Raw genomic sequence first — 72089 nt, forward strand, 5'->3', positions numbered from 1 at the left:
AGCATGTTCATGATTGCGAGACCTTTGAGTCATCACCGGCGAGGACATGACAATTGATATAGTATCATGCTGACAGCTTGACTCTAGAAGCCGAAAAGACTTGAACTCCTGAGTCATAAGTCATATATCTATTATTACATTTATAATACATTAAATTTGATTATTGATGACCTAATATAAATTGTAGTGTCGTGTTGAGAGAAAGAACCCATTTTTTGGCTTTATGATCTCTAACATGAAGGGAAATTTCAGCTGGAAAGTTCTTCGTAAACTATTTTAAATAGATATTACTGAGGTGTGGTCTTTGAATAATAAGACTCATCATCATCATCTTAAGTTAAGTAAATTATATTGTAGATTAGAGGGAGAGATCTTGAGTTCGGATTCAAAGAACTGATGGAACTGCAAAAATGAAGCAGGATTCAGTCGAATATGCAGAGATCTGTGACGTATGAATGGGCTAACGCTGTAATAATCCAAATTTAGAGGGCCAGAGTAAAACTATTAGAAGGATCATGTTGGAAGGGGACATCTTTTGGAAGGACCATTCAGCAATAAAAGATTTCTACAGGACCAAAATACAGATGAGATTTCCTTTCCTCCTTTGTGCTGAACTGAACAGGGTCCGGCCATTGCCAAACAGCCCCTCCAAAAAAAAAAAAGAAAAGACGACCAAGGAACATTGTGCTGAACTGAACCGAGTCCTCCCCTTTAGAGAGCCGTTATTGCTGCCATTAGAGCAGTGGACGGATCGGGGGATTGTAAGAGAAAGATCGACTTGGAATGGTAGATTAGCGTAGAGTGATTTTCTGTTTGAGTATTCTATATGGTTAGACTCCTCTGGTCATAAGGAAGCTCTAGAATTTTACGTAACTATTTTTCGATAAAACGGTTTGAAAGATATTGCGATGTAAATCTTCTGTTTCTGTGCTAAACAACGACTTTTACCTCGAAATTTTCGAACTGATTTTGCAACCTTTTGAACCTCCATTTGTTTTTAAACTGTATTCTGCAATACAAGGTTTCTGTAGACACCGATATTGCAGTATTTCGAGGTCTGTGGAGGGAGAACCGACCCTTCGAATTTGGCCCGACCTGCAGCCTGGAGCTGTCTTTAACAGTACGCACCAGCCACTTCATGAAGTTCATTTGGCTCGCTCTGACATTGGATTTTAGCGATTTTTCCGAGCATGAACTCGTGTCGGGATTTTCTATTTTCTGTAATTTTGGGGATTTTTCCGAAATATTCAATATTTTTCCCGAAATTGGGTATTTTATAGGAGGTTTTTGAAAGGAATCTCCTTATTCGTCTATCCATGGTGTAGTTCATTGGTTAGATTGTTTATTTATTTATTTATTCGTTCGTTTATTTTAGAAACTCAGAATACTATTTTCCAAATAAAGATAGTTTAGATATTGACCGTAAAAGTGATTTTAAGTATCAAAATGTTTGTTAAGAATGTTTGTTGAGGATATTTTTGAATACCACAAGACTCTCGTTAAATAATGAGTTTTTTATTACTTAATCAATAACTTGCAATTTTTGGAGCATTCTTAAAATCCATTTTAAATTAAGGAGGCTCCTGATACTAATAGTTCCCAAATAAAATACCGGGAGGAGGAAGAACATGTAAGATGGTGATGGCATCATTCTTTTTGGTGATGGCATCATTCAATCGGGAAAAATATACTTTTAGTTAGACCTTTAGCACTTTTCTCACTTTAACTCTAAATTTTTTTTACCATTTTTATTCTCAACTTTTCACGTTTTTGCTATTTTGATCCTACCGTTAGTTTGCCTTTTGAAGGATGCGGACATGAATTTTGAAACCAATGGACACACGTGTCAAAATAAAATTAATTTAATATTTTTAAAGAATAAAATTTTTCAAAAAATTAGGAAAAAAAAAAAGAAGAAAAAAAGACAAAGAAGTTGAAGGATGGGAACAGGGAAGGTAACTGCTGAAGGAGGGAGGGGCTAGGGCATGAGCCGGCAGTTCAAGTCCCGACCCCACCTTAAGGATAGCCGGCACTGCCAAATGACGCCAACAACCTTGAAGGTGGGTCGGGGCCACTGTCCGAGGTCCTCAAGTCCCTAAATTCGAGAGTGCGGTCGATTCAAGTGTTGGGTGTCAGACGGCGATCCCACTTCGAGGTTATCGGTGCCCCCAAAGGATGCCGGGGACTTTGAAGGTGGGGTGGGGTTCCCGTTTGAGATCTCGATCAATACGAGGGTTGGGGGATCGGACGGCAGCCCCAACCTCATTTTTACCTTTATTAGATGTTCTTAATAAGACTTTACAATTTATTTAAAGATATTAATCAATGAAACTACTCCCAATGTATTTTATTTGTATCTTATTTTTTGCATTATAATTTTCATAAAGTTAACAATATTAATTAAGTAGAAAACTATCAATTTGATCATCAAAAGATCTAAAAACTAACCATTTATCCCTCAATAATTTTTATACCAAAATGGTCCTCCATTGTTGATTCCATCGAACAAAGTAGTCCTCTGTTAGAAAAACGGTCATACTGACCCTAATACCATTAAAATAATTTCTGAATAATTAAGAAAAATGCTTTTTATTTAAAAAGAAAAAGGGAAAATAAAAAAAGTCGTTGATGCTTTTGGCAAACTCCCCTGGGGGAGGTTGCCGGTGGGGGAACATGACCGACGACTGTAGGTTCGCCCCCACTCTCCAGGTACTTGCTCGGAGACCTCCGAGCTCCCGCCCCCCAAATTTCCCAGAAATAGGATCTTCATGGAGACTTGAACACGATACTTTATCTTGGAAGCGGGTCCTCCTATCAACGTGCCACTTGTTGGCTTTGTGATATTCATATACAAGCAAATATACTTATTGTTTAATTCGAACTATTATATTTTTAGAACTATTAAATAAAATAATTAATTTTTCAATTAAATTTATTTCGATTATAGAAAAAATTAGAATAAATAATTGAATTAGAAATACTAAATTTAAGTAAATTTATAATTAATTTATTTGTAATTTTATGATATAATTAATTAATAAATTATATATCCAAAAAATACTAATAATTACAAATAAATTAATTCAGCAAAAAAAATTACAAATAAATTAAGAAAAAGACTATATATGTTGCTTAATATATATGTACCGTGGGTCGATCGATCAAGTATAATGTGGAAGCTTAAGATCCAAAGCTAGCTAGATCTCTGCCGTCGATGTCAGATTTGAGATCAGAAGCTCTACTGTCTCTGTGTGCTCTGCCCACTCTCTACTCTCTCTTTGTCCACACAATGAATCGATGTGATCGACGCTAGGTAGCTCTCTCGATCTCGGGCGCTTCGCTCTCTGCTCTGGTCTGGTTTGTGGCCGCTTGCGCTGATGGTACGTTAGCCCACATTTCACCGACCAGAATGCTGCATTTGCTTGGTTCGTCGGAGCTCGGATTTGAGCTAATTAATGGCCGGCACGGTGCATGTAGAGAGAGAGGGTAGACGAGACACAAATCGAGCAAGGGAGGTTGAAGGTCGTGTCACACTAAAGCTTAAGGTCGATCATAGGTCCACCCGAGTGCTGCATCAAAGGAGGTGCGTGGTTGCGAGCGAGGAAGAGCTTGGACGGAAGTCCGCCCGAGAGCGCTGTGGCTGTGTGCAATGGCTCGAGAGAATGAGAGAGAAGAAGAGAGACGATGAAGACTGCAATTCAGCTAACGGTCAATTTGACCAATTTTTTTTTTTAATTGTATTTCCGGCGGCTTACCGAGGAATCTCTTCCCTCGATAAAGCCGAATTCCTTAAAAATATATATTTTTTCTTCTTTCGAGGAATTTTCCCTATATCGAGAAAAATTTCCTGAGTAACGCCGGAAAATCTTTGCGGCACCTTATTGGCAACTTACCGGCGAGTTTTTGAGGAAAAATTATCGAAGAAAATTCTTTCAATAATTTTTATAGGTAATCGGCATTTTTTAGTAGTGCTTCTTGCTGTGCATTATCGAAACAATAAAAGTTTTTTTTTCTTTTTTTTTAAGAAATATAATTTAACGAAGGTGTTGAGGAATTTCGAACGGTTGCCTAACACAGGACCAATTTGTCCAATGGAATAAACATTGGAGGATTATTTTGATGATGAAAATCTTTGAGGGACTAAATTATCAGTTTTCGAATATTTTGAGAACCAAATTGATAAGTTCTCACAACCATACAAAACGCGAGCTATATGACTAGTTGTGGTTGAACCTTTCATACGAGAGCATGATAGCTTTCAACTACACATTCATGTGGTTTGTGCAACTAGTTGGCTTGTTTACATTCCCGTGGGACTACTGATGAACAAGGAGTGCTTGTGTATAGCTTATCTATCCTCATTCACGTGGCAAATTTACCCTCTCTAAGGGCTCAAACCAATGAAATAACTTGGGATGCAACTACTACACTACACAATCTGTCCACAGAAGAGTCCGATATTCATATTGAATAAACTCATTTGTTTTGCCATTGGGAAATTCAACTAAAATTATGACGTCCTTAGAAAATTTAAAGATTTTTTTTCAAATTTCCATGAAATTCCTTATATTTGCCCCACTCTCTCCATTTGGATCCTGCGCCCATTCCTGATTTCACTTATTCATGATTGAGCTATTTGAGCTATTATTTATATGCAATTATAGTCCCTCTCTGGTCCTTTCAATTAATTTCTAGTGAAATTGTCAACCAAAATGGGTCATGGTATATTCGATTTGGCAGGCCAACACACTCGACTGAGGTTATATAAATAATACTTATTGCCAGCAAAAAGAGATCAAGAAAGACTTGGGGATCAAGTAGGCCTTGAAAGTGTATTGCCGAGCATCAAAACAGATGGCGATAAGGTGCGAGGACCTTATGCTCAGAAGCAACATGCATTGTGTAGCTCATTGAAACTTACTAGCAGAGGTTCGAACAATCTACTATGCCTACTTCCTCCCTCTCGAAATTCCATGCAGTGATGCTAATAATGTCATTTCCTTTTCTTTTTTTTTTCTTTTTTGAAGAACAAAGTAAGTGCAGTTTATTCAAATCGAAGCTGCAAAAGAAAACAGCTGATTATAAGGTCGATGAATTGCGATAAATAATAAGATTGTTTTCTCTACCGAAAAAAGAAAAAAAAAAAAAGGTTGTTTTGCTATCATGGCCAAACTTGAGACCCGTTCATACCATTCTTTAGCAGTAAATAAAAATTTTCATCCTCACCATTGGGACTCTGAGCTGGGCCACAAAAGTAATAGCCTCCTCGGTATCCTTAGCCCCTACATCTCTCCAGCCAAACCCAAAAAATCCATGAAAAGCTAAGCCTGATCACTTCCATGTTATATTTTCGACTACAGAGGAGATCTAAAGATTTTTTATTGCAAAAAAAGTTCATGAACTTAATACATTAAAATAGAAATAATTCTAATAACTGGTAAATGGGCATAAATAATTCTACCATGAGATTGAATATAAAACTTCTTAATTTTCAGGCAAAGATATGCATGCGCCAATATAATACATCATCTTTTTCAAAAGAGATATATGAGTTTAGTACGTTGAAACTTCCACTTGATTTACTTTCCATATGCTCCCAACAGATCCGTTTCATGGAATCACTTCCCGGGCATGCCTATGGCCTATAGCTGGGAATGCAATCTGAGCATAGGTTTACCGCACTCACTGTTGTGACTAAGATTGGGTTTGTTTGGACTTAATTTTAAGCGTTGAAAACTTAAGATCTAAATAGAATAAATACTTAATTGATTAAGTGAAAAATGTTTGATTGGGTGGAAATTATAATTACTTAAATTATATTTAGATAGATCCAATAGTTTAACTTCATTTCACTTTTGCCAACAATTTTATTTTAATTTTTAAAATTCAGAAAATTTAAAAATAAAAGTTGCAAAAAAGAAAAGGGATCGAAGGTCTTCGATCCTGAGACGGAAGGAGCGGTGGTGGCCCCCAATCCCAATTACCACTCTTTCTCTCTCTCTCTTTCCCCCTCCCTCCCTCCCTCCCTCCCTCCCTCCCCTCCCTCGTCCGAAAACCCGAATGGACTTATTTGCAAACATTGTAAAAGTTTAGGGGCTTTTCTGAAAATATGGAATAAAGAGTCCCCAACTGAGCGAGTCGGTAAAAAAAATAAGTAGATCCACACTTACTTAATCATCAAGCACCTTTTTAACTGAATCATTAAGTTAAGTTGATTTTTCTTTGGTGTTATCAAACAAGATGAATTCAATTTAGTGGTGAAAATTTAATTTCAGCATTTATTTTGAGTTATCAAACACAACCTAAATTAAACGGCCTGCCCTTAGCTCATTTTCAGATAGATACTAGGCACGACATTGCAGCTAGCGTCAGAAGATCCAAAACATTGACTCCGGAAATTTTACTTCCCCTAACTTCATAAGCGCTTAGCTTATAAAACACAGTTTACTTCTCAATTTTGAGTCGGTGTTTTTCTCGAGCTTGATCACGCGTAGCGGTGTCTCCTATCATGCCACTACCTTATGCTGGGGTGGTTTAATAAGGGTCCTTAAATTGGACATGTGCTCATGGCTCACTAGGAACAAATTATTAGGTACCATCACCTAGTAAAAATTGAAATAAACTAGTCTCAAAGCCTGCACGTTACACGGGTCCTTATAATTTTTCTTTCTTGTTTAATTTCTTGTATATAAATAATTGTAATTTTTTATAACTATGATATATCTTGCTTATAGTTTATATGTAGTATTATTTATTAATAAATGTAATATTGATTGAGAGTATAGATTTATTTATTTTTTAAAATTTAATTGTATTTTTTTTCATATCAATAGTTATATGAAAGTGAAATATTGACATATGATATATAGGATGACTCTTGCATTTAGTAGCAGCAGGAGTTACATGTTTTGCAACTTTGAATTCAATTTCCACATTGTTCTTTGAGGCTAGAGCAATTATTGAAGATGGGGCAAGGAGAAGAAGAGTTTGGGAAGAGCCAATACAGAGATGGAGGCGAGGCACACATATTGAGAGAAATGGAAATGTAGGTGGCGGCAACGGTAGGGATGGGGCAAGGAGGCCGATGATGGCGGCATTGCTTTCTCTGAGGCGAGATGGAGGCAATGCAAAGAGTAATTGAGAGTAATGGAGATGGAGGAGTAGGTGGAAAGGCCCGCGTTGGGACAAGCAGGTGGATGGTAATAACAATGTGACGCAGCGAAACTAAAAAACAATTATAATATGTTAATTCGCGCACGAATATAAGAAAATAATCTTCTATAACCTGTTAATTCTATGAATACCAGGGATTATGCATCAAATTCGTTGATTCAATCAATGTGAAATTTGGAAAAATAGAGAAAATATTATCTTGAAATTTATTCATCCAAAAATTATTGTGTTTAGCCCTAGGGCTTACAACGCTTAAATATGCTTAAACGAAATTATAACGAAGGAAATAAACTATTCCATAAAATAAATTATTCCCTAAAATAAACTATTTCCTAAAAATTACAAAAACGTCTAAATAATAAAAAATTGCAAAAACATCCAAATAATATAAAATTGCTCATTTTATGCCGCATCATTCTCCCATAGATGGAGAGAATCCGTCTTCGAATCATCATCGTTCGAACTATCACCTTGATCTTCACGAATAGAGAGATTAAATATGCTTCTGATGTTTTCTCACTTGCTACTTGAATGCATTTTTCTCTTTGCGAATTTTTTCTCTTAATTCTTCGTACATAAAATTCCGTACACCTCTTAGCCAATAAACACTTTCACTATATCTTTGTTTTCTTGATCGAGTCACGTGCACTTCGACCAACTTTGGCAACTGAATAACCTCCGAAATCGGCTCCGTAAACATCCATGCATCTTTCTTTGCATTGGAAATTTTTTCATCTAGAATATTATCAATCTGAGCACAATAATGAAAAAGTTTATCACCTCTAATATTCTTTAATACAGATTTGTTGACAACAAACGTTGATTTTCCTTGATCATCAAATACAAATTCTGTAACTTCTTCTTGATCTTCATCTGGATATATATCGAAAACTGGATTGACTTCATCATATGATATGTCTTCGATCCTCCAATCCAATTCGTCCTCCTCCGCAGCACGACGTTGATTAGCCGTTCTTCGGGGTGACATCGGTGATCCAAGAGCGAACGCGGCTCTTATACCAACTGACTCAGCGAAACTAAAGAACAATTGTAATCTGTTGATTCGAGCACGAATATCAGAAAATAATCTTCTATAACCTGTTGATTCTACAAATACCAACGAATAGACATCAAATTCGTTGATTCAATCAATGCTGAATTTGGAAAAATAAAGAAAATATTCTTTCAAAATTTTATTCATCCAAAAACTACTGTGTTTAGCCCTAGGGCTTACAACGCTTAAATAAGCTCAAACAAAATTATAACGAAGGAAACGAAATTATAACAAAGGAAATAAACTATTCCTTAAAATAAATTATTCCATAAAATAAACTATTCCATAAAAATTGTAAAAACTCCCAAATAACAAAAAATTACAAAAACGCTCAAATAACATAAAATTGCCCGTTTTCTGCCGCATCACAATGCTAACGCTAGGGCAAAGAGGCGGAATCAGTCACAGACATAACCAAAAGTAAGATTTGTCCAAGACTGATGTGTTTTCTTTTTTAAAAAAAAAATTAGTTTCTGGACATAAAATCCAAATACAAGAAAATTAAGGATTCAACACATAAAAGAAAAATAAATGGTCAATTGTTTAAATGCATCGAAAACTTTAAAAGTGATTATATGGCATATTCTGGTTAAAGGAATTGAGACACCCTATTGCATGAAATTGGGGAGTCTAACTTGCATACCTATAATAGATTTGGTGGACAAAAACCTTGCTTGAATAGGAAATTGAGAAAAAATAATATATATATTATATGTATTTTAGATATTCGTAAGTACATAATAATGAAACTAATTGATTCCCATGAGGCACTAATTTTTCTAGTTGTCTTAGGGACGGACATATTTAGAAAGTGATGGCACTGTAGTGAAGACACTTAATTTGTCTCAGATATCCCGTACGTGAGAAATAGATCTCTAAGAATGACTTAATATGAGAATTATACCGAACTGATTGTACCCTCGAAGTTTCAAATGGTATTTGATCGAGGCGGCACATAGATCATTCTATAGGACTATCTAGTTATAATTAGCTTCGATTTGACACAGTAAGGACCATAAAACACCAACCTTCTTATCAGGATGAGTTTATAAATCTACAGTTGTGCAATTTTGTAGGAAACTTTTGATACTTTTAAGAATAAACTAGGGAGCAAGCCCACGCTTCTCAGCAGCAGCCTAGTCGTGCTTGCAGGAGCTTCTTCATGTCGTTTGTTGCAGAAGAATCATGTAGCAACATTCTAAATTGAATCAGACAAAAAGGTAATATGTGATTAATTGGAAGTGGCCAGTTCCATGCCTGCCCAACAATGAACACTGAGTATAGTTAAGCTTGCAGGGTCCCAACTTCTAAGTAATTGCAGGAATAATTTGTTTATCATGGCTGCACCAGATAATATCATTTGTGCATAAGTAGTTCGATTAAGAAGAGGTTGCCATCTTTAATTTGAGCATATATATGGCCATCGCGGTTCACTATGACTCTTTGGGTACCTATTATGAGATTTATCAACAGCAAATAAGAACAATGAATAACTTCGAGCATGCCATGTTCGTTCCAGGAAGTATCAAACTTCTCAATCTTCCAGTGATTGAGGTTGAGGTTTTTGTCCCATGACAACCTCAAATATTTTGAATATAAAAACTACATGTATTCACAGATGTAGAAGCAGACACTCATCAGGGAAGAAAGAACAAGAGAAATATGATCTAATACAGCCGATGTAGCTATTCATAAATCTGCAGTTGTATTAGTTACACTGGTGCGCCATGCATATGCCGTCACGCGAAAATCGTGGCCTCCATTTAGGCCGAAAAAAGACATTCATAGCCTAAACGAAAGAAGGGAGACGGTAAATATTAACTTTGAGTTGATGGTACAGAAGAGTCATGACAACAATACCTTTGCATCCCTGATTACCCCGGCTAGTAATGGGCTATATCCATATATAGTTGAGCAGCTTCTTTATTTGGGCCTCTGCGAATGGGCTAGAGCTGCTTCAGCAGGGCTGAATGGGCTGAGGGCCCATTTCTCTGAGCTGCTCCAGTGCTAGTGCTCCCTCCTGCAGGTGCATCTGCTTGTGCTGCACTCTTCTTTCTCACAGCTTGCCAGAACGTGCCCTTCTGCAAGTTTGCCATTGCTGGAGAATCTACTCCGGCCACCGATCGTCGCCGCATCTGGTCCAGCTTCACCGACTCCTTCCACTCCACTCCTTGCCTCTCTTCCTGCACCACCATGCAATAAATCTTACAAATTGATGGGAGGGGCTCCATACTCAAGATATTCGATCGAACAATTCAAAAATGCTCGAATTTTAACCAAGGTTGTCAGAATCGCGATTTTATCTAGAATCGGTCGATGGTCGTGGCATCGTGAATCATAGAATCGAATCGTGAATAGTAAGATTCTACCTATAATTAAAAAAAAACATATATATATATATATATACACACACACACCAAATACCATGTCAGAAATAGTAGAAGTAAACATCAAATGATAAATCTTGCTGCTTCCTATATCGTTCGTCAAAATCAGATGGTATTTAGTTTTCACAAGAGAACGCTCCCACTATAACAATCTCAAATGAAAATTGATATAGTACCGTGGTCACGGATTCTGTAGACGAAACTGTTTTTCCTCCATAACTTCTTATTGGTCTGTCACTTCTTGGAATCATCTTTGCACCTAAAAAAGTCAAAAAAATTCCAACCTAAATCATCTCAAACAAGATGACAATAAGGAATCGGTCGGAACCCAATTCGAAACAGTTCCAGAAACTTTCCAAATCCCTATTACTAACAGCCATGATATAAGTTTCAAACTTTTCATAAAATAAGAGAACCGATCAACAATACTGTTGCACAAAGAGAGAGATGAGGAGGGAGGGAGAGAGAGGGGCATATGACTTTGGGTTGAAACTAGAATTGTAGAATCGGTCCGATTCTACGATTCTGCAATTCGAATCGTGATTCAGTCATGATTCTACCTTCCCGATTCATGTCATGGAATCGGAATCGGTAGTCATTCCTTGAATCGTAGAATCGTAAAATTCTACGATTCGAATCGCGATTCTAACAACCATGATTTCAACCCTATCAAAAATTGTTAGGCCTTCTCCGCCTCCCGTTGAGCCGCATATTTCGCTTTTGCTTGGCACGAAAAATTAAGCAACTCAAGAAAATTCCCGAGTTCATCCCACAAACCTTTCGTGCGAATGTAATACCCTGCCCCCGGTCACGCCATCCTGCCTCAAGAGACGTATTTCACTCTTGATTGGAAAGAACCTATTTGATAAATTGATAAATAGAACCTATTTCAACAGACATATTTCACTCTTCAAGAGACATGTCGGGAGACATATGTTTGATAAATTCGTGGACCGCTCCCTTCAGAGAACCTCTCCGTCAGATCATCCAACATCTCCTTCGCAATCACCGCATAAGCAACGCTAACTTGGAGGCTCTTATCAAGTGAATTGAAAATCCAAGCATACAACATGGAGTTACACATCACCCATTGTCCCTCGATCGGCTCTCCCTTCTTGGGCCTTGGAATGGTTCAATCGATCAAACCCAGTTTGTTCTTTGATCAGAGCGCATTTCTCATGGCTTGGGACCATGTGGAGTATTTGTCTCCATCAACAATGCAAGAGACCAATCCGAGACTGGGATTGTCCGACGTCGTCAAAATGAATGGAGATGGTGTTTCGGGTGCTTTAGCTATGGTGGTGATATGAAGAACGAACGGTTACAATGCTCAAGGTCTCAGGCTCACCGCTACCATATAAATTCAAGCTTACTCAAAAGTTCTACTCTAATTCAGGGTCGGTTGGGGATTGCTTGCTAATGGAAAAGGCTCAAAAGGAATAACTTAAAGTGTTTCGGAGACTCTAATTTAAAATTACTAAAATTAAAATTGGTACTTAAAATAGAGAATAAGCACATGCATATATTAACCCGCTGAAAAGAAAAATCCCGTTTTGAAGTGTCAAAATTAAGTAAACCGTGGTTTTGGAAATCTTTCCCAAAAACCAACAACTTGAATTCACGGATTTTCTGTCTTCCATATGGGAGGGACTTTCTGAACAGCAAGATGGAGAAGTTACTTGAGATTCGCACTGCTCCAGGGCATGCCATTGTAGCGTGCATGGAATCGGTAGTTTGCCTTTGTAAAATGTATGAAGACAATTGGAGAAATTCATCACTCAGTTTATTCATCTATCAAACTCTTATACATATACACGTATGAGCTAAGAGAACTTCCTAAATTATCTAATTCTACTTCCTATAATGTCTCTAGCTAAAACAGAAAGAATCAAGAAAATAATATACAGAATGCAAAATATACAAACTATCGGGATTCTAACAAAATATTCCAATACTCCCCCTCAAGTTGGCGCATGAATGTCAGGAGTGTCCAATTTGCGAAGTTGATGTCGAAATCTGTCACGACCAAGAGCCTTAGTAAATATATCAGCAATCTGAAGTGTGCTCAAGACATGACTAGTAGATATTTCTCCATGCTTGAGATGATCCTTATAATGTGACAATCAATTTCTATGTGTTTTGTCCTCTCATGAAACACTGGATTAGCTGTTGTGTGAGTGCGGCTTGATTGTCACAGAAAATCTCCATCGGCCCTGTGCGCGGAACACCAAATGAACTAAGTAAATTACGTAGCCAAAGTAGTTCCGCTGTAGTGGCTGCCATAGACCTGTATTCCCCTAAGCAAAAGAGCGACTAACAGTAGTCTGCTTCTTAGTCTTTCAGGGCACCGGGCAACCACCAAGTGTGGTAAAATAACATGTAATGTATCTCCGAGTCATAGGACAACTTGCCCAATCCGCATCACAATATACTTGCAAAAGTAAATGATTCAGTCTTGCCAGAAGAATGCTCTGACCTGGATTGCTCTTGAAATATCGAAGAACTCGAAGTGTAGCATCCCAATGTAGCACTCGAAGTGTATTCATAAATTGAGAAAGAATGTGAACCGAACAACACAATTCCAGTCTATTAATGGTCAAATAGATGAGACGACCAACCAAATATTGATATTGCTCTGGATTGGCTATAAGATCACCTTCTTCATCGGACAAAAGATGCTATCGTTCCATAGGAAAAGATGTCGGCTTGCATACCCAATTCAAAGAGAATATTTAGTGTATACTTTCGCTGCGATAGAAACATCCCACGAGGACTACGAGCAATCTCAATTCTAAGAAAGTATTTCAGCAGGCTCAAATCCTTAATAAGGAAATGAGTAGCAAGATACTGCTTAAACTCTGCACTAGCAACTAAATTATTACTAGCAAGAATCATATCATCAATATAGAGTAGAATGGCTAGATATATACTCTGATGAGAATATATGAATAGAGAGTGATCTGTTTTAGACTGAATGAAACCAAAAACAGTGAATGCAGAAGCAAATTTCGCATACCAATTGCGTGAAGCCTGACGAAGTCCATAGACGGACTTGCGTAACCGACACATCTAATTAGAACCTTTGCTCTGAAATCCCAGTGTAAACCTCCTTCTCCAAGTCACCTTGTAAGAAGGCATTATGGATGTCTAATTGATGAAGGTCCCAATTCATATGTAATGAGATAGTGAGAAAACACCGTATCATGACTAGCTTCGCAACCGATGCAAAGGTCTCATGGAATCCAGGCCCTTGATTAAGCCTAGATTCTCATAATTAGTAGGATAATTAAGAGCTTGAACCCCGATTTCTCTGAATTCGAGCTCGAAGATCCGAAAATTCCTCGGAGTGAAGGTAATGTGAGGCTTCAAGCCTCTGTCCAGAGCTGAAATCAAGCTATTTAGCTTGTATTTCGGTGGATGCTTGCTTAATTAAAGTACTTATGTGGATTAGATGACTAGGTTGGTAAATTGAGTAAATTAGAGCTTAATTAGGATCAAACTTGTCTAGTTAATCTTGACTGTACTCAGAAAAGACTAATTGCATGTTAATTGAACTTAATTTGTTGTTAATTGAGTTGATTTGTGTGTGATTAGTTGTGATTAGCCTATGTACGTATTAATTAGGTTCTAATTGGGTTTAATCTTGCTTAATTAGCCGTGTTAGCATTCTGGTCGTGCAGTGGTGAGGTCCAAATTGGGGTCAATTAGGTGCAATTTGCCTCAATTTGTGTATAATCGGACTAATTACGAACTTGGCTACGTGGGGTTATGCTTGAATTTGCTTAATTAGGTGAAATTAGTATGAAATCGGACTTTGTAATATTCTGTAATTTTTCTGTAAATTAGGCTTAGAGGAGCTAATTTGATGATTCGTTGCTTGATTAGGCTTAATTAGGTGTAATTGACTTCTTATTACTTGGGATCTTGCTTGATTGGGACTAATTAGCTCGAAATTGACCACTTAAGCATGATGACAAAATTTCGCTGAATTGACCCGAGTCCTAATTGATTGAATTAAAGGTGATTAGACCTAATTAGGTATTAATTATGTCGATTATTCATTCATCTCATGTAATAAGGCCTAATTGTGGCCATTTCTTGTAATTTGTACTTCAATTGATGTATGGAGATCATGAATGTATGAATGATGTGTAGGACCAAGTGGATTAGGGCCTAATTGAGTCTGATTTCGCTTAATTATAGTCTAATTTGGAGTAATTAGACCAATTTAGGTGAAATTGACTTAACTAGCCTTTTGGCCTTAGGAATTGGAATCTGATCGAGTTTAATTGAATGTCTTTAAGCTTGATTAATGTAGATAATCATCTTTGTGAGTGTCGGCCGAACTTGTATGTGTCTAATCAAGTCAAAATTGGTCAAACTGTAAGAATCGGGTGTTAACTTGTAATAATCACGTATACTTGGCCTAATTCACGGGTTTGGGTTAATTAGTTATTTAATTAGGAGTCTTAGAACCTAGGAAGGTCTTCGTGACCTTGAGGGCAAGTCATTAGGACTCAGGGATTTCTCAAACCAGATTAAAGTCTATCACTTGGCTTAATTGGATTAATAATTCGATTTCTTGTGTGTAAATTGGTTAAAATGGATAATCATGTATATTGATACATGTCACGGGGATCAAATTGAAGGTGAAATTAACCCTAGAGGATTAGGATAATTTTTCATAAATTTTTGGGGATTAATTGACTAATTCATGTAAATATAGCCATGTAAATAAAATCGAGTAAAATGATAAAACTGTTAATAAAAATGTGCAAATATAGGAAGTAAACTTAGATTTTTCTAGGTTTTGGGCCTTAGGCCCATTTTTCCTTTTTTCGGGTCTTAGACCCATTTGTTGGCCCGTTCGGCCCACTTCATGGATGTTGGCCTGAATGTATGGTCCGTGATATATGTTGGTCTGAATGTATGACCCATTTATTTTTCTTGACCCGAATGCGTGGCCTATCATTTGAGAGTCGGATTGTATAATTGTATAAGCACGTGTATCATACGGGGTCTGTAATTCATTCTTTAATTTTCTTGTTCATTCGCAAATATTGCTCGACCTTGTGATTATATGACACGACTTTAATTTTTTTGTCCTCATTAGGCCGCGCAACGAGCCAGAAAAAAAGACATTAAATGGGAAGAAGTATGAGAAAGCAAGGAATCAACTGTGTTTTGGTTTGTGATTTTTTTCTGCCCCAAAATTATTTATTTATAGATTAACTTATTTTTTTAGTTCTGCCTTTACAAGACACATTGAATTGTGTGGTTGGATTAATTTATTAATCCTTACCCATGTCTTAGTGCGAAGGCAACTTACAAGATGGTATGTAAGATCAAAGGTGGTATATCTGTGATTTTCGACTTGCCCCTTCTTTTTGTTCGAGTTGGGAAAAAAGTTTCACCATCATGCACATGCCACCAATCAGCTGGAATCCCTTCAAGCTTATTTATTTATTTATTTATTGCCCCTTGTAGCTTTTTCTGGCCTTTTGATACCCATAATAAAACTCAAAATTGTGTGTCATGATATCACTTAGTCCCTAAAATCAGTGGTTTAGCCCACCTTACTTCCCCTATTTCAATGGTTGGTTAGACTATTGCTCTTTAGAACCCAAAAACAAAAGAAGAACGGAAAAAAATAGGGAATTTAAACCTATATATAATCGACGAAGAAACCATAAAATCCGGACATCATGAAAAGTCTAAATTTTCATTCATATTAATTGTTCATTAACTCTTCTTAAATTGCAACTTGCTCGAGTAACACGTGAGATTAAAATAATCAAGTTCAGATCATAAGATTATCGCAATATTTAAAATTACAATGTTTCTTGTCAGAATATTATATATATATATATATATATTATATACCTATCATGATTTTCATCTAAAAAAATACCTTGGCATGTATTCTTTCTAGATTCAAGACCTAGTTACACTATTTTTATGAATTGTTTGTGGGGAACGAGGAAGAACATCTTTTGCATATAGAGTTGGATGATTAAAAAAAAAAAAACTCCGAATTAGTCTTACTTGTCCTTTACTAAAGAAAGCAATGAAAGTACTCCACAACCATCTCGATCATTTTTTTCTTAATTAAAAGGGAACACCCAACTAAGAAGCCAAACATTGACCAACATTTTTTTTCCCTTTATATTTATTTTATCTCCCATTTTATTAAATTTCGCACGATCGTTACGGAACAGATAACAACAGTACATTTATATTTCTTACTATTTGTGTTTTTCCTTTCTACTTATAGCTTCTGAATATTACAGTAAGTACGAATATACGTACATATATATATATATTTATGTTAGTTTGGTCTCCTAATCTCTGTGTGCCTGTGCAGTTAACCAGCCTAACTTTAGTATGGTGCAATAAACAAAGGAGAAAATGATATTCAAACCTCTTGTCTCACATGTCCATGAACCTGTTTAGCATTGCGGGGAAGATACACTTTGGCTATTTATTCATTTTTTTGCTTAATTATTTACGTGTTTTTAGGTTAAAATAATGATAGTTATGCTCCGATTCGACAATTGATTGACTAGCGTGCCTTTCTTTAATATCTCATCGGGCATCTTAATCTCCTCGAAAGATTTGTTTATCCTCATATCTGCGCTCAAATAAATTGTTGGTACTTGCCCCATTTGCAATTATTGTATTATTATATGTGACATCGTATTCCCTGCCCCCCATGGAGATTGATTAGTTATTTTGGGTTTTTTATTTCTCGCTTTGATTAATAAATTGGGTTTTTCTTTTTTCTTTTTTCTTTTTTTCTGTTTTTGGGTGAATAATTGACATTCTTTAATTGCAACTTTGGCTGTGAAATGCAAGGTGGGGTCGAGGTTTCATGGAACTTGACATGATTGGCTGGATTTACCTAACCAATGCCTTGTACTCCCCATGAGCATGCTAATTTGTTTGCTTATGAATATATAACAGCAATATCGTGGTTCTTGATCTGTGAAGATACGTTGTTAAGCGTGAACCTAAATATGCGTTTGAGAGATAATTGTCCTTACACCGATAAGCGATGTATGGATAGATCATTAATAATCCAATATATATAGGTTATTAAATTTAAATTTTATGATGAGAGTTTATAAGAACCTTTCATTTATTTGCCAGAAAGCTTTTATATAAATAGTTTTTCCATGTCCTGATATTATGATTGTGCGTCCCGGTAATTCCTCTTATCGTTAATATATACTTATTAATTCTTTGAATTTGTAACAAAATAATAAACTCATACAATTTGCATTATCTCCAAACCAAAAGTTAGAACTAATAGGTTGTGAATGGTACTGTAACCCCTTATAAATCCATGAATTCTCCTTCTATTGTCTGGTGAGGGATGTCCCTCTCTCTTTTTTTTTTTACTCTCAAAACTCATTCTCATGTGACAACGTGTGGTTTTTGACATTTTCTCTGCACACGCTATGTACACTTAAACATTCACCCCAAATCGAATATGAGTCGAGCTTCCACTTCTGTAGTTGAAATTATAATTAACCATGATGTAGGCATCATCTTCCACACTCTAGTGGGTTTGATAATTGGCTATGAAATAGACATTCATTTCCACACTCAAACTTTACTAACAACCACGAAGCAAAGTTCCTGTTTCACATACTCAGGTTACAACTGATCACGAGTTCCACATTCGAGCATGGAGAGATTTGAGCAAACAGGAAGCTTAACTAGCTCCAGTATCATAATAAATTTCCATCAAATGTATACGAGTTTGGACTAATCTCCAACTCAAAAGTTTTAACTAATAAATGACAGTATTCAAACTCCATATAAATCATGAATTTTTCCTCTATTATCTGGTGTTGGATCTCATTCATTTTTACTCTCAACAAAAGATTATCAACGCTAAATTTACCAAAAGAAAATATTAACAAATTTAATACAAATAATGAGATGAGTTATTGAGATCGACCAAAAAAATCATATTAGATAAGAAAAAGAAAATTTAATAAGCTAATTTAATATAAATTATAAGCTCAATATCTTATCATCTTCCCTAAGAAAAAAATAATAACAAATAAATAAAGGAATATTGAAATTTTTCAAAATTGAAATAAAAAATCAACTGCAAACATATTTCTGCAAATGCTTGCATGACAAGGGCTAAAAGACTAGTTAATATATATTCACCTCAAATTCGAACTTCTCCCAATTGTATTCATATCTAATAATTTAAGTGATATGAAATAATCTCTTATCCAACTTGTATGTCCTCAGAAGACATATATATATATATATATATATAGTTTTTGAAACTTGATTGTGATGGTAGATTGAGGTTAACGCCTACCCGAAAAGTTTTCAAGTTTGCTCCTTTTTTTTAATGCAATTATAACTTCTCTAGGGATTTTATATCATTTCAATTTTTTTCGTTGTTATTTTTTATTTAATCATACTTTTGTTTTCCTTAAAGATAGTTAATCAAACCCCGATGACTTTATCTTTCTTCCAAGGAAACAGTGTCTGTTCCCTTGATGTAATGGGTTAGGTGTGATTTTCGTGAAATCCCTACTTTACAGAAAGTTCTCCTAAAAGTTAGCTCAAAATATAAGAATTATCGAAAAAAATCTCACCCGTTCCATTTCGTTTATTGACACATTAATATCATTCGATTGTCAACATAAGCATAAAATTATAAAGAAAGTGACCCGCACAATCAGCTCAAAACCACACAATTGATATTTACATAATTCACTTTATGGATTAATTTCTTGGATTTCTTTACAGCTAATAACGATCATATGAGAATGATGAATAGATCGCACTCTATATTAAGTAAAAATAAAATATTGTGCACATTGAAGGCCTTCTATTACGGCGCAGAATCTAATTAAGTTTGTCATCCGCATCCATTAATTATGTTTATCAAGTTAATTTATTAATTGTTAATGAACGTACGAAATTCTCATATGTGGTAAGTGCACAATTATAAATTATTTAATTCTCCCATGTGCCATTAGCATTAAAAAAAAGTGATGGAGAGAGAGGAAGAGAAAGAAAGTAATAATAATTTATAGTTTTAATTATCATAGGATGGTCCCAACTCCCACGTAAAGATGCATTTATTCTATAAGACAAAATGGGAAGGGCAATCTGGTACCGACCCCTCCTTCCCCCGTCTCTTCACGGCAACGGAAAAATGATAAATAGGGCAATTGTGACAATTTTCCTTTTTTTTGGTTCTTTTTGGATAATAATGTAACGATTTTTTCACTAATAATTACGTCTAAATGCCTCCCATAAAACTTTAGCCTGTTTGCAATCCTTCAAAATGCAAGAATTTAATTTATTGTACAAGAATTCAATTGTATTATTATTTGATTACAAAGGAAGCCCAAAACCTAGTATAATGAAATAACTCTATTGTATTTTATAGTTTGGAATCCATATGTGCAAAATTTCTTTATGAAAGCAAGATTTACATTATAATTCAAATCAAATCAAAATTAACAAGATTTAGGAATTAACAATCTTAATATTAAATTTATAAATCTTTTATAAATAGATTACTCTATTCTAGAATGCATTCTTATTCAATTTATTTTAGTTAAATTTCTTAATTTTTCAAAGGATATAATTCATTTATAAGTAAATTGAGTTGACTTGAATCGAATTGAATGAAACTGAAATAAACAGGACCAAGAAATCGTTTTTTAAAACTGATTCCAAACATGATACTGAAATCACCCCTTAGAAAATTAATTTTCATAAATATGACAAATGGTACATGGAGAATCTATCAAGGTCTCGCTGAATGGGGTTGTAATTGACCAAAAGTGCGTAATTTGGAAGCAAAAAAATCGTTCCATTTAGATTATAAAATATCACTAATATACTTAAATTTATCGCTGGAAAGAAAAGATAAAATTACAATATCAAGTTAAATTGTCGAATTATGAATATTATTGTTATTTTTCTGATAAGTACATATATATCCAAGGACGAAGGGGCGTTAGAAGCAGCTGCTTTCCCCCTCCCCGAGACTAGGGAAAAATTACAAATTTCTTAACATACTGTAATGAGTTTACATTTTTTTACACATGAAATTGTCATATTCTACCCTCTAACTTTGCAGTTTTAGTTTTTCTTTTTCTTCTCTTTAATTTCACCCCCATGATTAAGTTTCTAGATTCGTCCCTGTATATATCATTGTTATCATCATAATCCATAATTATATTTTTTTTGGGTGAATATAATCCAGAATTATGTTTCTTCTATCGGATTCTAATGAAACTAATTATATTACTAGAAATGTTATTTTTGACCGATACTCTCAATTCCAAATACAAGCAAGTTTATGTAGATAAAATATGAAAAAAAATGTAACCAAGCTATTAAAAAAACGGGGGCAAATTCTACCCAAAAATATATCTTTCTTTTTTCAAAAAAATCGAGGCAAATCTTTTTCCTCCAAAATATCTTCAATAGTTTACATAGAAAATTTGTATTATTTACATGGGAAAAAAGAAAAGGGAAGAAGAATTAGTTGACAACCGTTACCTTACATAAACGTTAACAATAATTGGAGTGGACTGAGAATATTAATGGAAATTATTATAAAAATCAAAACTTACCCAAAAAAGAAAACAAAAATAAATAAATAAAATATTGAACGATAATAAATTAATGGGTCCGGTTAATAATTAAAAATTGCAGGAAGACTTTTAATGGGTGGATGTGGAGCGTCCACGGCTCCTAGGCGTAAACCTCGTACCCAATTACCGACAACGCATAACATATATGCCCACCTTAAATGGAAAAATCTAGACCCTCTTCCCTTTATTTTGTTTTGTTTATTCATTGCTTACAAGTTTTTCTATTATATTCTATCATCAATGGCATAGAATAAAAAAATAATAGTCTTTAAGGATAAAATATAATGGCATAAATTTTTATCTAATAATTAAGATATTTTATATTCGATGCGCATTATCAAATTACTTGTGCTCATTAATTTAATTTCTTTCTTTTTTTTGTATTAAGTTTACAAATCTCCTTTGCCATCAATAAAAAGTAATAAATATATTCTTGTTGATTGATAATAATTAACTTAAACTTCAAGCAAAAAGAAAATAATACGTTAATTCTTGGGCTATATTGCTCTGGTAAATGATCGATTCTCAGTAAACAAGTTAAGCGAACTTATATTTTTATTATATTAACTTATCGTCCCTTGCCTGTATCTTATTAAATTCATTCATTATAGTGTTCCAAATATCATTAGTATTTCTCAAAATCAAGTGACAAGATAAAATTACCAAAAAAAATTTCACTTATCTTTTTAATTATATACCAATAGAGCACTATAACAAAACGAATCTATCAATTATTTACTCATTTATTATTTGTTTTCACCCTATGACTTTTATTTATTTTTTATTGTTTGTTTTGTTATTGCTATCCTAGTTGCAAGAATTTTTTACAATTATATGTCTTGTAGTAATAGTACGCCTTGTGGGATCCACGTCGGAACAACAGACATGGATCATGATTTTGTTCATCTCTTATTAATCTAATCAATTATAGTTGGTCATTATTTCGTTCAACCTGCCGAGGGCAAAAACTAATGATGAGATTAGTATATTTGATTCACCTTAGATTTGAAGTGTGCTTTCAATGTACAACTAATTTACTTAGGATGCGTGAAAGTGAGCTGCGCTTTCGATGTACAATGAAATTAACAGGATGCGTGAAAATCGAATCAAGTCAATTTTTTTCTTTTATGAGGGAAAAAAAAAAGATCTCATCGTATCTAAAAGTACCATTTACGTATATAAACACCAAGTCCCATATTTTTGTAATTTATACCGTGTTTAATTTCAATTACCGTTTTGAAATACATTCCATTGCCTTTCATATAAGAAAATTCAACATTTTTTTAAATAAGTTTCATATATTGTGGTAGTTTCTTTTTTTTCTCGTGAATTACACTCATTCTAATTTTGTAAGAATCATTTTTATGGATCCTTATTTTTTTTACCTAAGAATCAGATAACAAGAAAAAAGAAAAGAATATCTTTATTAGGTAGACGATAAAAATAGAATTTTTCTTTTTATAATACTACGATGTATCTTCATATTACTGACTGAAACTAATTCTCACTCAGACATCGATTTTGTTATGCCAAAAAGGTGCTTCCCGTAAGTTTTCAACTCACAATACAGGTAAAGTCTGTCTATAAAAATGCAATTTACTAACTGTACCACACATCATAGTTAAAAAAAATTAATTACCTAATCGGTGAGTTGTAATATTTCGTTCATAAAGAGTAAACTATCACATTTGACTCTTCTATAGCATTTGGAACTGTCTTTTAGATTGTAAGTATTGAATATGTGGTCGCACGGGCCGTCTTCGGTCTTCGATCAATATGTTGTATTTCTGGATTTGCCTCGATAAGTTTGAAGCGGTATTTGTTGTAGGGAAATTAAATCAGGCTAGAATAATGCTGCCATTACTAGGAGGTTGCAGATGCCGCCTACTTCCACCATCGATCATTGTTTACATGAGATATAGAAGATGTGGGGTTAAACATAAAGTTCATAATTGTTGAAATTTCTTACACGGATAAGATTTAAATGGAAGAATTCCATATGTTTAGAAGTGTCGATGGTCATTTTCTAATGTGTATTATATGTTTGGTTGGATGTAACGGGGATTCCTTTACACCTCAATTACGTGCGTAATGTCTATTACATTGTCTGTTTCGTCCATTGATTCAAGATAAGTAATAGATAATCAATAGTCACTCTCCACCATGGCATATGTAATAGGGATTCCCATATGTAATAAGTAGTACAATTGCCAATTTATCTTTATTCATTAGTCAAATTTTCAAATCATGCGACTCGCCTTGCTGCCTCCTCCGCCGCCACTTCCATCCTTCCCGGCCTAACTCCACCTCCGTTGATGTTGAACATCAATTCCAATCGTAATTGAGGTCGTAAAACCAAATCTAGCCTCAATTAACCGAAATCTCGGCCGGAATTGCTCGAGGCCCACAAAGTTGTGGGTCCTGATCCGGTGGCTCCCAGGCCACCTGGGGCTCGTAGATACGGTCGGGTTCGCCCTTGACTCGTGAACCCAACCATGGGGTCCACGAGGCCCGATTTGGTGAACCTAGGAAGAAGACGTCTTCTTCCTCTTTTTTTATGACAAAAAATTATTTTTTAATTTTATTTTTTGAGCTTTTAAATAAATATTATTTATTTGGCAAAAAATAAATATATTTAAATATCTGTTTTTTAGTAAATAAATTCTAATATTTTTGGATGGGAACATTTGATTCTTTGTAAAGAAGAGTAATTTTGCCATTTTATCTTGAAGAATTATAATTCTCATTTCCCTTATTACATTCAACCAAGCAAATAAATTCATTTGTAATATTCATTATATTACTTATGTATTCATATTCCCTACTAATTTATAAATCCCTAATTTGATTACAACGAAATAAACAAACGTAGCATTAGTATCGTTCACACTCTTTGGCTTAGTGAAGCATCCAAGTCAGAGAATTAATTGCAAATTGATTTTGCTTCGCAAAGTTATCAATTCAATTTATGATATAGCAATATATGATATAATAATAAATCCAGCAATAAATTATGATATAACAATAAGTACTATGTAATTCCTCTTGATAATACGGCTCATCTGAACTGAAAAGGATTTCTCAAAGAAGATAAAATTGTTTAGACAGAATAGTTTTATATGATGCGAAGAATGAGGAACTGATCGATTCGACTGATATTGACAAAGAAAGCTATCCAAGAAGAGCAAGAAGAAGAGAAATTAGACAAACTAATTGCGGCCTTAAGAAATAAAAAATAGAAAAGGCTACATTTGGCCGGTGGGATTGGTAGGATCTATTAGGGTTAGGATGAAATTTTGGAATATATAATATATATATATATATATATGAAGGATTTGTTAGGTAAATTTTCCAAATCTTAATCAATGTTTTGCACTCCAACTGAATAATCAAGATGGTGATAAGAGAAAGTGATAAATATCGATTATTTAGTCATAAATACATTTAATAAAAAACTAAATTGAAAACATCTAATGGAGGTCTCTCCCTATCCCACAGTGCCCTGGCAACGTCTATCAAGGTCCCCCAGGCACTAAGGGACTTCTAAGTGTCATCTGGTCTGATCTAAGCCAAATCCGAGCCGATATGACCCGAAAGACTTTCGGGCCATCACTGAAGTTCTCCAAAAAGTTGGCGGTGGTACTTTGGCAGCCACAATTCTGGCAAGGTCAGCCACGGTTGGCAAGTGGTCGGTCATTGACTCCGGGGGTCAATCACACTTATTCAAAATTAGCTGGAAAATATTTTTTTTCAATGGATATCACCTGATATTTAGCAACTCAATAGGTCCCGATTAATTTACCAAAACCTTCAGTTTGATACATGAAAAATATCAAAACGGTACATGAAATTTAATTCCGTTTATCAAAATAGCCCGACGACAAATCTCCGTGACGGAAATTCTATCTACATGAAATTTAATTCCGTTTATCAAAATTGCCCGACGACAAATCTCCGCGACGGAAATTCTATCTGGCCTACCACGTGTACTAACGGCGTCAAGAAAATTGATAAAAAAATCCAATCCAACCAAAACGGCATAGTTTTGATTTAAAAATAAAATTATAAACTAATTTGAAAAAAAAATTAACACGGGAGCTCCAATGGGGGCTCTTCTACTGGCGATATCCCCCCTAGGAGAGTTCGCCAAAGGGTTAAGCACTCTCTAGCGGCCATGCCTTGGGGGAGGTCGTGGATGAGGGCTCCCCCAATTCCTTCTTCTTCTTTTTTTTGACAAAATGACATCGTTTTGACATTAAGCTCGAAAAGACACCGTATAAAACTTATTTTTTAAAAAGAAATAGCCAAATACGACGTTCCAAAATGACGTCATTTTTGTATTTTAAAATTTTTAAAAAAAGGGGAGCCTCCAACTGGAGCTTTCCCTCTCTATTCCCTCTCTTTCAGGAAAAAAAATCATTATTTTTAAGTAATTTACAAAAAAAAATTAAAATCAAATCAAAACTACGTCGTTTTGGTTCTTTGCAATTTTTTAATAATTTTTCTTGATGCCGCGAGCCACGTCGTAGACATGTAGGATTTCTGTCACAGAGAATTGATGTCGGACTATATTGTGAGACAAAATTGATCTTCATGTATCAAATTGAAGGTAAAATGTTTTCATGTATCAAAGTGAATATTCGGATAAATTTCATGTACCAAATTGACAGTTACATCTAAATTTTGTCATTTTCCTTATAATGGCTAGCAAAAACAGCAAAGGGAATATTCGTGGCAATCCCCAAGTTTTTCGTGAGAGAAATAACAACAGAAACTTAATGATATTTTTAAGGAAAATAATTAAATTTTCGTTGAAAATAAAGAGCAGTACATTGTGAGTTATATGCTTCACCTAGTTTATGATAAACAAATAAACCGGATAATATATTTTTTATAAGTAGTTTGGATAATAAAAATATTAATTAAGCCATAATTTTCTAATATCCAAAAATTTTTTCAAAGCCACAAGCCAAGACAAGCAAAATAATTTTTTTCGATGTGTACTGTGATATTCAAATGCTCAATTAAACTCTAATTAATCCAGTTCGAGAATGGTGGTCCATAAATGAGTAAAACTCTCCAAATATAATATTCTCTATTCACAAAACTCATACTCGATATCTTACTTTAAAAAAAATAAGTGTCTAACTATTTGAACTAATCCACATTGATCGTAAAACCATTTTTAGTCTATCAAAACGGCATTTTTTCGATATATTTTATTTTTATCAACTTTCTTGGACGTATGTGCAAGAATATTTTCGTATTAGAAAGATATCATGCCACATTCTTATATATATGATTCAATGATCTGCCGTCGATCTTCTAAATATATGTAAATACACGTTATTTGTTGCTTGAACATAAAGATATCGATGAGAGACGTAAAAACCGAGCAACTCTGAAATTAAGAAATTCTAAACTTAAAGTCAGATGAATACGACTTATCGTATTTCTCTTTTTCCTATTTTATATGAACTATCACGAGCCTGCCTTTGTCTTGAGGGAAAAAGAAAATGTTATTACGTCAACCAAATATGCCTTAAAGCGACACGAGCCGTCGGACTAAAAAGTGACGTCCTCAACATTGACCAGGGGAGTAGGTGGACGGCTAGGATGGCACTAATATTTTGGTGGGTACCTGGCAGGTCAGGATTGCTGAGCTACAAAGCGGGCGACTTACCGGCGACCGCCGGTGGAGGGCAGGAAATGGTTGGAGGGTTGAAGTTGCCAGAAGTGGAAAACAAGCCGGATTAGAAAAGGGAGTTTTAAGGTAGGTTGATTACCTTAATTGGAAGGTACTATATAGTATCATCGACTAAATCAATGTCATTTAATCTAAATTATATTCTCTCTCCTTTATTCTTTTTGACATTTCTTTGTAGCAATATGTATGTCATATTATACACTAAAATACAAGATATCTTCATCAATTTCATATTCCACAATGATTTCTGAAACAATTTATTTCGGCAAAACACATGTAAAACCAATTACTACAACTATATAATGAAAACTAATTTTATTTACAAGTCATGAGGATCTTTATTTAAGTACCATCGGTATAGGTGATGGGTAGATCTAGTCTTTGTCTGACTTCAAATTACTTATTTGTGCAGTGTGATTGGTTTATAATGATTTATTTGAACGAGTATTAGGGATGTGCATGACTGTATGCTTTAATAGTTGAAATCAGTATGATCTGACTCGTCCAATGGGTTCTTAGGTAGATTATAAGGGGTAGGTTCCCCCTATACTTGGGATTTGAAATTGAAACATAAAGAAAAAAAAAACTCCAATTGTAACTTATGCGTCATACTTTTTATATATGGTATAGTTGCATACTAAAAACCTTTTTCTATAACCGAGAAAAAAAGTATAGCGTGATGGCACACGGCAAAATCAAAATAAAATGATTTTGTAAATGATATCTCGGAATTGATACTATAATGAGGTTGTCAGTATTATCCGACATGATAGTTCCCAATTCCTCTATGTAAAAGAACGACTCTTGATAAGATGTATGATCCAAATGTTTTAAAACATTTTCAAGATACTCGAACTCGCTTACCGAAACGAGTATGCCGTAATATCTTACTCCTCTATGGTGCGGGATTTGTTGCCGCTTTGTTAGTTGGAACCACTTTTCTTTTATTTTCCAAAATGACAATGATTAGAGATAAAAGGACCAATGGGCTTGTTGTCGCATAATGTTTGCTTTGGCGATTTATGATGATGAAGACAGTCGGCCCCCTCCCTATGAGCTGCTTTGTGAAAAGCCATCCTTGACCTTACCCCCCAAACAGTTCCCCTCCTTCCCTACCGCTGATATTTTTCCAGCTGGGATTGCCCCAATTTTGAACTTGTCGGCTACTGCGGACTGCCTCTCTCTCTCTCTCTCTCTCTCCCCTTTTTGCTTTTCCTTTTCTGTTCTTTGTTGCTTTGCTTGTTTCCTCGGAAAACAAGGTTTAAGGAATCCGAAATTAATTTACCCCATTGGATAATTAGGCTTCTTTACAATTACTAATCACCCCTCTTTTGACATACTTCTTCAGCTATCGCCATCAGAATCTTGCATGCGAAACATAGTCATATATGCTCATACATATAAATTAATAATTAATCCCATGATTGTGTCTGTAAATATTCAGATGCGTGTATCGGTTCAGTTTTGATATGTCATTTTACTTGTCATATCATAACTCATTAGACTTTGATCTATGGCCAAAAGTGTCAGATTTCGTTAGTTTAGTGCCAGCCAACTAATTCAGCTTTAAATGTGAGAACAACTTTTTAGATTTTTTATTTTTTCTTTCTTATCAAAAGGAATCTCTAGATTTTGGTTGTTTTCCTACGAGAAGGAAGATTAGAACGCATCGAGGGTCCTTATTATTTACCTTAAAAGTAGGAAACAAAAATTTGTCAACTTTCGTAGATTCTATATAGGTCAAGAAAATCTTTCATGGTCAAATTTGGCGACGACTACGTGCCCAATGAGCAACGTGGTGAACTTTTGTCCTAGGAAAAATACGATCAATTATATATATATATATATTATTTTGTCTTTTCATTTCATTTTACTCGTGCCTTATTAAGTCGACCAAATAGAGATCTTACGTTCATCCATCTTTTTCATTTATTATTAGCTGGTGAACCACATTCTGTAAATTCCACAAGTGTATACTCCGATGGTTGATATCTTTCTTGAGGATTTCCTTCTTCGAAGTTATTCTAAAATCTTGTAGTTTGATTAGTTTAGGCTGATTCTGACTATGGTGGACCATAATCATGTTTCAAGGGTATAAATTGGAGAAAAAGAAAGGAATCAAATCAATGCTAGAAAATTATCATTTGGTTGTTTAATCTTTTGTGTATGTGTTTTTGTCTTCTTGCTATTTTTTGGTAGAAGTTATTATTCTTTTGTCCATAAGAAGAGGATAGAAAATTGGCGTTTTGAATCAGTGTTATTCGAGTTGGATCGGACCAGATAGTTCGATCGGTCAGACGGGAAATCGGACTTATGTCCGGTCCAATTAATTCGAAACGAAAAATGCATAAATAGACTGGTGAACTCAAAAACTCTGACGATTTTTAGACAAATCTATCGAATTCATATGAACCGACCGTTCACATGGGTTCAGAATTTTTTAAGGGAAGATGAATTAATTTTTTGCCTTTAGATTTGTAGTTAATATAAATTAAAATGAGATTCATGAATTTAAAAATTAATATAATAATAGAATTGAAATTAAAAAAAAAGCCCAAATCTTAGGATGGCCACTCCCTCGTCAATGACTACAACCACATCTAAAGGTCACTAAAAACCTCTTCTCTGAGAATGGCGACTTCCGGCAAGACCATCATTTCCGAGAATTAAGATCTTTTTTAGGATTTTTGGGACCTTGAACTCGAGGTGACGGCCATATTGACAGCTAGCACCCTTCCAAGCTACTGAGGTCGTTGACCACCACAGTAGGTGGTGGTGACCTTATGCCCGGGGGTTGGCTGCCAATTATACCACTAAATCGAGTTCATGTATGATGAAAATATAATTGGGTGTGGTTCAATCGAGAGTTGTTGCCGCAGGAGAGGCCAATAACCCCAAAGTCGAAGCGACGGGGACAACCGAGGTCTCCCTCACCAAAGGTGACGATCCGTTTCTAGCGCAATCCTTACCCACCCAACCTAGTCATGCCACCTATATATAGGTACTTTAGTCGTTCTTATGTCAAATCCAAGCATTATCTCACGTTGTTCAGACCATTATTAAAATATGAGACAATAATTGTTTGACGCTCCTTTAGACAACGTCCGGATCGTGGTATCTAAAAACTAAAATTCCTACTAAGGCTACATACATTCCTGGAGTAATGAAAATCAAAAGAATAAGGTAGTGTTTGATAAATTAAATGCTTAAAAATTAAATATTTAATTAGTTAAGAAAAGAAATGTATAAAAAGAAGGAGAAATGATAAGAATGAAAAAAATATTTTGTGAGGGAAAAAGTATCAGTAAGTGAAAAATAATTTATTTCATTAAGTTAAAATTTTTAAGTACTTACTACTCATTAAGTGGTTTTTAACTCAATACTTCAGTAGATGTGACTATTATCTTTCATCTCTCTCCAATTCATTTTTCGATATAACTAACTTATAATTAATTTTTAAGCACTTATTTAATTAATCAAACACAACTTAAGTGTAGACGTCTCGTATAATCTCTGTTTTTACATTATTTCGAATTTTTTTTTGGTAATTCTAATAGTATTTATATATTTTTAAATACACATTATATACTTGCACCTCCAACTAGAATAGAACATTATGCAACTATCGTATTATTTGTATGCCAAGAGGGAGAAAGTAATTTCCCATAACGTGAAAACGCAAATCTCTAATTTTTCATTCTTTTTAAGGGATTTTGAGTTTTTCATTTTTCTTTTTCTGGCCAAAACGTTACTTCGCTTGGAAAATGAATTTTCTTTTTCAACACATTTTCTAAAATCTAAGATTTATTAATTTGTGGGGCCAAGAGATCACGTCCTATCAGATTCCGTGTACTAAAGCACCATCTTAAAAGCACTACAATCTGAATTTCCCAAATCCTCTCCTCTCCACATGAATTCTTGACCGTGAAACGTGGCTCAATAGTATTTCCCTACCCTATGCTTTTAAGGCGAATGTATACGTGAAACGTCAACAAGCATTAAATTTGGACAAAAAAAAGTAACAAGCATCTGTAGTAGTTCGATTGGTTAAAACCATATGCAGACGTGCTCGGTTTCTACCGGAATTAGGGTTTATTGCACTTTTGTCATGTGTTCTAAAACCCCAAAGACCCTACATAAAATGCAGCACTTATACTTTATACAAACACTATAATTTTCTTCTCGGGTATAACCGCGATGCTAGTGAAAGGATCGGGATCAAGTATCGTAAAGTTTCGGGGGTAAATAGTGGATAAAGCGGTTCCACATACGACTTGCCCTTTTTGTTAAGTGCCTATGAAGGGACTAGACATCATACCTTTCCCGATATCCAAATCGAGGAAAATTCCAACACCCCCTAGGACCGTCAAGGTTCCGAAGGTTCTTTCTTTTTTTTTTTTTTTTTTTTACGTGGCGCGTGGACTGTTCGTATCGAAATTGTATGTCGCTTACACTTTTTCGGTAATACCAGAAGCACTGTCGTGTTTGTATCATAAGGCCGAAAACGTAAAAGCCAATGTCCGCACAAACAGGAAATATCGATGTTTGTAACCTCCAGAATGCGGGTACCCGTTAAGGAAGGACGTGGAGATTCGGAAATTTTTTTATAATTTATATTACTAAAAAAGAAAAATTGGGGGGGGGGGGGGATTCACAAAATAACCGTGAGTGGTCTCATTGTACTAATGATTGGGAATTAAACTTTTTTTTTTTGTTTTTGTTTTTTTGGGCAATTTTTTGCCTTATTGAGATGGGAAATTCCCTTCCCTCCATCCTATATAGTACAATGTACGGTAAAGATACCCACGCATTCTCCATGGCCGGGACGAGGCCTGTTCACGCCTAGGAGACCACCCCTGCAAAGGCTACATCTCATTATTAGTACGAAACGAAAAGCCGGTATTGATTATTTTATTTAAAATTTATAAAAATAAAACAAAATAAAACTTTTTAAATAAATATTATAAAATAAAAATTGATAAATATCAAGGGTGACCGGCCAAACCGGTGGCTGCGCATGAGAGAGAAAAATCGTTTATATATTCCCTCTTAAAATAGAGGGGTCTCTGAATGTTGTTCTTCGCCCATCCCATCTCTCTCTCTCTCCTTTCTCTCTCTGTGTAATGGCTGTGGAATCGGAGGCTCCGCGGTGTTTCCTCTGCGGCGATCATCGCGGCGTCGAATGACGGCGGAATGCGATCATCGGAGGGGGCCGTCGTCGTCCGTCCTTGTTCTTCTTCTCAGCTCCACGGCGTTTGAGTGAGGTAGAAATCCTCCTCCGGCCGTCCCGGAGAGCTGTTGCGGCAGCTCGATACTGAAGCTCCACTCTCACTTTCTCTCAGTCTAGTGAGAATTTCACCTCCTCAGCTCTCTGTTTCTACTCTCTGTGTGCCGTTATCGCTCTCTGGTACAGCTCGCGTCCAATCTGAGCTCCGATTTCTCTTTTGCTTCCGTATTGTAGTCTCCGCTCCGATCGTTCTCCGTCAATCGGTTGGTTGCGCGAGAAATCGACGATCGTTGCTCAGACGGCTGTTACGACGGTTTCCGGCGAGGGAACTAGAGATTGTGCGCGGTGGAGAGAGCAAGTTATATTCAAAATTTTGAGAAGAATCAGCGCACGATGTTAGATCTCAATCTGAATGTTCTTTCGGTGGCGGAGTCAGCTCACGAAGAGAGTTCCGCTGTGCTCCTGGAGAGACTCTCCGAAGGTTCGGCGATTCAGATGGACGAATCTGGAACGTCGAACTCGTCGGTCGTCAATGCTGACGCCGGCGATGATGACTCTTCCTCCACGCGTGCCACCAGCGGCGGTGCTGATGCGTGCACTCTCAGCTTCGGCATCCTTAAGGTCCATGGAGTAGGAAACGACGCTGCGAAGACGAAGGAATTCTTCCCTCTTAGAGGTGTGGTCGCTGAATCTTCTTCCACGGAGAAGTGGATCGGTCTCTCCTTTGATGGCGGTAACTTCAACACTAACAGAGAGAGTGAGGTGCGGGTGATGCAGCAACCGTCACAGCCGCCGAAGAAGAGCAGGCGAGGTCCACGGTCAAGGAGCTCGCAGTATAGAGGAGTTACTTTCTACAGGAGGACCGGGAGATGGGAATCGCACATTTGGTTAGTAAAATACTTGCTATTTTCGTCAATTTTGGAATTACTTGAGTTGGCAAAATTTTCATCCGAGTCCGCGAGCGGTTGTCTTAGCGTTGAATTTTCCTTTCATTGAATTTCCGATGCGCAGTGAATCCCGTTGAGTTCGGTCAACGTTGACTATCTGTAGATCCATTGAATAGCTGCGGTTTCTCTCTGTTCTTGGGGGGTAGTGATGGTTTCTGGTATCTTTTTTGTTGAATATAGTTTCTTCGATTTAGTTTGTGTAGTCTGATTGGTTTGTTACCTGAATAGTGGATCTTCTGTGTTGTCTTAACGGTATCAAGGTTTTCAGGACAGCTGATTCACCACAATCAGTGCAATACTCACACAATGGGTTGTTGGAATCCTTTCCGTTTTTGTTGAAAGATGCTGCAACTGCCATATTTGACTGCATTTGAACTTTCATTTTAATCCATTTGACATTCCCAGCTTAATTTGCCATAATTGATTGGATTTGTAATTTGATTTTCCTGCAGGGACTGTGGAAAACAAGTATATTTGGGTAAGCACACCGTCCATCCAGTGAACTAAGTTCTGAATTTCGCTGTTCCTGTTGTACCCTTATGCTTTCCGAACTTTGAAATGCTTTAATGAATTCTACAATTTTGTTGTGTTTAGGTGGATTTGATACTGCGCATGCTGCAGCCAGGTAAAAAGAAAACAGTGTATCTAAAGTCTCCTCGTATTTTCAAAGTGCCTTAGTCCAAATCAGTAAACTTTCTCCTATCGATTCATGCACTCAGAGCCTATGATCGAGCAGCTATTAAGTTCAGGGGAGTTGAGGCAGATATCAATTTCAATCTGAGTGACTATGAGGAGGATCTAAAACAGGTAAACAGTCACACTCACTTTCACCTAGTAATGGCTTGATTCTTTCAGCTTTGGATTTGCTTAGCTTTTTTCCTATTTGTTGAATGGCAGATGAAGAATCTGACGAAAGAAGAATTTGTGCACATACTCCGTCGTCAAAGTACTGGCTTTTCAAGAGGGAGTTCTAAATATCGAGGGGTGACATTGCATAAGTGTGGTCGTTGGGAAGCTAGGATGGGTCAATTCCTTGGCAAGAAGTGAGCAACCGGTTTTTGACTAAATCTTTTCGTAGTCTGAGATCTTTCTTTTATCCTGCTAAGTTTTTAGTCCCAAATTTGACCCTTGGAGAGTTGAGCATATATATACGGGGTGCCATCTGAAACCAGTTTCTGGTTAAATCCCAATCAGATTTACTTCCAATCGCCTTACTCTTAGATAAACAATATCTAAGATACCTACATCAAAAAGGAAATGATTGGATAGTTGTTTTCATCGTAAAGATTACAATGCTTGCTTGCAGGTATATTTATCTTGGGCTGTTCGACAGCGAAGTAGAAGCTGCAAGGTCCTAATGATCATGAATAACCTCCTACCTCATAATGGATTAGCGCCCATTCAGTTGTGATCATGGTTCCCATCCAACACGTATTTCCTTTTGATTTTCTGGATATCAGGGCTTATGACAAGGCTGCTATAAGATGTAATGGAAGAGAGGCAGTTACCAACTTTGAGCCAAGTTCTTATGAAGGAGAGATGGTTCCTGGGTCCTCTTGTGAAGGTAGTAACTGATTTCCATTTTGTTATCATTGAATAAATTTTCAATTGATCTGACTAGGTTTTCTGACACTCAATAAATGAGATGTTATCCCTAAAATCTGACTGGATGAGTTTTCTTGTCTACCAATGTAGGTGGTGACCCGAACCTGGACCTGAATCTTGGGATTTCACCCCCTTCTTTTGGTAATGCTTTGAACAAAGTTGAGGGCCGCGCATCATTCCAAGCTGAGCATTATAGCGCACTCTATGGAAGAAACTCTAGGGTAATTCTGTCAAAATCACTTGGTCTTCATTTTTAAATTTATGTGGAAGCAGTTCTATAAATAGTGTCATATTCAAACTTGTATCACTTTCAAGGTGTTTCATTTAGATAGAATATATTGAAGCTCTTGAGCTTGGTAGTCTTGGAAATGCTTTGGCAACATGTGCATACCTTGTTGATGCGTAGAAATATAAAGCATTGGGGCTTCTGTTCTAATTTTCTGACTTATGCAGATGGAGAACGCTGCCGCTGCCTCATTGGGTGGTCCACCTTTTCAGGGGCTAGTTATGATGCAAGGACACACATCGTCATGGAATGGTTGTGCCAGTTTCTTTCCAGCTGAGGTAAATGCACCAATTCAAACATGTAGATGTCCAATTGAGTACCACTTAGCCTCCTTTTTTCGTCAAAATGATTTTGAGATCGCTACTCGAAATACCTTCAAGGAAATGATACTGGTGACCCCTTTGCTTTCTTGGATCAATCAATTGATTGCATCGTCTTAGATCTTGAGACCTTTGACTAAATTGTCTAAGCGATCTTTCTGTCTCTTATTATCATTCAGCCTGATTGAACGAGCTCAATTCCTGATTGCTTCCATGAGAAATTTTACCAAGATACTCATAGCGTGATCCACGAATGAACTTTTAAGGCTGTTGCTGGAATGTCACAGTTTAGGTTGGTTTGGTTGTACTGATAGTTCAAATAGTTAATTCTAAGATAGGCCAAAGACAACCGATGAGCTAAATTCCTGAGTATTGCTAGTTTCGTTGTACCCCTGATAGTCTGAATAGTTAAATAGAATATAGGCCAAAAGGAAAAAAGATGAGTTGAAAATTAAATCGAGAGGTCACTACTTTTAACCTTTGCAGTGCAGATTTGATCTGCATTTAATTTCTCAGATGATACTTGGGCATCAAAAGTGAAATTAAATTGCATTCCATCGGTCATCAATTTGAACTGTATGAAGAAGGTGGTAGTAGAGCACTTGCGTAGGTTGAAAGATATGGAATCGCCAATTATTGTGGAATATTTTTTGAGTTGGCTCAATCCTATATTCTCTTCAGCTGTCATCACGGCTTTCTTGTTCACTGTGAGTTTCTTACTGTATATGCATACATTGACCCATTGCTTAAAACACAGTCTTGAACAAAATAAACGACTTTTCCGATACTTTTCCCAAGACCTGCTGGAGTTCATTTCATACTGGAGATATTGACAATTGTCGTTGTGTGTCATCTAAAGCCAGGAGTGTTTCTCCAACCTTTTGTCTTTCTTGCAGGATAGAGCTAAAGGTCAAAGAATTGAACAAAATCCCTCGGTAGGACTCCACGACTGGGCCTGGCAAGTGAATGGCTCAGTTTGCGCTGCCCCAACAAGGCCATTGCTCCAAGTCTCTGCTGCAGCATCATCAGGATTCTCATTTTCTGTCACTCCTCGCGCGACCGCCCTTCTCCCACCACCACTATCACTATCATCCAACCCAACACCCCATAACCTGTGTTTCTCTTCTTCTTATTCGCCTTCCGGGTCAGCTCCCTCCTCCAACCCCTTTTATCATCACCACCCTCAGGCGAAGCAGCCTCCTCCATGAGATTCTTGCCTTTTTCTCTCTGATACTTTTAAGTGGTACAGTTTGGGTAAATGCAGGAAAAAAGGAGAAGATTTTATTGGGAGTGGGTCTGCAGATTCTTTTGTGTAGTAAAGTAATTCACAGAGGTTTTACTTCATACTGAGAAAAGTTAAAAACTTTCTTCCTGACTCTTTTTTTTTTTATTATTATTTTAAACTACTGTTCAAATGGATTGCTCTGTTTGTAATTTGAGAGTATCACAAGTAAATTTGCTAATGCATTTGCCTATTGATTTTCTGCCTGTCGAATGATCTAATCTGTGACGAAATTTCGACTCGGGAATGCCCCACTAGTCCCCACTAGAGTGGGGGGCCAAGTTTTAGGCTCACTTCTTGCCATGGAGCCCGCAAAGGAGTTGGGGATACTGTTGTCCGAATATCAGATGTCAGATAACTTTCGTGCGTGGCTTCTTGTAGTATTGTGAAGTAGTTCAACATGTCAGTAGAACGGATTGTGGCACCATCCCTAGGCCCAACACTATACAGGGCTAAATGATTGAACCGTCGGCCCAGGCTGACAGGAATCTTACCAGGGCACACGATCAAACATTGAGCCTTCCAGACCCAACAGTCTTTATCATATATCTTGTCCGCATCTCTGGCTATACGCTATAGAAAACTCGCAAAGGCCAAAGATTAGAACCAAAATCGTCAAAACCCACCTTCCGATTAGGGACGTTCATGAGTTTCTGTAAACGGGTTGACCCTATTTGGACCCTAATAAGTAATAAAAGGGTTTTCTCCGTTGGGTCATGAGAAGGGTATAGAAATTTTTCGTCAAAATCCTATAAGGTTTGGGAAGGATCTTGTATTTGACATCAAAACCCATCCCAAACCCGTTATACTAGAAATTACTAGAATACCCTCATCCATTTGTTAATTTTAGAAAATACCCTTCAATTAAGAGTTCATGTATAAATCATGACCCTTATTGTTGCTTCCTCAGCCCTCTCCACCTCTTTCTATTCCCTCTGTTTTCTTTGTCCTCGCCGCTGCTTCCTCAGCCCTCTCTACCTCTTTCTATTCCCTCTGCCTTCTTTGTCCTTGCCGCACTCATGCGTCACCCTAACCGTTACCCTTCTATTATGGCCTCTCATCACCAGTCAAGCACTGATTTTCTCGAGCTATCACCTTATCACACCATTACCCTTTTGTTTATATTCTTCTATAATGCATATGAATGCATTAATGGTAAAGAAGAGTTTTCGACGAAAACCCGTTAATTTAGTGGGAAGGGTTTTTATTTTTTTTTAAACAATTTATTAACAGGTTTGGAAAGGGCCTAAATGTGAACCCATTCTAAAAGGTCTAAATTTAGGAAATATCCAACCGTCCCAAACCCTGCCAACGAATATCCTACTTCCGATCAATAGGTGTCACGGCAGCTTCACTTCGAACTTTTAGCATTCGTTCATGTTATTCGATACACCATGGTCCCCTTTTCTGTAAAGCTCGGACTGATAAACCCATCCAGTTACATTTCCAAAAATAAAGTAAACCCATCCTGTATATATTACATAAACGAGCCATTGCGGCTTTGAGGCTTTTTTTTTTATGAATAAAGCATAATATTAATAATAATTGGAAGATACAACATCTGAATTTAGGTTTGGATATCCTTGGAACATACATAAAGAGGTAAAAGTTGACTTTGAGCCAAATTGGCCTAAGTCATGGGCGAGGGTGTTATCCGACCTTGGAATCTAGGAACATATCCAGTCTGAAAAACTATTAAGAGTATAGATAATATCCGAAACTATGCTCCTAATTTCCCACGAAGAGTTGTATGGGTGCAAAATGACATCGACTAGTATCAGAACATCACAACGTAACCAGATCTTTGGCTCTTCCTTTCCTGCCGCAATTGAGAGTGCTAGGAGTGCTGCTCGAGCCTCTGCTTGGATTGATGTGTCATCTTGAGAGGATTGGAACCATGAAATGGTTGGAGGACTATGTGGATGATGTAGGACCCCTGAGAGACATGATCTACTGGTGCTCTAAGCTGCATCCGTGTTGATAATGCTCCAGTCAAGTCCTGTTAGTTCTTGTGCAGATTCAAGTTGCAGGGATGGTATAGATGAGCTCCCTTCTTGCTTTTCTGAGTTGTGTCCTCTTCTGTTGTGCTCCATGAAGCAATCTTTGATTCTCTTGATGGTTCTGTAGAGGTCTCCTGGTTTTCCTATATGCAAAACATCATTTCGTGAGTTCCACAATTGATATAAGATAATAGCAACATAAAAGGAAAAACCGATTTTATTAGAGGCGTTTGTATTCAATGTCCTAGGCGGGCAGGCAATGAAGTTTATCAAATCCTCGATGGATGTATATGGGATAACACTTGACTGTAAGTCCTAGGGTGATTCCCTTCAAGCAACACGTTAAAAGATACAACCTCTGTAGAGATGATCGGGTTTATCAGAATTGGTTTGGCAGAGAGGACACGGGGTGTTCTCTTCACTAAACTAGAAGAGGCATTCACTAGCAATTCTCCAGAGATGGAGTTTGAAACGTTCATGGATTTTCAGCTTCCAAATTGCTTTCCATGCAATTCTATTATTGCTTTGGAATCTATTCTGCTGATCTATAAGATAAAAGAATTTGACTGAGTGTTTCCCTGATGTGTTTGGTGTCCATTGTGCTGCATCTTCATAGTCCTCCTGGGGTATGTGGATTATGAGAATTTTCTCCACTGTGCTTTGCTCGAAGAGGTTTGTGAGTAATGGGGCGTTCCATCTCTTGGGGTTGAGAAGCATTAGATCGCATACCTTTAGCTCCGAGTTAGGGGCTATATTTAAATTAGGGGACAGCTTGCGATCTTACGTACCTGTGATCCGTGGGTTGAGCCAAACTGAGATGGATGAGCCATTTCCTATAGTGAAGCATGTACTTACTTGTATAGTGTCCTTGTACTGTTGAAGTCCTTTCCAAATTGGCGATGAAGAGGAGTGGTTGGATGAATTGAGAAAGCTACTGTACTTCACCCTAATAGCTCTACCAGCTAGGCTATTGTTTGTTCTTGTTAGAGACCAAGCTGTTTTGGAAAGCATTGCCTTGTTCGAGTCTTCAGCCCTTCGGAAACCAAGGCCTCCTTCTGATTTTGGCTGGCAGATAGTATCCCGATCCTTGGGGGCGTAGTAGCTTCCTTCATCGTTTGTTGTGCCCCACCAGAATCTTTTTTTCACTTTGTCTATGGTGTTTAATGTGGATTTAGGTAGCCGAAACAGTGATATGGTGTATATGGGGGTATTGTTGATCAGAATGGCTCTTCCCGCCTAAGAAATTGTCTTTGCCTTCCAAGAGGCAAGCTTGCGTTTAATCTTATCGATGAGGAATTGGAAGGATTCCTTTCTTTTCCTTTTGACGAACGGCGAGTTCCCCAAATATGGCATCCTCCTTTAATTTCCTCATGCCAAGGATGATTTTGCATTTCTTCTTGTGTCCGTCGGGGTATTCCTGGAGAAGAAGAGGCCTGATTTGGAGCAGTTGACTTCTTTGCCTGACCAGGAGTAGAATTTGTCGAGTATGCTCTTGACATTCCTAATATTTGCTTCTGTTGCTTTCGAGAGAATGAGTAGGTCATCTGCAAACATTAAATGTGATATCTGTGGACCTCCCTTACTTATTTGAATGCCCTTGATGTCACCATTGGATTTTACCCTATAGAGGAGCCGATACAGTATTTCCATCGATATTACAAAGAGGTAAGGTGAAATAGGATCTCCTTGTCTAATACCTCTGAATGGTGAAAAATGACCATGGGGCGAGCCGCTCAGTAAAATAGAGAATGTGGATGTTGAGATGCATTGGTAAATCCATGATATGAAAGTTGAGTGGAATTCGAGTTTTAAAAGGATCTTAACTATAAAGCTCCATTCTAGCTTGTTAAAGGTCTTCATGAAGTCGATTTTCATCCCATCCATCCTCTACACACTTTTGTCTTTTTCATTGTGTAGAGGATTTCTTGAGCAAGTAGCCTATTTTCATTTATCCATTTTCCCTCAATGAAAGAGGTTTGGTTCGGGGAGATGATCCTGTTGAGAAGTGGTTTAAGTCTATTTGAAATGACTTTTGATATGACCTTGTTGCAAACATTGCACAAACTGATGGGTCTGAAGTCTTTGAAGGTAGAGGCTCCCTCGGATTAAGGAATGAGGCAAATAAAAGTGATGTTCCACTCTTTGAGAGTATGGCCCAAGATGAAGAAGTTTCTTATTGCTGATAGTAATAGAGGCTTAACTGTTTCTCCGTAGTGTTTGTAGAACAGGAAGGGAACTCCATCAGGTCCTGGGGCTTTTAGGTTTGGAATGGAATTTAAGGCCATCAAGATTTCCTTATCTTCTGTAGTTTGGACTAGCCTCTTGTTTTCGGTTTCTGTGATGGTTTGGCTTATCAGGTCTTCCATGCCATTTGGTATCACCAGTTGGGAGGTGTTGAAGATGTCTTGGAAGTTCTTTAGAAAATAATTGCCTACCCCTTCCTGATCTTGGCACCATTCTCCGTCGTCATCCTTGATGGTAGATATGTGGTTTGATCTTCGTCGGATGACAGTTGAAAGGTAGAAGAATTTTGAATTTCTGTCTCCGTCTTTTAGCTATAACTCCCGCGATTTCCGGCGCCATATAATACCTTTCCTCACTAGATTTTCTTCCAGCTCTGCAATTAGTTTTTCCTCTTCGTCTTTGGTTTCGGGAGTTAGGTCTTTCCCTTGAATTTCTTCCAATTTCCTCATGATTCTTGCAATGTTAGGCATCACAAAATCCAAAAACTTATTTGTTCCACTTCCTAAGGTCTTTCTTGACGAATTTGATTTTGGAGGAGAGCTGATCAGCCTTTGATCCTAGCACTACTTTATTTCGGGCATTTTTAACAATGGCTTTACTAGAATAGTCTCGGGTCCAAGCTTCCTCAAATCTAAAAGGTCTAGGTTTGTTTGAAGACTCCATCCATAGAAATTCTTCTTGAGCTTCCGTGGGACCGACGTAGGAAGTTGTCCTCTGTGTCAGCTTCTTTCCCCTTTTAGTCTACAATGGTAAGGAGATGTCTTGTCTGCGCCGTAGAATTCTTCAGTAGCATTGATTATGGTGTATTGTCACTGTCACTCGGCTGAATCAGGTTTGAATCGGGTTGATGGGAGTAGCTTGTGTGCCCTAATTTTTGGGAATTTATACCCTTGCTGGAGTTTGGGGAGGAAGGTTCTGATTGTGGGTAGTGGATAGCCGTTAGGGTCGTCGGCAACAGCGGTGGTGTTTCGGTGACCTGCGGCAGGAGGATGTCTGTCTAGTTGTCGAAGCGGAACCACGAGCCATATAGGTTCAAGGGTGCTGGGGTCTCTAAGGTGCAATGAGATTGATCGTATCCCAGGATGCCGCAGTCATAGCAGAAGGTCTTGAGGTATTCATACTTGAAGAAAACCCAGGTAGGAGTCCCCTTCTTTCTGTTGATTCTTCGTCCAGGGCATAGCGGGTTGCTGACCGGAACTTGGATCAGGGCTCTTGATGTGACATACCACTTTGGAAGGGACAGAGTATCCTTCTAGTCGATCTCGAGGACCTTTCCTGCCTTTTCTGCAAGTCTGATGATGTTCGTCTTAGAGAGTAGCTCAGGGGGAATGCCTCAAATCTGTATCCATAAGGTAATTGTCTCAAACTTAATTTCTTCCAAAGATAATCCCTTATCCCAGCTGGTGATCATCATGTGTGCTCCCTGGATGGACCAAGCTCAGTCTCTCTCGACGTGTAACATGTCCCTCTTGTCTCTGAAAAGACGGATTAGGATATCATGTGTACTTTTTGGGTGATATTGTGACTCCCTGTTTGATATTCCATGCTTGTAAGAGTCTGGGAATGACTGCTTTCAGTGGTAGTGGTTTGAAGCCGAATGGTTTTATGAGGAGAGTTAGTGGGATTTCTTCCTGAGCTTCTGTTTCGTTTGACTGGAGGTCAAGGATTTCCTGACTATGGTTCATGGATATTTGTTTGCTGAAGATTTCAGCTAGGGAAGCATCCAAGTCAGTGTTTTCCATTGTTGGTGGTGGGGTGTCCTGTAGTTGTAGGAAGGCTTTGTGCCGGATTGAGGGGTAGAGACTTTGCAAGGGATTGATGGTCACTTGTTGAGCAGCTAGTTTGTGTGCTGTGGGGTTGATGGACAGGGTAATAAGAGTTCTTATGGTTAAGTACAGGAGGATGGTTGGGGAGTAAATACAGTGGAGACTTGTTTGTTGCTAGGATCTCTGGTCTGGCTATGTGTTAAATTGAAGTATCTGACATTCTTTTGAACCTTCGAGGATTGATGTTTTTGCCGTTAAATGGGTAGTTGGAGGTTCACAAGTGCTTGCATTGATAGATTTCCTGTGCCGGTTGCTCCCTGTAGTATGTGCAAATTAGAACTCTTTATTGTTTGAATGATGCAGGCTCAGAAAACTCTTTTCTGTTGAAGCTTTGAGCAGAAGAGGGGCGAAAGAGAGAGAAGAGAAGGAAGCTTCCAACTAAGGGAAGAAAGAGAAGCTTTGCTTAATTCCCACTCTTCTCAACAGTGTGATGGTGGGAATGGGACTCCATTCATGAATTAACTATGAGATTATCTAATATACTGGCAGGCCACGGTTTTGCTATTAAGTACAAGATCTATCTTATATTTTAACCCATACAACCAATTCGAGTAACTCCCATAGATCATGTACTCGTACATGTATATGGTACCGGGAGAGCAGACTCGCAGATGGAGACACGGAGGAAACGGGCATCTTATGAGTGACAAATTAACATTTTCGAACTTTTAAAAAGCATATACGTATATTATGTTCAGCAGATATATCCAACCCTTTACATAGATCAGCCAAAACGAGGATATATGCTTCATATATTTCAGGAGATAGTCCCAGTCACAGAGAGCGCCAAAACGTACACATCACCATTATATCAGAGCTCACTTCTCACATGAACTCTTCATCTTATAGCCCACATAATATTTGGCATCTATCTACCTTATCTACGAGGCGGTAAGACCCAAACTAGGCAGAAGGTGCTGCTGAGAGCAAGCGCATTTTACCTAGAAAAAGAGAACGGGCGCAACACCCTCGACCGTATCACCTGTAAGCAAAAATGATGACAAAGACGTCAAAAACTTTCCACCCAAAGAGCTGGAATAAGACTATTTAATACTCTAAGAGAAATGCCAAACACGATAACAGGTTTACAACTAAAGCATTAAAGTCCTCATGGTGATATTGTGCATCTGTTAAAAGAGGGGCTGGAATGGTCATGGTGATCAAGTTGTATGGAGCACAACACAACTAAGTTGATGCAACTTCCGAACAGCGAATCAATCAAACCCATATTTCACAGATTAACAAGTAGGAATTCAAATCCAAGCCATATGAGTATCAAACAGTTAGACTTTTCCCAGCTGAATCATGACTAGAAAGTTAAAGCTTATATGTACCTGCAGGATCCCAGAAAAGCAACATCTTTTAGGAGTTCTGGGCGTCCAAAGAAGTGGCCTCCAAAAGCCTATTCTCCCTTCCCCTTCTCAAGTGGGCCAACGAATCACACAAGGATTGCTGCTTCTTTTTCAAGCCAAAACCACTGCCAGCGGCCGAAAAATGTCCAACTGTCCAACTCAACATGACATCACATCCCAAATGTTCTACCATATAAGTCCCCTGAGCTGGGCATCCGAAACTTCGACTCCTCGTAGCCATTAAACAACTTGTTGATCCCCAGTCTCTCGTTTCTAAGGAGCTCAGCCATCACCATACCATTTCCACCACCCTGCATCTCATTCCACCCATTCCAGTGGCCATTCGACATGACCGAGTTCCTTCCTTGTTGGAAGGATGACAGCTGTGTGTAATTTAAATTTCCCATAGGTGACTGGTCCAAAATTCTGGACGGTACACCATAGGAGTCCCCATGAGAAGTATAACCAGCCCCAATGTCATAACCCAAGCTCTGGTGAGGAGATGCCGACCTTTGTGTCAACAAGTCCAGTCTAGAATCATTTTCGAAAGCTCGTAAATGTTGAGGGAAAGATCTAATATCAAAGCCAGGGCTGGCAGGGCCACCAGCCTGAAGTCTCCCTTTTCCGACTGCCAAAATAGCAGGATCCATGAACTCAATATCTGCAGAGCCGCCTATACTATTACCATTCGGTTGAGGCTCTGTATTCCTCAAAAATGGGGGCACATCTAGTAAACGATTGCCTACAAGGAAAAAAAAAAGCATAATAATAGTCATCTAAGTATTGCCATCTACTGAAAAAAATTATTTTATATATATATATAGGCACACAACATTTTTAATGCTGCATACCAGTCAACATGTCTGAAGTCTGATCCACTCTCTCATGACTAGAAAACCCAGGAGGGGGTGCTTTGCTTGGCACTGAGAAACCAGGTGGAGCTGAAATTTGAGATCTTGAAACTGCATGAGACAGTTTGTTTAAGGTAAGGCCAAAAATGCTGAGACCCAAAAGAGTACTTGAGCTATACTCTCTTTTAGGGTCCATGCAAGATCATATTCAGTGCAGTAGATACTAGGCAAATAATTCCCCCTTAAAACTTTTAACCACAACATCCTGAAATGTTATCCACTTTGCGACCAGCCTACGCCAATATAACCAAATTATTTTGCAACCTCAACTAGAGAATACATCAGAAATTATGGAAAATTTAGTGCATTATACAAATTCACCCAACATTTTCTAGATAGAAAACTTGGCGACATTGGAAAATAAAATCGACTCACCAGAAGTCTTGTTAATAGCATATTGACTGCCAGCAAAATTGCCAATTTCTGCCGAACTTCTAGAAGGAAAGTCATTACCAATCCCGAGCTTATGTAAATGAAACTCCTTATCTTCACCAATCGATCTGTTTCTTGGAAGCTCTCCATAAACACCAAAAGGCAGCTCAACATCAAAAGGCTGACTAATTGATTCCTCCTGCCTAGCGAAAGAGAACCTAGACTGCGTGTTGCTTTGGACTTTCCAATTATTTGCAGCATTGATGGAACCTTGCTGCTTATCAGTTTCACCCAACAACTTTGCCAAATTATGTGGTGACGGCAATGAGTCATTCCAAGGGTCGAAATCCAAAGACAATATATTTGAGATTATGCTGCTCTCTCCAACATCTGAAGCACCATTCCTTTGACAATCTGTAGCATCACTTTGCGATGCTCCACTATGCGTGGCTCTTACAAAGGACTGCTCAACATTCATCTGTAAAGCAGCAGAATTAAGCTGGGAGTTTCCAGCATGCCCACTTGGTATTACTGAACCACTTGACGCATGGACAAAACCATTACTCTGGCTATCACTGTAAACACCACGAGGTCGCAACGAGTTGGAGGCGAACTTCTCCGATAGATGAAGTGGAGATATCGAATTTGACGAATAAACCTTATGGCCAGTAACTTCTGGATCTTGTAATCTTTGACTATCAAAAGATAGTACATCATCTTCGACTTGAGGGTATATATTGGGCATCTTATCTGTACCAGTTGACTCATCTCTAGATGGAACTGCTTTTCCAATCCCTGGTGAAGCCAAAGACTCCTTATATTGCTCTTCACGAAGCTGTTGGTGCGAATCTTGGTTCTCTGGTGATCCAATAAAATGCGGATCAGACACCAAAGACTTGGATATAAGCGCACCTGATGGCTCGTGCTGAACACTCCCATTGATTCTCAATGATGCCATATCACAACTCGAGTTCTGAATCTTATTCCCTTCTGCTTCTACAGGACTACTTGAAAGTTCCATCGGACCATCATCATTTATTGGCATATTACTGCCTATGCTACTGTGCTTGTTGGAAGAAACACAAGCTTGCCTGCTACCTTTAGTAGTAGAAGCCAGAGATCCATCTTGCTCGCCACATTTATCAAATGAAGAGAACTCAGAATCCAGGTCAGATTGCCAAGCCAAAGCACTTGAAGAGTCCACTCTATTTTTAGAAAAAACATTATGACTTGCATCATTTATAGGAGGCCTTTTAGGAGCATCAGTGTGCGACACAGCAGCTTCACTGGCAGTCCCACCAGCTGGATCAGCCTTGTGTTTAGAAGATCCATTAGAGCATTCAGAACTGGCAACTTGAGATGAGCAACTCAAAGCACGAGCTCCCCTGGAATTCACAATATTTATATTTATTTACTTAAAATGTAGAAATGAGGCACAGGAAAACAACATTTTCAGTAAGCTAACACTTAGTTGATTGACTTGACTTAGAGACGCAGATAAAAATAATGGAATGCGACCAATAATGAAGTTAGAATCCCAATCAAAACTGGCATAAAGTGATGAAGAAGATCCAAATGCAGAAAGAAATTGTCCTCAAACATACCAAGAGGCTGCAGCTGGAAGAACCATGGATCTACCATGGCTTCCATTAGGAGGAGAACCTTTAACAGTTGCTGCACCCTGCATTGCACCCTGCATTAAAAAGTAAAATAAAATAGTCTTGCAAATTGATCAACCTTTTCCTCAATTAAAACGGGATATAACATATCATGCCTACCAACAAAATAAGCATAAACAAACATTAAGATTACGGATAGCAGCTATGATAATTTCAGGAATTCATCATATTCCCAGGGTAACTCCCTGATTTGGATGGTAGAAGCCAAAAAGACAATGGCAAAGATTTCAAATGGAATAAGCTAGGCCAATATATGTTCTAGAAAAACCGACAATGGTCCTAGCTTTTAAAAAACAGTCTTTTGCAGAAACAGAAGACAACCTACAACAGCAGACAGTTGCTGTCAGAAAAGCTGCTGCTTCAACAGACCATGATGCTCATCACCCACACCACTGACAGCAGCCAGATTCTAATCACCCAGTGGGCCGGAGCCACCAGGTTCAGCCTAACCAAAATTTATTTAAACATAATAGATACAGATCAACCCACGTGGGTTGCAGTCTCGCCTGCTCAAGGCTGGCCAGACCTAAGCAAGAATCAAAGTGGGCGAGTCCTGATGACATGCTGCCCAAACCCAAACGTTATGTCTCAATTCTCAGCTGGACAATCTAAGACAGACCAATCTCAAAGGTAATGATAGCAGTGGCAAGGGTCCATTGCGCAGCAGCAACAATGGGAATGACCATAAAGGACGTGGTCAGGCTGCTACTGATATATTTAGTCCAAGCAAAATTGAGAATTGTTCCCAGTTCACCAAAAGACGGTAAATAAATTATATTTCCACACGTCAAGGAATATACATCAAAAACTAGAAGTAAACTGCAGGTGAGAATATAAACCTTACATTCAAAGCATTCTTTAAAATAGGTTTCCCTGGAGAAGCAGTGGTCCCATTGCAGTAATCATCAAGAGGTGGTGGCAATATATTGCCTGATCGCTTCTGCGTAGTATTCACATTTGCAGTAATTTGCTGAACTCTACTCCTTTATAAAGAAAAGAAAAGGGTGAAGACTGTTTAGTTAGCTACTTCATGATGCCAGATGATATCAACCTGCCTCTTTAACACTGCGAGAAAAAAAGCTCAAGCTAAAACTATCAACACACCTGGTGTAAGCAGATATTATTTCATCTTTGGTGAAGCTATCCTCCTGAGACCCAACCTCATGCAAATATAAACAGTCTGGGTTGTTGCAGGGCTGGCTCAACCATAAGTTAGAAAATTAAAAAGAATGTAGACCAACCAAAACCTGAATAAAGCTACTCAAAAACCAAAAAAACGAGAAAATGCTTCAATTTCAGTGCATACCACATTTCTTAGCCATGCATGACAGTACTTTGTGGTTCCAAAGCAAGCCCTGAAACATAGCAACATAAAGTATCATCAGTTACACATGCAAAATGCAACACAGATGCGATCTGAAAAGCAATAATGGGAAAGTAGATTTTCAGTTTACAGAAAAGGGAAATACCTTAACAGCCTACCCTCCAATGCATATCCATGTACAGACTGAATACAGCGAATAGCTTCCTCTTCTTTGGAGTAAGTAATATATCTGTGGACAAGAATATAGCAGGAAACATAAGGTTAAGTACCTTTTATGAGAGTAAACTAAAAGAACATTACACAATAAGCGTGACAAGCACCAAAAAATGTCATCAGATTAAACATGAAAAACATCTCAAGAAAACTTGAGGTTCATCAACCAGAAAAAATGAACTGAATGAAAATCGAATAAGCGGCTATCAAACAAAAACAGTGTCCTCAAAAAGCACCTACTATGAGCCAGACTAACGAGTTAATAACTCGCCTCTACTTCCAAAAGTGCCAACAAATGTACGCTGTAGATCCATGCAAAATTAAGATGTAGGAAGTTATGAAACTCATGGACTTACACACTGCAGGTGTTGTTCGGGAATTGTTGAATTACACCAGCAGCTGTCCGAGACATAGACACTTTAAGCACCTTCCCATACTGGCCAAAATATTCTTTACGCTGGAGAATCTGCACAAGGACACATATATATATGTACAGATATTACTAATATATACTAAGTCTGATAGTAACGAGACTTGTTCCAAGAAAACAAGGGCAGAGTGAGGCAAAAGCACATGGTACCCACATCTTCATCCGCCAAATTAAGCGGCAATCCAACAACGTATACAAGATTCCGTTGAATCACCCGAACACTGCTAAGCTGCTTCCTCCCTTCTGATGCTTTCGGCTTCGGCTTTTGTGATTTCATTTTTTTCTCCATGTTAATTTCAGCCACCAATCTGCTGTGAAAAATATATATATTCAGAGAAGACATGGGGTAAAAGATGAACTATAGATATTCATGCCAAATGATTCGCACCTCTCGCATTTTGAAGCCGTTCCTACAATCTTCTCTTTGTCATAAGGGGTACGGCATGCTGGACAGCGCCCCTCTGTCTCATCCTTCTCTGCCATCCCCATAATGTGATGCCAGCACCATACACAGATCTAAAAAATTGAACATTTCTACCAAGATTAGGTAACAGAAGAAACCATCAAAAGAAAAATGATTCTATAATCAACAAACAACCAACGAGTAAAAATTATAAGCTGGACTCTAAAACAATTACACAAGAAACAAGCCACTGCTACCCCATCCTCTTGTACATTCACATAACTTTCCTACCTAATATATTTTAGCCGTAATCAGCTCCATCATGACTGACAAGGTCAATTATCAAAGCTTTTATGTGAATCATAAAAGAGCTACTACACAATTAAATCAGAGAGAAAATACTTCAACAGTGTAACAGATGTGCTCATGAGCGAAATTTGTCTCTGCAAGTGAGCATCTCATCTCGACATTAAAAAGCACAAAAAATTTAGAGAGCAGTTTAACCCACAAAAGCATTTTAATAGAAGGTTAAAAAACGAATAAATATGTCAAATCCAGCTATCTCAACTTTTCCGTAGCCACCTATCTAGGAACATGCAAAAGTTTCTCTTGCAAAGGGGGTAATAAGGGCACACAAAAATGAAAAACGACAGTGGCCTAGTTCTAAGTGATATTTTGTTTGCACATGTCAGAAGAAGTGGGGTGGAAAACATATACAACATAGATCACTAACGTAAAGAATTATCAAGTACAACAGCTCTGAGGTGTACATTGTTGGGGGAAAAAAAACCCTTTAAGTTCCGAACATATTTGACTATTAGGGAAAGAGGGAATAATAGAACAATGCACAACATAGAGAAAGGGACAGAGGTATTTTCAAACCTCATAACCACATTTGCAAGGCTTCAACTGCTGATCAGTCAAATCCATCTCCTCAGCGCAGAGAGGGCAGGTCTTCTCACCGTCGTCACACATGGTTTCTCTGAACTGTTCGACAACAATACAAAGAAACGCCATTATTCAGTCAGTAGAACTGGATATGAGTGATAAACCCAAAGAGCAATTATACATTGATTTAAAGTAATACATCACAGTGAACTACCATGTACCCGTATTCCTAGTATCTACTCAAAATTGCCATAAGAAACACAGAGCACTGGCTAAGAAAAAAAGCAAGATGATAAGCAAAATTCAACATTCAATCAGATCAAGCTACAAACAGTATTAAGTCCAACAATCTCTTCAGATTTTCTGCAGCAACGATTGTACCCTCATCTTATCCTCAATTTGTTTAATATACGAAATCCCTAACTGACCGATCCGCCGTGCATCATCCACTCCCAGTACACATTAAAAGATGATCGAAAAACGCTTCGAAAATTTCATGAACAGATAAAAAACCATCGCCACTCATCAAATCAAATCGAAGATCGAGGCAATCAATCAATCCGCAAAAGGAGTACGGAAAAGCTCAGGAGACGCGGACTCTGCGCATCAACCTAATCAGCTCCGGCCGCATGCAACCGAAAAAAATTTTAAAAAAATCGAGAACAGGAAATCGGAAAGCAGGCACGATCGGAATTCCACAGCCACGAGAGATTCAACAAGAATCGCAAAGGAAACCCGATCCTAACCTCACAAAATCGAAACGGAAGGAAGGAAAAGAGAAGATTAGGGATCTCGGAGGTCAATTCGGGGGTATTGCAATGGATTAGGGTTTGAGATGAAGGGGTTAAGGGGGACGGGAGACTTACAGGATGATCGAGAGGGGAAAGGAGGAGAGAGAAAGCGGGGCTCCTTGTGAGGATGAGATTGAGAGAAACGCACGATGGAGAGAGAACGAGCGAGCGACAGCAGAAGGCAAAGACAAGAGAGAGAAAGAAGGAGAAGAAGAAATCACAAAGCCGACCCTTTTATTAAAGAAAGAAGGGAGAGAGGGGTGTTTTGGCTTATTTGGCCCACCCCAGGCTTATAGGATGCGACGCGTGAACGCTCGCGCTCGACCGTCTGATCGGAATTCGACGGTGATGCCCGGCCCTGGTCGAATTTGGGAGAGCTGCCAGTACGAAAGAAACGAGAGTTGCGCCGGGTACGGTGTCACTCTCCGTAACTGCAAAATTTTTATTATATTGGAAAATCGTATTGGGGACAACTAATTCAATTAGAACTAATTCGGTCCATTAAGCGTAAACCTCAGGGCATGAATTTTCAGGGTTTTACAGCACTCGGAACCAAAATCGAGGAGGCATTGTTTAACGGAAATAATATCGAACTGCTTGAACCAACCGACGTTATCCTTAGTGGACCGACCCTCAGACAAGGTCTCGGTTCGATCGAGTACCGTGACTGGTGAAATCGATGCTATGGAGTTTTATCCTGTAATGAATCGATTTGGTTCTAACTAGATTAGTTAGAGAATGAGCTTTTGGATACTATGGTGTTTTATTTAATTTAATTTATCTTAATTAATTCTAGCTGAAAAAATTAATTTAATTAACTAACACCATTCTCACGAGTGACATTATTAACAAAATTTATCAATCACCTTCAATATAATAATAATAAATATATAAAAGCCGAGGTACGAAATGTGATTATGCCACTTAACGAAACTTTAGAACCCTCACCTCAGCTCCATGTAAATTGTCTTTTCAATTTCAAATAAATGTATCTTTTACTATATTTTTTTTAATGTTATAATCATCGAATTTTTAATAAATGTTTGTGTTATTTGTATGTGATAATATATAATAAATTTTTTTCTGAAAAACAATGCTTTATTGATAATTGAAAACAATTCCTTGATATATGTCATTCTTTTTTAATTCAATGTACGATATATCCAATAACTAGAAGATATGAAAATTATCAAAAGATGGTGTAGCATAATAGCGCATGCTCTCGCCTAACAACTACGAGGTTAGAGGTTCAATACCCGGAGAGACTACTCGTGCCGCTTTATTAAATATTAGGATTTTTATTTCATTAAACTAAGCTCATGGGCCTCACTTGTAACATAAATAAAAGATATGAGAACTCATTTTACACATCACATACCCACTCATTATAGTTTTTCTTACACCCTAATCCCTGCATAGTATATGTTCAATATAAACATGTTATTATCTATTAATATATATTTATATGTTTTGCATTTTCATTATTTTCATTATATATTTGTTATTACGATTTTTATTTTTTAATTTCACTCACAATTTACAGTGTTTATTATTTTGTTTGTAGAATGTAGTTTTATAGTATACTAGCTTTTTTACCCGTGCTATGCACGTATTATTGGTTAGAGTGGTTATTTTTAGATGGTTTTAAAATTTTTGACATCACAATTGAAATGTTCATTAAGTTATATATATTCTTAAATTGAAAATATTCAAATTTTAATGCATACAATAACAAATTAAGGATAGTTTAAAATAATTATAATACCAAATATGGATGAAGAAAATGATATTGCTTAGAAAATATATTACATTTTCTTAAATATCAAAATTTTAAAAATATAATAGATTATTTCCACTATTTTGTAAAAAAGAAAATGCAAATCATCTATTGTTATAAATTCTTCTTGCAAAATCTTACTTTTAGAAATTTTTAAAAAGACTTATCTTTTATTTTTCTAAAAATATTCAATATTTAAACATGCTTATTGCATATTAGTATATTTTTCTTTTAATTAAAAAGAAAATACAAATCATCTATTATCAGAATTTCTTCTTACAAATTCTTACTTTTAAAATTTTTTACATAGATTTATCTTTTACTTTTGGGCAAATCACCCCACATATCCCATGGTTTCACATTTTTTTCAAATCTATCATATACTTTTAAAATGACCTAAAATATCTCATGGTTTACATTTTTTTTTTCCAAATCTATCATGCCATTATATCTCCGTTAATATTTAAAGGTCTTGCCACTATGGCTCTTTTTACCGGGAATCGATTTGAGAAAAAAAATTAAAATCATGGGATAGATTTGGAGTCTACTAACGTTTTATTAATGGAAAATATAACGCCGGGATAGATTTGAAAAAAATATAAACCATGGGATATTTTAGGTCATTTTTAAAGCATATGATATATTTGAAAGAAATGTGAAACCATGGGATATATGGGGGTAAAAACCCTTTTACTTTTTCAAAAATGTTAAATATTTAAATATGTTTATTGCATATTAGGAGATTTTTCTTTTAGTTACTAATTGTGTTTGAAAGTTTTTATAGATATGTTATTTTTGTACTTCTTTCTAAACAAATTTTGAGATTACTTTTTTTAAATTAAGAAAGATTGCTCTTGTATTAAAAATTAAAATATTATTAAAATATTTAATGATTTATATGTATTTACTAATTTAATCTTAATTGTATATATAAAATTACAATTGTTTGATATTTACTTATATGACCTTATACTATATATAAAATTACCTTTCTAAACATATTTATTATGGGATATAACTTTATACATATATATTTTTTCTAAACAATTTGAGATTACTTTTTAAAATCAAGAATGTGCCCGTGCCCGTATTAAAAATTTTAAAAAATTAAATATTGGGTTAATTGTCCAAAAAAACACAAATTTTTCATATTTTATTAATTCTAGCACGAAATTTTTCTTGATCTGAAGATACACAAACTATCAATTTAATATCAATGTTAGCACAACTTTTGTTTTTTCAATCTGTGGGCCTCAACGATAACCACCGCCCGCCCAATTAGGGTTGCCGATCAAGGTAAAGGTCTTTGGTGACCCAAATTAGGGGGACGGTGGCCGCCGATGAAACTTTCACCACCTACCCCCTCATTCTTTTCTCGATTTCACTTTTTGTTTTTTCAAATTCGGGCAATAAAAACCTCATCGGGACCCACCGCCGCCCCTATAAGGTTGTCGACAACCTCGATCGGAAGGGTATAGTCATAAATTCTTGCTTAAATTAACGGAAAAGTTAAGGCGTACTAAAATTGATATCAAATTGATAGTTCATACATTTTTAGGTCAAGAAAAATGTTCGTGTTAGAATTGATAAAATGTGAAATGTTTGTATTTTTTAGGCAATTAACCCTTAAATATTTAATGATTTATATGCATTTACTAATTTAATCCTAATTGTATATATGCATTTATTGTTTGTTTAAACATTTAATTTTATGACCTTATAATATATATATATATATAATTATATTTCTAACCCAGGGTGTACGACGTTATATATATATAGATGTAAGTTTCAATCAATATTAATCCATATACTATTTGTGTTGATTATCTATTTTTGTCGGAAAAAAAATAATAAATCGTTACCACACTAGGCATGGATATCAACTAATTTTCTTATCAACTCAGCAGGAAAAAGCAGATAATAATTTGATGAAATTATCATGATTGTTGTTGTCTTTTAGTGAAGCAAAATAAGGATGTAAAATCGTGATTCGATGGGAAATCAGATCTATTCTAAGTTCATTCGTTATCAACATGTTGGTAGGGCACTAATTGATATGATTGGAATGATTCTCCCAGTAAATAATTTGCATTCGACTTCAGTAGATCTCATTCGATTGTTCAAGTGTAACAGAAGTAAGAAATGCTCGTAACGACGTAACTTACATGTACCGAACAATCTTATTAGAAGAATTGAATAAGCTTATCAACGATTTCCTTATGGTGACATATGGAAATCGGAAACGCATTAGTCATTGTTTGTGGAAATGTTTCGGCATTGCATGAGTCTATTTCTTGGGATCAATCGAGTGGATGCGTTGATTTACGGAAAAATGTCGACCTTCTTGAGTTTATCATTCCTGAAAATAGTTGCTAAAAATCAGTTTTTTTTATCCCTCGATATAAACTAAACCTGTGAATCTAAAAAAGGATAGATAAGAGAGAAGGATTATATGGTCGTAGATAGTTTCATTTCATCTGTTGAACATCAAATCGAAAGCCACTGGTCCGACCGCACCAAACCTTCCTTCTCGAAATCAGCTAATTTTAGGAGATTTCGAACCTTCATTGCTCTTGATTTCTTCTTTTTTATTAAATTTCTGCTCTCTAACTCTCTCTTGCCCAGAACAAACCCCAGTTTTGATCCCGCTGCCGTGGGTGCGTCTAGCTTCGGCTGGGCACGTACGGCGGCTTTTCCTCCTCCATATGTAGCTACCTTTCCCTTTTCTCTTGGACTGATGGTTGTATCGTGAAGACTTTGGCACTCCTCCCACTGTCGATCCTGTCTTCGCCGTCAGTTGAGCTTCGTCCCCAACGGTCTCTGCCCGTCATCTCCGGCGGTCTTCCAAGCGACAGAGCGTTGTTGTGCCGCTACAAGCCCAGTGCCATAGTTGTATCCTTTCCTCTGATAGTCCCCATGCCGCTGCGAGGATGATCTGCCTAGTCATGGTCGACCTTGCTCGATCTTGTCAGAATCTAGTTGTCTATCCAATCATACCGGTGTCGGGTCGGGTCGGGTCGGGTCGGGTGGTGTCGGGTCGGGTCGTGTCGGGTCGGGTCGGGTCGGGTCGGGTCGGGTCGGGTCGAACTAATATGTTCGGAGCAAATCGAGTTTGTCTGAAACGATGTTGTGCTAATGGCGACCTGATAGGCGAAGGGGCCCTCCCCCCTCCTCCTCTCAGTCTCTGGTGGTTGCATGTAGTGGCAGCCTCCCCTCCCCTTGGAGGTCGGGCCCCATCCCTCTCCGGCAGCACAAATTCTAGGCAAAAGCGGTGGAAAGGATACAGCGGTACAGTGGATGCCTACATCACGCCATTCCAGTCGACTTCTTCCTCCCTCGATGGCGGCTTTCGTCTTCGACAACTCCGTCGTCCATCTTAGCGATAGCATCCCCTGCCACCACGTATAGGATCGTGAGTCGTATCGGTCTAATCTTCCTTCTGCCAATTCAAATCAATTATTTTATAGCTTGCCTTTTTGTTACTGATTTGAGCAGGTTCGCCTCCCCAATTGACGGTCACTAGTTTGAATCGATCGAGAGAGCTCTAGCTGCTTAGCCGCTCTAGTTCCCTAGGTTTGATTGTCTTGGGATTGGATTGTTAGGGTTATGTTGATTAAGAACGATTGACAGTCACTGATTTGAACTAATCTAGGTGCTCTAACTACTTAATTGCTAACCTGCTCTAGCTAATTAGGCTTGATTGTTTAGGATTTGTAATCTGTGATGAGATCTTGCGCTCGAATACCGGCTCAACATACCCTATCTATTCCACTTTTTTCATGAAAGTGGAATTTCTCCATGGATTATGGACAAGGCTAAGGATCCCCCTCCCGATGTACACTGGGGTACATGGTGAAATGCTACATACAGGTCGTCATCGGGATTAACGGTTTCAAGATGGCAATCTTCAATTGTACTATGTACATTTTGATGTATATTTTTCTTTGTAGATTGTTCGGCAGATAAACTGTTATATCCTGCTATTGTGATATTCGGTTGGAAATTTTCCTTTATATCTGTTTTTACTGTGGGTATATAAAGGATTCTCATGGCCGTTAAAAAAAAAAGAATACTTTACACATATTTATTATGTTTTATATTTATTGTCATTTCATGGAAATTAATTCCTCAATATCATTAAGGTTCTGCTGATTAGATTGTTACAATGGTATTTTAGTGGTGAAAAAATTATTTGTTAATATTATAATGTTAAAAAAATCCTTCAAATTAAAAATGACGGGCCCTCCAGATTGAGAGATGTTCATGGGTTTGTTTTGTAAACAAGGTCTAACCTTCCTATACCCTAATGGGCAGTTCAGGGGTTTGCCGTTTGAATCACCATAACGGTTTAGGGATTTTTCCAATCCTGTAAGGTTTAGAAAGAGTTTGATACCTTGCATTATCGCCTGCCCTAAACCCGTTAAGGTTGAAATTACTAAAATACCCCTATCCATTTGTTAATTTAACAAAATAACCTTTTAATTTAGGTGAATATTACTAAAATACTTCATTCATTTGTAATAGGATGTATGGTGTCTTTGATGCATCAGAAGAAAATGTCGATGAAGATGTGGAACTTATGGAGAATGAAGGAGTGTTGTGTGTTTAAATCAATTTAGTGCTTTTGATTAAGTGAATTGTTCTAGCTTATTATGGGTTGTGTTGGGGAAAGTCAATACGATGAAATTTTTTCAAGAGTGGTGTTAATTTGGGTGATGTTTTAAAATTTGAAACTCATGTGAGTAAATATTTTGTTTTATTGTCGCTTTTTGCTATTCAAGTTTCTTTATGATGGTTAAGAATGCATTTATGGGTAAAAGACACTTCCCAGTGGGAATCCATTATTTTAATGGGAATGATTTGAAAATTTTTCCCTAGATTCTTAACAAATTTGGGAAGGGTTTGGAGGCGAATTCTTTCTAAAGGGTTTGGATTTATGAAAGATCCACCCATCCCAAACTTTGTTCATGAACATCCGTTCCCGATCCATCTACCCATCCTACTGAATACAAAAATGTCTTTTTTTTTAAGATCTAAACATAAAATGTGCAAGCTGGAAATGATATAAATAGGACTATCATTTTTTCTTATTTATTTCCTTGGAGGAATGATTTGTGCTTATTGATTGTCTTTTTATCATACAACTAGCTTTTTTGTTCCTGCGTTCCACGGGTTTGTTTTTATATATCTCTATATCATCTATTTGTAATTATTTTTATTCTGAAACTCCAATTTCGTTATTAAAAATAATATTAATTTTTAATTTTTAATTTTAATTCTCAAATAATAATGAATAATTTTTTTTTTGGAATAATAATAATAATTATATTATTATTATTATTATTATTATTATTATTTGAAACTAATTATTTCAATTAATATGTCTCCTATTTTAAAGTTAATTGTTAATATATATTTTTCACATCTAATAAGTTTTGCAGTAAGAATAAAATTTATTTTGTCCTTTAACTTTTATTTTCTACTTTATTTATGAGCTTAAATTCATAGCATTATGTCATTAATTTTTTACTTTGATATGATTATGTTGATTCTTTGTAGTGTTTATATCATTGGCATTATATACATATGTTCAGTTTGACAATACATATAAATATTTTTTCTTATAACAATTAGTCTGATTTTTGGAAAATATATTTACTTCTTAACTATATAAAATGTCTTCTAAGTTAATTAACTAATAAAATTAGACTAATTTTGAATAGTTCGATAAATATTTTCAACTAACGATCCCAATTATTGTTCATTATGTATTTATTTAATCATTGGGAAAAGGTCAAATTTAGTCCTCAACCTTTAGATCTTTTTCTATCTTAGTCCTAAACCTTTTCTTTGGCTGGATTTCGTCCTCAATCTTTTTTCCGAACTGTATGAGTTCAGTCCTTCCGTCCGAAATTTCGTCCATTTTTCCTGACATTTATATTCGTCAAATGAGAGTGTGCTACATGCGCGACAGATCACTACTACTCTAAACCAGTTGTTATAAAGCAAATTCGATTATTTTTTTAATTAGACCAGTAAATCGGACTAAAATATTTTCAGTTCTTTTAGGATTCCAGGAATCTGTCGGTGCGTGAGACGATGAAAGAGAAGCGATGGCTGGAATCCTAAAAGAACCAGAAATATCTTCGTCCGGTTTACGAATCTGATTAAAAAAAGAATCGGATTTGCTTTACAACAACCAGTTTAGAATAGCAGTAATCTGTTGCACACGTGGTGCACTCTCATTTGACGAATATACATGTCAGGGAAAATGGGCGGAATTTTGGATGGAAGAACTGAACTCATACCGCGCAAAAAAGATTGAGGACGAAATCCAGCCAAAGAAAAAGTTTATGACTAAGATAGAAAAAGAGATAAAGGTTGAGGACTAAATTTGACATTTTCCCTTAATCATTGAATATTACATATTTACACATACTTGATTATACATTTTCTAAATTTGAAATTTTATGACATCCTTCTTTCAAATATTTAATTTTAATTTTTATATTACATTACAATAACATATTTTTAATTTTTATATTACATTACAATAAGTTCATGTATCATACTAACAAATGATATGAGATATATGAATTATTGTTTTTGGGTGATAATAGGGCTGAAGCCCATGTATATGAATTTGTTAAGATCATCTCTCTTAATCTTTTAAATAAATTATTTCAATAAATTTGTTTCATTAATGAAAAATATTTATTGTTATAGGAGTCAATTATATTTATATATATGGACATGGAAACAAGAAAATGATCTTTAGATGACTTTTTTAGGGAAAAAAAAGTCACCAAAAGTCCAGCAAAGGGACTTTAGGCGACATTTCAAAAAGCATCGCCATAACTGTAACTTATGGTAACACTCTTAGAAGCATCGCCAAGGCATTTATAAAAACTTGGGCATGTTTACTTTTAGATAACTAATTTTTCACTGTTTTTCTCTATTTTTCTTCTCATTTTCTAAATTTATTTCTCTGTTGAAAAATATAAAAATACTTCTACTAATTTAAAGTTATAAAATCGTAGTTCATATTAAATCAATCACAAATTTAGTATTGGAGCTCAAATCTTTGAAGAAATAAATGATGTTTAATAAGTAAGAAAGGGAAATCATAAATTAAAAATTAGAAAACCAAAGAATTGGCTAATAGAAAGTTAGAGAATTAATAAAAGCGAGCTTTCTAATGTCTATACAAATTTGAATAGTGAAAAATAATTTTTGTTAGAAAAATCATTTCAATTTTATGTTAGTAAACATTTTTTTATATTGTACTTTTTAGAAAATTTTATTGGAAAAATTGAAAAATTCTCCAAAAATAAACTGGCCAAATTTTTTAAAGTTTTAATAGGAAATGCCTAGGCCGACATTTTATGCGATGCTTCAAGCTGCATAGGCTAGTCTGCCTTGGCCGACCCTTCAAATGCATTGATCAAGGCATCCACAGGCGATGGTTTGTAACTGTCGTGTTATTATTTATTTGCGCATATGAAATTATTTTTCTAATTATTATTAAAATAAAAAATATAAGCCGAGAAAAGAGACTTATCATATGCCATCGCTCTCGGTCTAGAGACCTTGAATATGATTCACTAATAAAACTTTTCTTACTTCTTGATTTTTCTCATTTTCATTTATTCCATTTCAATCCCGTGAACCTCCTTGAAAACCAAAAAAGAAATGAAATAATGTAATGCCCTATCTCAATCCAAATGCCATTCGAACCCAAAGACAGAACTGTTGCGCGAAACGGAAGTGATACCAGTCACATAAAACGGGGTAAGACTCTACCATTGTGTAAACTACCATCTGTTCTTATTATTGCCCGGGAACATGATATTATCTTGTGCAATTAATTATCATACCAAGTTCACCTCTTCACGACTATCCCGGACAGATAAAGTAAAATATATGTCAATTGTTACCGTATCTGGAAAATATTTATCGCAACTTCCAGCAAAATTCTAAATCCCGGGTTTAAGCTCAAAAGCCTAGCCGGCCCACGGCGAGATCGATCGGGCAATGAAAAATCCAAAAGGAAGAAGCCACGGCCCATGAAAACTGGCCCAAATAACAAGGGCATGAGAGAGAGAGAGAGAGACAGAGAGAGATGAAAATGGTCTCAAGAACAAATGTATTATTCGAACCAGAAGATCATTGCAACATCAGTCTAGTTTTCTTATCTCTCTTCATTAATATGCCCAGCAGAAGGACCTAAACATCTCCAGCGCATCCAGATCAACCAATGACTTCCTGATACCATATACTCTTCATCACCAATCGATCAGTCCAGCAGCCTTAGGCTTCAGCAAATCTGCAGAAATAGATGCAACAACCCAATGTTATGATTCGTTCTGCGAAGGTTGTGTTTACTTATCTTGTGGGAGACAACTCACTTAGAAATTCACACGAACACTTACCCGAGTTCAGAAAGCTTCAGGTGTGCCTCTGTGTAATCAACAAAGAAGGCATCCTCATCCTGGAACATGAACAAGGAATTGGTCGGCTTTTAGTTCACTATAGGCATCCGAGTAAGGAACCATTTTGTGCACAATTTATTTCCCTGTAAAAGGGCAATGGCAAAAGTGATACCCACCGCAGCATATTTCTCGACAAGAGGACGGAAAACAGGGTCGGAGAGAAGCGCCTTGTCAGATGGCAGTTGAAGAAGACCTACCTTCTCTCCACTCAATAATTCCCTGAAAATCCAATTCAACTCATGATTTAACTCTCCAAGGATAAAAGCAAACAAAATGCAGCAAAGGCAACAAGGAAGCAGGAAAATCACTTGAAGTAGGAGTTGTCAAAAATCAGGGGGTTGGCGGTCCAAGGTCCCTCAAATCCAGATCTCTCCTTGTGGCACCTTCCCTGCAGTTCATTAAATTATATAAAGATACCAATCAATGAGAATGGCATGAAAGTAGACGTCTAAAGAGTTCAGAATTGATGAATCAGTAAAAGTAGCATAAGTTTATAGGATACAGAACAGACCAGGGTGTGGCCACCAGAGAGGGCAACAATATCCTGGTCACTGAGACCCATGTGGCCAAAGACATCTCTCAAGTGATCAGAACCTGAATACAGGAGAAAGGGTTTCAGGGGGAGAAGCATCATCTTCGATATAAAATTGCCCCATATGCGCTCGTATATATAGAAAGAAAAAAAGGGAGAAAAGCAAACTGACCCTTAGTAGCATCAGGAAGACGGCCCTCAGGGGGTGGTTCTGGTTTGTCCTGTCAGAGTAGAAAGACGTCAAATTCAAAACACCTCATCTGAGACAAGGTTTTATCCTAGGAAAACAGAATAGTTCCAATAAAGGTACCCCAGTTTCTTTTTCTACGTAGTTATCTACAAGGAAATGCAAATCAAGATTGCGAGCATGATCAACGGTCATGTTGTAGTGGTTGAGACATCAGATGATCAGCTCACAGGGATATTTGATATGCATTCAGTAATTTCACACAATTTCTGCAACTTCTAAGCATCACTATCAATAAGGATCCAATAAGGTTTCATCAGTTATTGGCACCGCGCAATTGTTCGACTGATTCTGAATTGGGTTAAAACAACATTCACATAGATTGGGGCATCACAGAGTATTTAATGCAAGTTCGAGAAAAAAGGATTATACAGACATACCTCTCTTCCAGGGTGGAATGGGATCTCAGGTCCACCAGTGACCTCCACAGCAACAACACCAGCCAACTATATGAAACCACAAGCACCCGACAAAATGATCAGCAAACACATGACAAACACCACAGAGGATCAATCTGAATTCAACAGAGATATCAAATCCTCCAAGAGTAGCAGAATTTGTACTTGGTAGAAATCGGCATAAGAGAGGATAGGGAATTGCTCCTTGATGGGCTCCAAGAGCCTGACGGCAATGTCAAGGCCATTGTTAGCCCCGTGGGAGAGCTCTGCAGAGTACCTCATTGTACCAAAAGGACCACCAGTTTTTGTCTTCACATCGTAGGTGCCAGCTGAGTGCCACCTGCAAGGTGAGAGGAACACATTCACAAAACCGAAACAGCCACAAACTTGATTCTTCAGACCAGAAGAAAAAGCGAGAGCGTACGCGAGGCGGAGCATGATAGGGGCACAGTTCTTCTCAGCAATGAGACCCCTGAGCTTCTTCTTGGCTTTGTCAACAGCCTTCTTGTATTCCTCGCTCACACATGGATAGCTCTTCCCCATGGTTTCGAAGATCTACAGAAAACAGCCCAAAGGGAGGGAAAAAAAAAACACATCAAGTGTCGGATCACCGAACACTGAAATGAGCATGCGTTTCTGAATCTCACATCAAAATCCAACTTCCGATCATACTATCAGCCCAGAACATATTTCAGGCTATGCAAGCACATTGCAGAGAAACCTAGTCTACGATATGATCAGCCTCAGAAACATAGTTTCTGAAGCATACGGGAGTCAGAACCGGGACGATCGAAGCACTGACAAAAGCAGCACCGGGAGCAGAGACAAAAATCAGAAGAACGTGAAACCAAGCAATGCCGCGCGCTTGACAATGAAAGGCAATCGACCAACGGCATTGACATAGAGATTTCGATGGTTCCGCTATGAGCAACGTACCTGAAGGAGCAGAGGGCAGCTGGAAATGGAAAACCGAGAGGCAGAGCAAAAACCCTAGCAGAGGACTGGCACGAGGAGACCACGCTACTGTGAGTCTGGGAGGCCACGCAGCGAGGAAGAAGATATAGAGAGCCGGGAGAGGATAGAGAAAGTTCCAGAGGTTCTTGCGCTTGACCGTCCGATGCTATGCTATTTTCAAAAATGGACGGCCTTTATTCGTCCGGGCGCGTGGGGTTGGTGGCGGAATAATTAAACATGGAAATAAAATGGTTTTTATCGAGAAAATGGCTTCGAATATTGCGACTTCCGATGTTACAAAAGTCGGATTGGGAAGTTTTGGAACGTTACTTCCGTTAATTGACAAAAATGCCCTTCGCTCTCCGGCTGCATATTTCTCGAATTGGGAAATCCAGTGCGACGCGGTACATCGGTGAGGCCGTGAGCGCTTGAGGAAAGACCGGTTTAAATATTTATTTTTTTTCCCGGTTAAAATTAAAATTGAAGATTCTTTTTTCTTTCTTTTTCCGGAGTGAATGAAGACTTATTTCTTGCTTTCATTCAATATACCATACTACTATATTGGTCAATCGGTTCTAAAGGTAATTTCTCCAATTTCAGAATGTTAATAATTTTCTTATAGTCTAGAAAATGATTTTCATTACAAAAATTACGTTTGTTCCCTGCCCAAAAAGAAAAAATTTACATACCTTTGTTAGGATTAGGTGAATTGCATGGACAATAAAATCACAGCGTCATGGAAAAGTTAGGAATGCTACTAATTTTGTCATTTTCTTTTTAAAGGTAGAATAGAGTGTCAAGTGTATATTATATTTGTTACCAATATGACATAATTGAATTTGTCCATTATGACCATTTACAAGTTTTATTCACGCGTGAAGAAAAATCATCTCAGAGATGGCTTTCAACCAAGAAAAACAAATTGCTTTTCACATGTAAAATCTTTAATGTATCTTTTATTGGATAAAAAGTAATGAGAATGTAAATCTCAATATTTCAGAAACATGTCACACAATTAGATTTACGTAAATTTTTTCCTGGTTAAAATTAAAATTGAAAATTCTTTTTTCTTTCTTTTACCAATTGAATGTGGACTTATTTCTTGCTTTCATTCAATACACCAAACTACTATATTGGTCAATCGGCTTTGAAGGTAATTTCTCAATATTTAGAATGTTAATAATTTTCTTATATGTCTAGAAAAGGATTTTCATTAGAAAAATTACTTTTGTTCCCTGCCCAAAAAGAAAAAAAATTACATACCTTTGTTAGGATTAAGTGAATTGCATGGATAGCAAAATCACAGTTTCATGGTAAAGTTAGGAATGCTACTAGTTTTGTCATTTTCCTTTTAATGGTAGGATATAGTGCTAAGTCCGTCTTATATTTGTTACCAAAATGACACAATTGAACTTGTCCATTATGACCATTTACAATTTTTATTCACATGTGAAGGAAAATCATCTCAGAGATGGCTTTTAACCAAGAAAAACAAATTGCATTTCATATATAAAATCTTTTAATGTATCTTTTATTGGATAAAAAGTAATGAAAATGTAAATCTCAATATTTCAGAAACACGTCATACTATTAGATTTACGTAAAAAAAATTCCCACTTAAAATTAAAATTGAAAATTCTTTTTTCTTTCTTTTTCCCGAAGTGAATGTGGACTTATTTCTTGCATTCATTCAATACATCAAACTACTATATTGGTCAATTGGCTCTAAAGGCAATTTCTCAATTTTTAGAATGTTAACAATTTTCTTATATGTCTAGAAAAGGATTTTCATTACAAAAATTACCTTTGTTTCCTGCCCAAAAAGAAAAAAATTGCATATCTTTGTTAGGATTAGGTGAATTGCATGGACAACAAAATCACAGCGTCATGGTAAAGTTAGGAATGCTAGTAATTTTGTCATTTTCTTTTTAATAGTATGATAGAGTGCTAAATCTGTCTTATATTTGTTACCAAAATTACATAATTGAACTTGTCCATTATGATCATTTACAAGTTTTATTTACATATGAAGAAAAATCATCTCAGAGATAACTTTTAACCAAGAAAAGCAAATCTCATTTCATATGTAAAATATTTAATGTATCTCTTATTGGATAAAAAGGAATGAGAATGTAAATCTCAATATTTTAGAAACATATCATACTATTAGATTTACATAATTTTTTTTAAAGGAGGCACATAAACTTAATATTATGAAATAAAAATCCAAATAACTAATATAGGGGCACGAGCAGTCTCACTGACTATCGAATATGGAATTTCTTAATTATCAACCGAAAGCGTGCACCATCGCGCTACGCCTTCCTTAATAGATTTACGTATATTTTTATTTTCGTTCGATTAGTACTTAACTTAAAATTATGATGGTTTTATATTCAATTTTTATTACTGAGACTTTCCTTTCCTTTATGCATCTCATTTCATGTCTCCCACCCCCCCATCGTGTGGCTTGCACACGCTGGTGTGGGTGTCCTGTGGCCCATATATTATTGGATAAAGATAGATATAATTTCAGCCGACCAAAGAGGAAAATAATGTTGGAGGATGAGCTGTCTGTACATGAACAATTTCCCTAGCAAGGTCAAATTGGTCATTTAACAAACGTGGAAAAGAATTTTGAACTTTCCACACTTGAAAGTTCCTCCAGCACCAGTGTGAACGCGGCGGTCTTCCGAAGATTCCATTCCGACGGTGATAACCTCACCCCGAGCGGGTTACATCTCCGTCTGTCACCGTGCAATCTGATTGGACCACCGCCAGATGAGGGTCAATTACATGCGCTTTCTCATGCATCGAGGTCTGAAGCAGGACGGACGCCATTGGTTGTTGACTAAGGGAAACAGCCAAAACAGCCAATAGAGAGCTGCCATGTGGATTTACGGCATGGGGAGGGAGCTGTGCCACGTTGTCACAATTAAGAACGCACTTATAGCACGCCCACTCACTTGTGATCAGGCATTATTAAGAAACAAAAAACCCATATGGCTGATTATGAAAATCCTTTTTTTGTGGATTAAGGGTTAATTGCAGTGGTCCAATATAATTGTAATATATGTTCATGTAATATATCAATATATATCCAAATACAAGTTTGGCTCACATACAAATGTGATACATGCTCTGGAAATAAAATTTGATTACTATGGTATTAAATTCTTCAAGAATCACAACCGGCAATTGAAAGGATAAATATTCCCCATTTATCTATATATATAGAAATTAAATAATTATTATTTTTATACCTAAAGAAAATATATCCAAAGAAATATTAAAGAAGGATTTTAATCATTTAGCCGACATAGATTGATTCAAGCGATTCGATAGTTGTTCCACTTAAAATAAGATTTCTGGTTCGAGTATTGTGAATGAAAAAAATATACGGTAGGAGTGCTTTACCTTTTAATAGGCCGACCCGGCTCGAACTAGATTAGTCGGGGCCTATTGATCTCCCAAATACAAGGGTACACTTGAAAAAAAAAGGGATTATAATAATTTATTTCGTTAATAAACACTACACTTATAAATATATGTAGAATAATAAATGTTTTAATAAATTACTATGCTATATAGAAATTAAATAATAATAATTGTAATTGAGAAAATATATCTAAATAGACATTAAAAAGAATTAATCATTTATTGTTATTTCATTAGAAAAAAATATTCATAATATTAAGGAAATTAAGAACTATTTAAAAAATATTTAATTATTTTTAAAAATCATTATTAGCCGATATAACAGTTTAATAAAGTAAACCTCTCACCAAAACTATTAACCATTTTATCTAAAATTATTATCCTTTTATTTCGCACTAGGAATTTTGAAATTTTTAAGAATTTGTATTATTATAAATTAACTTGGTTACTGAGTTTATGTATATGAAGTAGTTTACATAAATTATTTAGTTATTAGCTCTTGAATTAATATTATCTAGTATGGGTATGAAATATACCCTATTAAAGTTTATATAGTAAAAAAAATAATTTTTATGTATATTAATATAAATTATAAATTGATATAGATTATTATCTTAATATTGGATTCCTCATAGGACAATACTTGGGTTCAACTACGAAATATTCAGTCGGCTGCTAAGTACAAAACATTTACACTTGTGTACAAGAATCTTGAATTTTATACAAATTTTTTTGAGAAAACTATCAAAATGGTCATTGAAAGATTTCAAAACTAACAAATTACTACTTGAAAGATATTTTGAAACAAAATGATCATTGAAAGACCAGAATCCATAACATTTTGGTACTTCCGTCAAAATTCCGTTAATGCCGTTATGGGAAAATGGCATGGATGCTTATGTGGTATCTAGTAGCCAAACGGCGCCGATTGATAGTGCACATCAGCACGTACGACGTCGTCTTGCTGCCTCAAGTTTTGTTCTTTAAAAAAAGAAACCTGAGCGAAACGACACCGTCTTGCTACCTATCCCCTCCCTCCCGCCATCTACAATCAAAATTAGGTCAACCCGACGAACCTCCATCGAACCCGACATCCTTCCTATCTCCTCCCCCCCCATCGAACCCGATGTGCCCCCCCTGGCATCGTCCTTCCTATCTCCGACGCAGCCCCCCCATCGAACCTGATGGATGCGGCCAGTTAAACCCAAACCAATTGAACTCGACGCAACCCCCCATCATAAGAGTCATCGTCGAGCTTGAGTTCAAGCAGTTGTCGTTGTCGACCAGTTGAACCCAGACCAGTTGGACGCACGGACTTGTCGAGTCTGCTTTTTGTTCGACGACCGCACGGGCACCGCAGCAGCAACTTTGAGTGTGACAGTGGACTGAAACAGAGAAGGGAGAAGTTTAAGGAAGGGAGAGTAGAGAGACAACTGAGAAAAGACGAATGAGGAAGGGGGAGTTTCATAAAGAAGCTACATTGTTATACACTGAGAAAAGAGCAAAGAGAGAGTAGAGAGACGACGGTCTAGTTTGTCTGCTTCGAGGTTAGTTGATTTTCACTTGATTTAGTGATGAATGTTAGGGTTGACCAGTTGGTGTTGCTCGAAATTGTGGTCCCCTATTGCGGTGTTGTCTCTTGCTTTGACTGTTTGCTTGCTCGAAGTTATGGTCCTCTAATGTGGTCCCTCTACTCGAAGTTGTCTGTTGCTTTTATTGTCGGATGCTTTGTCTGTATGTTCGATTGAAAATTGCTTTTTTATGTTTTAATTCAGCTTGTTGAATTTGCTGTTGAGTTTGCTGCCTTTACTGCCTCTGCTGTCATGTTCGAATTTGTGTTGCATTTGCTTCATCTATTACCTCTGTTGTTTTGTTCAAGTTTGCTGCCTCTTTACTTGTTGAATTTGCTACCTTTACTGCCTCTACTGTTTTATTCGAGCTTGCTGCCTTTTTAATTGTTGAATTTGCTGCCTTTACTGCCTCTGCTATCTTGATCGAATTTGTGTTGAATTTGCTTCCTCTATTGCCTCTGCTGTTTTGTTCGAGTTTGCTGCCTTTACTGCCTCTGTTGTCTTGTTCGAATTTGTGTTGAATTTGCTTCCAATGGTACCATTTCAATATGTTTGGTTATGTCCTCTGCCAACTTAGTTTTTCAATATGTTTGGTTATGTCCTCTGCCAACTTTGCTTTTTTTTCTTTACTCAGATGAAAAAGAGAAGAAGGGAATCTACTAACATAGTTGGGTCCTCAAGCTCAAATGTTCGAAAGATAGGAGTTAGTTGTTTGCTTTGAACTTGTTTGCATCTGTTCCTCTCCTGAATTGTGTATGTTTAATGCTTTATGTAGGGGAGGAAGGGAGCAGAAAAAGCTGTTGAAGCTGCTGCTCCATTAGATTCAAACGCTCAACTGCATAGGAGGAAGAGAGTAAGGACAACTAGAGCAAGTACTTCTACTGATATAGCTGGGTCCTCAAGCTCAAATGTTCGAAAGGTAGCAGTTAGTTATTTGCTCTGAACTTGTTTGCATCCGTTCCTCTTTTGAATTGTGTATGTTTAATGCTTTATGTAGGGGAGGAAGGGAGCAGAAAAATCTGCTAAAATTGTTGCTATTGAAGATTCAAACGCTCAACTGCATAAGAGGAAGAGAGCAAGGACAACTCGAGCAAGTACTGCCACAGAAATTCAACTTTCTAGGCCTCAGTAATCTCTGTCAGAGGAGAAGGCAAGAAGAAGTGCACATGACAGTTATTCCGTTGGCTGAAATTGAACTTGCTTTGTTATGATGGTTTTGTATAAAGTATGCTGCAGTGTATAGTTAAACCATTGGTTGAAATTGAACTTGTTTTGTTATGATGGTTTTGTATAGAGTAAGCTGTAGTGGTTTAAGTGCAATTGTAAGAATGTGATACTGTTGGTTTTTGTATAGTTCATACATCAAAATTTTAGCTTGTTGATAATGGAAACTACTTGACATTGAAAGATTATGAGAAGTTGTTCTTTTGGCCAGAAGTTGTTCTTTATGAGAAATTGGTATTATGTTATTGCTATTTTGTCATTTTGGCCCTTTGATATCAGTCTCTGTCACAGGAGAAGGCCAAGCAAAACCATGTCACATAGCAACAATAGCCACTTTGTCACATTATCTCCCCTTCCAGTCAAAAACCATAAACCTAAAGCATAATACAGAACAAGGGCAACAAACAATAACCTCCAAAACAACAAAATCATTTTCATTATAGTAAGATAAGCTAATACAACCAATAGTTCACAACCACTCTCCATCACATCAAAAGACCTAAAGAACTAAAGGAGCACAAACCAAAGTGTCACACTTCATTTCATCACTTCACAACCGAAAGACCTAAAGGACCTGAAGCTAATCACACTTCATTTCATCATAACCAAGCACCCTAATACAATCAATGTCATAGCTAAAACTAAAGACAAATGCCTCCATCTCTTTAGCTGCATCTCTCTCTTCTGTAAATTCTTCCTTAACTTACTTATTATCTTTTGTTCTTAGGACAAGCTTCTACTGATATGCAACTCATCTTCCCACTGGAAATACTTGCATTTCCTTATATCATCATTCCATAAAGGGCACCTGTAAAATGAACGCCGTGGATTTGCTGTTGTGTTTGATATCATTCTCAATGCTGGCATTCTGCAATAACATAGGATGATTCCGTCTCTATCCATGGTCGAATCACCTCTGTCCAGAGAAGAACAACTGTACTTGGAGGTTGTTGAGGCTTGATCAGAATTTGTGAGGAAATTATCATACTCACCATGGCATTTGCAGTAATGGGAGTGCGAGCGATGAGAATGCGAACTCATCTTGAATGTGATAGCTTGTTCGACTTTTTTCTGTACCCTCAACAGCAGATAATCTTCAGCTAGAGCTGTAAGAAATCACAAATCGGACTGAGGGTTGGCAAATGGACTCCAATTGGACTTCAATCGGACTTCAATCGGACAATCTATAGTTGAGAGACACTTCCCATACTTACCAATTAACTCTATTAGCTTCTGCGATTAAATCCACCTCGTTGAGACCGTCGGAGATGAAGACTCGGTACAGAGTTGCTGGAGGAGTCGAACTCAAGCTCGACGAGTCCGTGTGTCCATGACCTCCAAGGTGACTGTCAGCACCTAATTTCAGTTCATCGGCTCCGAGGGGGGCAAAATTGTCATTTACCAATTTATTAGCTTTCTTAAAAAAAAATTAAATTAAATTAATTTTAATTAAATTATATATGTACAAAAAAAAAGAAGAAAAGATTCGGGTAGGGCCGGGCAGGCCGGGCAGCGTTGACCGGTTGCCCGGGACCGCCGGCATTTAAAAAAAAAATCGGGCAGGGCCGGGCAGCGCTCACCGGCTGCCCGCGATCCCCGCCGGCCCGGAACTGCCCCAAATCGTGGTTTTCCGCGATTTTCTCCAAATCGGATGAAATCTCAACGGAAACGGGGAAGAAATTGCAATTAAATAAACAGAAATGAAATTGGGATAAGGAGGAACAAGACCCATTGAACGAAATCGAAAAATTGGCTCTCGTTTCGGGGAATTTGGAGATCGGAGAATTCGGGGAACCGTCGCCGGAATATCGCAAAAACTCCCCGATTCCGACCACTTAAACTCCGGTGAGGCCCAGATCGACCGCGGCGGAGTGCCGGCGGCGCCCAGAGCTACCTCCCGCGTCCATTCTGGCCGTCGTCGCGGCGTCCAGGGGCGAGAACCGCCGCCCCCAGCCTCGTCGCCGCCGCTGCCCCCAATCCCGGCCGCCCTTTGGCTAATGGGCCTCGGCCCAATTCGTTTTTTTTCGCAGGCCCAACCCAAGCCCAGCCAGGCCCAACGCCCAGTCCAGCCCAGCTTCTCTTCCGGGCGGTTTCTCCTTCGGGCAGGCGATCCGATCCGACCCGATTGTCCGGCGATTTTTTTTATTTACAGAGAAGCCCCTAAACTTTCAGGATTAGGTAAATTCTCGACTTAGTGGCATGATTAGGGCTCATTTCCTGAATATTATTGCTTGCTTGATGGATATAATGTGAATTGAGTGTTCTTGGGTCGCGTGGGTGATCGGATTTGTCCCGAATTCGATTTTACGAACTTTCCATTTTGTTACATTTTTGTCCAGAGGACTCATTTTATTTTTTTCAGATATGCCCCGAACCCTAAAAT

At 37.0% G+C, this 72089-nt stretch overlaps 3 protein-coding genes across 9 annotated transcripts; 1 reads left to right on the forward strand and 2 right to left on the reverse strand.

The window, feature by feature from the left end:
- Positions 1–32042: 32042 nt before the first annotated feature.
- On the forward strand, positions 32043–36843 carry LOC116201800 (ethylene-responsive transcription factor RAP2-7). Of its 2 annotated transcripts, XM_031533211.1 has the most exons (11): positions 32043–32316; positions 32432–33084; positions 33597–33622; positions 33739–33769; positions 33864–33951; positions 34042–34187; positions 34451–34495; positions 34605–34708; positions 34840–34970; positions 35203–35313; positions 36252–36843. In XM_031533211.1, exons 2-11 carry the CDS (start codon positions 32591–32593, stop codon positions 36561–36563), a joined length of 1488 nt encoding a protein of 495 aa, XP_031389071.1. In that variant the 5' UTR covers positions 32043–32316; positions 32432–32590; the 3' UTR covers positions 36564–36843. The 2 variants fall into 2 exon arrangements, with proteins under 2 accessions (XP_031389071.1, XP_031389072.1); XM_031533212.1 differs by lacking the exon at positions 34451–34495 and having other exon boundaries at positions 32043–33084.
- A 6530-nt stretch (positions 36844–43373) lies between these two features.
- On the reverse strand, positions 43374–51302 carry LOC116199631. Of its 6 annotated transcripts, none has more exons than XM_031530075.1 (14): positions 51146–51302; positions 50274–50378; positions 49377–49504; positions 49143–49296; positions 48915–49024; positions 48491–48574; positions 48328–48376; positions 48126–48217; positions 47866–47998; positions 46947–47035; positions 45346–46727; positions 44911–45021; positions 44042–44801; positions 43374–43689 (listed from the first exon to the last, which is right to left on the reverse strand). In XM_031530075.1, the coding sequence occupies exons 2-13, from the start codon at positions 50364–50366 to the stop codon at positions 44230–44232; spliced, it is 2997 nt and encodes a 998-aa protein (XP_031385935.1). In that variant the 5' UTR covers positions 50367–50378; positions 51146–51302; the 3' UTR covers positions 43374–43689; positions 44042–44229. The 6 variants fall into 6 exon arrangements, with proteins under 6 accessions (XP_031385935.1, XP_031385934.1, XP_031385931.1 ...); XM_031530074.1 differs by having other exon boundaries at positions 49143–49299; XM_031530071.1 differs by having other exon boundaries at positions 47866–48004; positions 49143–49299.
- A 9668-nt stretch (positions 51303–60970) lies between these two features.
- Positions 60971–63627, reverse strand: LOC116201941 (L-ascorbate peroxidase, cytosolic). Its single transcript, XM_031533415.1, has 10 exons — positions 63456–63627; positions 62944–63074; positions 62685–62859; positions 62502–62567; positions 62047–62095; positions 61854–61936; positions 61651–61730; positions 61459–61561; positions 61283–61341; positions 60971–61176 (listed from the first exon to the last, which is right to left on the reverse strand). The coding sequence occupies exons 2-10, from the start codon at positions 63060–63062 to the stop codon at positions 61161–61163; spliced, it is 750 nt and encodes a 249-aa protein (XP_031389275.1). The 5' UTR covers positions 63063–63074; positions 63456–63627; the 3' UTR covers positions 60971–61160.
- Positions 63628–72089: the final 8462 nt, after the last annotated feature.

This window comes from Punica granatum, chromosome 3 (assembly GCF_007655135.1).
Source record: "Punica granatum isolate Tunisia-2019 chromosome 3, ASM765513v2, whole genome shotgun sequence".
NCBI lineage: Eukaryota > Viridiplantae > Streptophyta > Magnoliopsida > Myrtales > Lythraceae > Punica > Punica granatum.

Bases quoted from the DNA above. Each gene is read 5' to 3' on its own strand.
- LOC116201800 (XM_031533211.1), top strand. From the start codon at position 32,591: ATGTTAGATCTCAATCTGAATGTTCTTTCGGTGGCGGAGTCAGCTCAC. The intron at 34,496-34,604 runs GTCCTAATGATC...TCTGGATATCAG, and splicing joins AGCGAAGTAGAAGCTGCAAG to GGCTTATGACAAGGCTGCTA. The intron at 34,709-34,839 runs GTAGTAACTGAT...CTACCAATGTAG, and splicing joins TCCTGGGTCCTCTTGTGAAG to GTGGTGACCCGAACCTGGAC.
- LOC116199631 (XM_031530071.1), bottom strand. From the start codon at position 50,366: ATGTGTGACGACGGTGAGAAGACCTGCCCTCTCTGCGCTGAGGAGATG. The intron at 49,300-49,376 runs GTGCGAATCATT...TATTTTTCACAG, and splicing joins ACGGCTTCAAAATGCGAGAG to CAGATTGGTGGCTGAAATTA. The intron at 49,025-49,142 runs GTGGGTACCATG...GTCCTTGTGCAG, and splicing joins TTAATTTGGCGGATGAAGAT to ATTCTCCAGCGTAAAGAATA.
- LOC116201941 (XM_031533415.1), bottom strand. From the start codon at position 63,062: ATGGGGAAGAGCTATCCATGTGTGAGCGAGGAATACAAGAAGGCTGTT. The intron at 62,568-62,684 runs GTACAAATTCTG...GGTTTCATATAG, and splicing joins CTTATGCCGATTTCTACCAA to TTGGCTGGTGTTGTTGCTGT. The intron at 61,937-62,046 runs GTCAGTTTGCTT...TCCTGTATTCAG, and splicing joins TCTTCCTGATGCTACTAAGG to GTTCTGATCACTTGAGAGAT.